Below are 72089 nucleotides of genomic sequence, written 5' to 3'. Positions count from 1 at the left end.
GACGCCAAGGTTGCTGGAGTGGCAGACAGTGTTGAGGATTGTCAAAGGATACAGCAGGACATAGACAGTTTGCAGACTTGACCAGGGAAATGGCAAATTGAGTTTAATCCGGTCAAATGTGAGGTAATGCGTATGGGTAGCACTAGCATAGAGGGGAAATATACTGTAAATGGCAAAACTCTGAGGGATCTAGAGAGACAGAGCGATATAGGTGTACAAGTTTACAGATCTTTGTAAGTGGCACCACAAATGGACAAAGTGGTCCAGGATACGTATGGAATGTTTGCCATCATGGCCATCGGATATAAAACTAACAATCATGCTACAGTTCTTTAGAACCTTGGTAAGGCTGCGCGAGGAATATTCCACCCAATTCTGATCGCCACACTATCGGACGGATGTAGAGGCTTTGGAGAGGGTGCAAAGTAGGTTTACCCGGATGCTGCCTGGTGGAGATGGTGTTAGCTAAGCATAAAGGCTGAATAAACTCGGACTGTTTTCATTAGAACGACAGTGCTACAGGGACGACCTGATAGAGATCTACACGATTGTAAGAGGCATGGGTAGAGTGGATGGGCAGTTACTCTTCCCCAAGGTGGAGGGGTCAGTCACTAGGGCCATAGGTTTATGGTCCGTGGGGTAAAGTTTAGAGTAGATGTGCGAGACTGTTTTTGTTTACACAGAGGGTGGTGAGTGCTTAGAATGCGACGTCAAGGGAGGTTGTGGGAGAAGATGCATGAATGGCGTTCAAAAGGCACGTTGTCAATTATATGGATAGGATAAGTATAGAGGGATCCGCCACTATGAAATGCTGAGTGTTTTGACCAAGGGTGGTTTCATGATCGGTACAGGCTTGGAGGGCCGAACGGCCTGTTCCTGTGCTGTGTTTTTCTTTGTTCTTTATATGGCCGGTGCCACTCTGCAGAACCAAGGCCAGGGTGAGTGGTCAGTGGGTTGCGCTGCAAATGGCTGACTTGCAGACCACGGCAAATGTGGTCCATGCGTGGACACCGCGTCAGACCCGTGGGGGGTCACCACGGCCCACAGCCGGTTCACCCGTCACCCAACTCCGCCCCAGCCCTGGCCGGGCCCGCGTCACCATCTAGCCTAGCCAGTGTACAGCCTGGAGGTCCATGCTTACGCCTCTCCACGTCCTAACGCCTCTCTTTCTCACTCGTCAACCATGGTGGCAATATCACGATTTTTAAAAGCTCAAGCAAACCACGCCATCTGGAATTTGGCCCATGGATGCGTAAAATTGGGGAGGCACCGGAGAATACCACGTCAGGTCCGCTAACTATAGGTGAATGGCGTTTACTGTCCGTGCGTTCTGGGCATTGACTCCCCTGTCGAGGTGACAGAGAATTGCGATTTGTCGCGAAACCGGCGCCCACCACAATTTCTCTCGATTCTTTGCTCAATCACATTTCCAGATTCCAGCATTGCCGGATGGAGAATCCCGTACCAGATCTAAGCTCTGCACTTCTATGCATTCAGTCGTGAATGGTAATGGATAACTAAACAGATCACTGCAGGAGGAGGTTCCACACATTTTCACATCCTCGTAGGTGGAGAAGACCAGTACACTATGCAAAGGAGAAGACGGAAGCATTTACAATAATATTATGCCAGATGTGCTGTGTGGATGAGATATCTCGATGTCGTCCAGAGGAAACAAAAATCACAGGTGCCGATCTTCAGCCAATTCCATTCAACCCACGTGACATTATCAAAACGACTGAAGGTACTGGATACTAAAAAGTGCTCCAAAACATGCTGCACCACAAGCCACGCTTTTCCAGCACAGTTATAACAGTAGCATAAAGCTGGCAATGTGGAACATTGCCCTGGTGTATCCTGGACAGAAAGAACAAGTCCAGCCCGGCTAATTAACGCCCCATCGGTCCACAGTCAATCATGTGTAAATTGATGGCAAGGGTCATGAATAGTACTATCAAGTGGCACTTGCTGAGCAATAACCGGCTCACTGACCTTGGCATCAGTGTCGATCAAGGCAAAACATGCTGGCAGCGAAGTCCACATCCAGTAAAAATACAGATATGCAGCAATATCCGCCATTGCAACAGAGGACCAAAGTGGATTTTTGACTCGACCTAGGACTATGCATTTGCATTTACCTTTCAGCTTCGCCTCTAATTTTGCAACTGTGAAGCGGGAGGAAGAAACAAAATGACAGATTGTTGGAACATGTTGCAACTCATTAATCACATCCACATATTCCGACTTATTTAGAATGCCTTATCGATCACAGTTTTTGACCAATACGGAAAGTAACACCATGATGTAGATTTATATATAATGTATAACTTATCAGTGACTATTTTATAGAACTTCGCAGTTCAAAATTTCGACTGTGCAGGACAAAGACATACAATACCAAAAATCTGCAGATTGTGCTTGATTTCATGATAAATTCTAAGTGAGCTGAGCTGGTGAGTGGAGAAGCGCAATGGCTAATTTCTGAAATAGGTATGTTACGATCGATAGATGCGTGCCATGCACGGAAATGGCTCATTGTGTGGAATGCACTGAATTTGGATTGTGGTGGCTGGTAGACAGACACATTCCCGCTGTTTGAAAATAAGATCATTTATTTTTCAAAATCGATGCTTTGCCTGATCAGCAGCGCAGAACTCGACCACATCTGCAACGAAACCTGAAGTTCAGTGGGAATTGATCAGAAACATTTGAAGCATGTCAAATATAAGGATGCCAACATGTGTGCTTGACGAATATTGGTTTGCACTCACCATTCCTGCGTCTCAGTGGTAATGCTGAAGGAGGATCCGTGGGGCTGGATTCTCCGCAGCACCGCGCCAAAATCGCGTTAGGCGCGGGAGTGGGGAATTGACTTTCAGGGCGAAATCGGGCCGGTGCAGGTCCTGTGATTCTCCGGGATCAGAGAATCGGCGTGATCGCAGAGTACACCACACGGCTGGCGTCCATTGATAGCGGCCCTCCCAGCAATCCTCTGCTCCCGAACAGCCGAGTTCCCGACGGCGGGAACATAACAACATATTGCCGATTGCGATGCACGCATGGCGGCTGCGGATTCAGTCCGCGACCACCCTAGTGGGGGGGGGGGGGTGGGCAGGGGGATCGGACTCGGGGGGGGGGGGGGGGGGGGTTCTTAGAGGCAACCGGGAAGTGATTGCACGCGGTTTGATGCTCGGGTGCGCAGCCAATCGTGGGGTTTTAATTTTTGCATCTGGCTCCGCAGTTCGAGTCTGCCATGGAGCTCGGCATGGCCGCTGGAGGCCACCACCATGTGCATGCGAGGACTCCTACCCGGAAGTGCAGGGGCCCGTATTTTCAGCTAAAGCCTCTCCCTCTGCGCAACCGCTACGTCTGGTTCACGACCACTGAGAACATACTTGGCCAGCGCAGTCAGGAACTGGGCACCTAGGAGGCGGAGCATCGCGGGTGGGCTGGCCAATGATATTCCAATCTATTATATTTCAAGACTCCTCAGTGCCAGTTTTCCGACATCTACCGAAGCATTTCCCTCGAAATCGTATCGCCATCGCAACATACATAATCACAGCGTTAGCATATAAATAAGAATTCAAACCTTCAAAATTATTTTTGCGTGATAGCAATACATTTTAGTTGTCTTTAGGAGTGAGCTATAAAGAAGTAAGAGACCATTCAATGGTATGACTGGATTAGTTGAGCATCGCCAGTGACGATACGGCAGTATTATAATACGATATGACACGATGGAAGAGTAATAGCGGAGATGAAAACGTGTGGTGTAAGAGATAGCCGCCACAAAATTTCACATTACGTCTCAGGTACATTTACACTCAATCAAGACACAAACACATACATAATTTACCTTTCTCTTTTTCTTTAAACGCTGCCTCTGAGAGAGAGGAACATGGTAGCATCATTTGAGTATTGTAAAGTATCACAACGGAAATTGCAGCACAAAGATAACAGTGTTGTCTAACCTGCCTTACTTTCTTTCCGTCCGTCCCTCAGTCTGTCCCTCCATCTGTCCTTCCGTCCGACTGTCTGTCTGTCTCTCTGTCAATCTATCCATCTATCCATCGATCCATCTATCTATATATCTATCTATCTATCTTTCCCAGGTTGAGTTTGCAACCGGCAAAGGCACAGAACTCCTTGGGGAGTCCCGTTAACATCCCCATAATGGCCAACGAGGTAGAAACATAGAGTAGCTGATCATCAGGATTGCGCAAAACTATGTGCTCTCTTTTCGCTCTCCGAAATGTCATGTGAGAGTACCTTTAAGAAATGGATGTTTAAACAATGTACCTTTAAGAAAACAGTGATGTCAGAGAGTGGGTGGAGCTGAGATCAGTTCAGCCATTTTGTAGTTTCAGTTTAAAAGGTCTTGTTAAACTCTGGAGAAACGCAATGGCACGCCGTAAACCAATTGAATGGCATGCCGTAAACCAATTAAAACTACCACCCTTAGTGCAAAAACCAGCACCATTTCTTGCTGATTCGCATGAGAAAGACTTGGTTCCATGTGCTGCTCCTCCCCTCGTCGATAACGGAGGTTCGACAGGCACTGCCATTATGTCTAATTAAGCAACAAGCTCGTAAAGCGCCGGAAGGTAAAATCAAGAAGGATATGCCACCAGATTTATAGAGATAGGACGAAACGGCAAATTTGAAACTATGAATTGAATAAGATCCGAGGAAAGAAGACATTTACACCAATTGTCTTGCACGATGGAAACTCTAAATGTGAACATGTACTATCTTCATCTCAATAACAGGTACGAAATTATGGACGGTGAAACATGCTTGGTAATTGTGAGCATAGAAGCTCCAGAGTCGGTAGAGACGTATCATTGACAGAGATAACCATCTATGAACATTGCAGCACGATATCCAGAACTCGCGAAGCCGTAACCGAGATAGCATCGGAAGTTCGGGGCCATCCGTACTATGGACCATTGCACACATCGCATAGAAAAGTCAACAAACCTGGAGAAATTCTTATTTTGTGCACGAATATAGAAATATATATGACCATTAAGTTCCCATTAAATAGCAAATTTGATATCAAGTGTACTTCCGAATTTGCGCAGGGAATGGTCAGAACAGTTTAGTACCTCAGCTAATACCTCGACCAGGTGTTTGATTTGGCGATCAAAGGTGTGCTAACTCTATATGTAACCAGAAGAGGCGGGACGAAGGTTGAGAAATATTCCAAAAGGCCTGATGCATGAATCTGATATACGTCATTCAGTGGGATGGATATCAGAATCAACCATTTCCCCCAACACTGTCCACAGAACTCACATAACAGCATTTTTTAAGAACCATCGGCTAAATGTCCAGAAATGACCTTAGGACATGAAAATTGGAGACGCCCTGTATGAGAATGTACACCCTGAATTTCTACCAGTAGTTTTAAAGATTGAAAAACAAGACTCCGGTGTTGGTGTCCTCTCCAGGTCAACAGATTATCTAATCGACAGACTCAGATATTTTTAAGCCGAGAAGTAGTAATTGATGGGAAAAATAATAGAAGAACGTGGCTGTTGTAATTAATGCGGTAACCATGTAGAGTACAAAAATTAGTACTTTCCCACTTTAGATTTGGAAAATCTGGCTGATTAATTGAAAGTTTTAACACAAATAGTAAAACATATATTAGGAAAACTAAACGAAAACATTAACCAAGACAATGAGGGAAATGAACAAACAACTCTGGCAGTATTAGATATTCTGAAACTACAGACAGGACGTGGATAAATTATTTACGAGATAATGAATGATATAGACTAGTATACCTGGAAATTGGTTGATACAGCAATTGAGGAACATAGTTCAAGAAGTGAATAAGGATTCAGTACCACCGTCGATTAGCAATGGAACGTTACGAAATTTGACCAAAAAGGACATTAACCCGACAAAGAACAAAAAAATTACAACACAGATACAGGCCCATTGGCCCTCCAAGCCTGCGTCGTCCATGCTGCCCGCCTAAACTAAAATCTTCTTCGCATCCCTCCATTCCCATCCTATTCATGTATTTGTCAAGATGCCCCTTAAACGTCACTTTTCTCCCTGCTTCCATCTCATCTTCCGGCAGCGAGTTCCAGGCACCCGCTTTTACCTTCTGTGTAAAAATCTTGCCTCGTACATCTACTCTAAACTTGGCCCCTCGCATCTTAAAGCTATGCCCCCAGTAATTGACCCATCTACACTGGGAATTACAAGGTGCCGACCTAGACAGCTAACTAAAGTTTGGTTCAATGAAGAATGCAAAGGGTTCAGTGGAAAAGGAATAGGGATGGTACGCGGGATTCCCATCACCCCACCTGAAAAATCTGGGATGAGGGTTTTTGAAGTAAAAGGCATTGGGATAATCCACAATGGTATGTGAATGGGACACAAAGATACGCCTCTTTAAGAGGAAGAATGAAACAAAAATAGGAGGAACAATCCTGGACAAATGTCAACAAACCGCAAAAATGTATAATATGTCGTTCAATGTTAAGTGATGCGTTAAAAGACATTACAATTAATTGTCTCATTTATGTTAAGTATCCAATAATTGACACTGATATGTAAAGGGGCTTCAGGTGGCCTTTGTGTCAGGTGATGTGATGTTAGAGTTTTGTGCAGTCTGTTGAAATGAAATAAAGGTGTTGGTGAAAAGCAGCATAACCTTTGACTCTTTATACAACAGCAGCTAAACGTCTAACAAATCGTATGAGAGGATGGCTGATGTGCAAATCTGAAGATTTAAAGATACAACTTTTCCAGACCAAACCAAGGAGTGAGTGAGAAGAAATAAAAAAAAAAAGATGTATGGATGAAACTAGTAAAAGATGGCCGAATATGACTACCCCCCCCCCCCCTATTTTTCTGAAAGGGGATCGTACAACCAATGGAGAAGTGCAGTAGTTGTGTGGTCTAATGTAACTGCCTTTTGAAAGAGAAAACAAGGGATGATGTTGCTCTTTCTCTAACGTATGACAGTAAAATCCGGAGCAAAATGTTTTCTGAGCTGGAATTGGAAGAGTTCGACTCAGAAGAAGGTCTGCAGACTCTATTACGTTATATGGATAAGATTTATCAGAAGGGTGACTTGTTAAGTGCGTGTGAAGCATGGTCGGATTTTGATAGGTTACGGAAAAGAGAGGATTTCTCCATTGAAGATTATATAATGGAATTTGGCAGACTATAGAAAAGGCTGCAAAAACACAACCTGGAATTTCCATAGTCTGTGTTGGCCTTTACATTACTTGACTGTGTGCGAGAGTGAGCACCATGGATAAGCTCCTGGTTTTGAAAGGAGTCCAGTTTGCGGAAAAGGATACCTTATTCGATCAGATGACAGAAGCTTTGAAAAAAGTTTCTTGGGAAATATTCGATTCCGATGGCTCAGATGACCCAAATAGATCAGCCTGCAATTAAGCAGAAAAGGAAGACATACTACGAACAGGATGGCGAAATCGTACGGCTACGAACAGGACCCAAGACTGTAGAAGGAGATCGAGATCCGGAAATTATTAAGACAGAACCCCAGTTCGAACCTACAATCGGAAGATGAAACCCAGAAATGCACACGGCATGATACATCGAAGTTTTCAATGTGATTCTCAATACCCTTATGCTTTCAATTGTCCAACACGTTAGAAGAGTGCCTGAAGCGGCACGTGACACGGAAGAGTCAGAAGAGGGAAAAGATAGTGACCAGAAAGAAGGCATTGTCCTATTAACAAGCAGTTTTACGCCGGCAATGAGGGTATTGGTTGCAGAATCCTTCAATTGTGCTGCACTGGACAGTGGCTGCATATCTACTGTGTGTAGAATTGACTGGTTAAAATGTTACCTGAACTCCGTGAATGCTGAAAATCGTACCAAGGCAAAGGAATTTGAAAGTTCCAGAAGTTTCAGGTTCGGGGATGATAATACTCTGAAGTCGCTGAAAAGATTGGTGATTCCTTGCAATATTGCTGGAGTGAATCATTTCATTCGCACGGTAGTGTGTCAAGTGAGATAGCTTTGCTTCTGAGCAGACCGTCGATGAAGAAAGCACACATGAATCTGAATATGGAACAGGATAAGGCAACAGTTTTTGGAAAGACGGTGGACTTACAATATACACAGTCGGGTCACTATTGTATTCCATTACTGACAAACAATATTTCAAGTACAGTCTTTAAGGATGTGTTAATGACAATTGAAAATGGGACTTTAGCTGATAATAAGCTTGTTGAATTAAAACTCGTAGGCAATTTGCGCATCCGTCTCCATGGAGGCTGAAACATTTATTAAAGGATGCAGGGGTAAGGGATGAAGACTCTACTAAACTGATAGAACATGTTTGTGATCGCTGTGAAGTTTGTAGGAAGTAAAGAAGCACCGACTGAAAGTAACCCCACCTTTGGCCATGGATTTTAACGACATTGTGACCATGGTACTTAAGATCTGGGAGAAAGCCCATAACATATTTATTTTGCATTTTATAGATGTAGCCACCAGATTTAGTCAATCAACGATTGTACAATGTAAAGAAAAAAGAATGATTCTCGATCAAATCGTGGAAAAATTGATATGGACTTGAATGGGCCCACCGGCAAAATTCCTGACGGACAGTGGGGAGAATTTGCTAATGATTAGTTTAGGGATATGTGTGAACACGTGAATATCACAGTTATGAATACGGCTGCGTAAATCCCATTTGGTTATGGTGACTGTGAAAGAAACCATGCTGTAATCGATGACATGCTCCGGAAACTTTTGGCAGAAAGACCGAAAATTGGAGGCTAAATTGAGCTTTAGCGTGGGCTGTACATGCAAAGAATTCATTGCAGATGGTTGGGGGCTATAGCCCATATCAATTAATGGTTGGTAGAAATCCTAATATTCCTTCCATTTTGGATGACCAGCCTCCAGCTTGGGATGGGACTACAATTAGCTCTGCCTTTGCTGAGCATTTAAATGCATTACATAGCAGTATAAATGCCTTTTGGGAAGCAGAAGTCTCTTGAAGAATCCGCAGAGCTTTAAGGCATAATGTACGGCCATCAAATACAGGTTATCAGCATGGATACATAGTATCCTATCAGAGAAAGAATTGTAATGATTGGAAAGTCCCAGAGAAGATCTTAGGCATAGAATGCTAAACAATTATGTTGCAGCATGGCAATCAAACTGTTAGTGCACATTCATAAAGGATAATGGGTACAGATTACACATTTTCAAATTTAGACAGAGCAGTAGGGCATAACGAGTAACCACGGTCATCTGGTACGCACGTGTTACAGAACTATGACGACCAATTAACTAATATAGACTGGATTTCTGTAAAGGAACACAACACTTCTGATGAAGTCGAACATGCCATTTTACGAAAGGACAGCTGCCAAAAGCTGGTGCAAAAGTGACATACTTGGCTGAAGGGTCAAGTTAATGGAAGGATGCTACTGTTAGTAGTAGAGCAGGGAAGGCCACTAGAAAGTATGAACATTGGTTGAATGTACAGCATTCAAGTGAGGGCGTTAGGACAATGGATTGGGAACACGAAGTTCAAAAATGGAGTGCGCAGAAACGCACTCCAGTTCAGATATTACTTCGTGTAGTGAACATGTCGGCGGGAAAAGGAAGAGAACAATTGAAAGGACATCCCACAGCAGAACGGAAAGATCAAGCAGTAGCAGTACAGAACGGGAAACCAGGCGGGAGAGGGGACGGAGTTTATCAAGATCTCGGAACATGAGTAAAACTACGAATTCTATTAGGAGTAGAAGCCCGCGTACACGTGAAATTTTGGTGGCTTAAATAAAATAGATGAAAAAGTTATCAAATATGCCAACCAGCAATAACTGCATGGTTGGAGTGAATCTGAGGTACACATGGAAGTACTGGATAGGGGACAAAGAGCTCTATCCCACAGATGGATTTGCACGGAAAAGGTTCTTCCGGATGGAATTTATAAGGCAAAGGCCAGGCTTGTGGCAAGGGGATTTGAAAAAAGTTTAGAAGATCTGGATTTAAGGTTAGATTCACCTACGGCAGGAAAGGTTATTTTAAAGATCTTCTTGACTCTATTAGACACAAAAGCATGGGAATGAAAATCTATAGATAGAAAAGCTGCCTTCTTGCAGGGGCATCAGCTCCAGAGAGACATTTTTCTCCGTCCTCCTAAAGAGGCAGCTCGCACAGAAGGGGAACTCTGGAAGTTGAACAGATTTGTATCTGGATTAAATGAGGTGTCTAGTGTCTGGTATTTTTCGGTAAGGTCTGTATTGTTCAAATTAGGCTGTTGCCAGTTGAAAGCAGATCCGGCAATGTCTGACACGCACTCTAAATGACATCTTTCTGGCATCTTTATGGTGCATGTCGATGATTCTTTTGTTGGGTGGGACTCGTGATTACGAAGCGATTGTAATATTTGGATTTAGGAAATAATTCAGGGTTGGAAGTCAGGCTTCCGGTGCATTTAAATATATTGGACTAGGCAATTAGCCGTGGCCGGGTTTCACAAAAAGACGCAATTGGTTTCAAAGATGGAAAAAGAGCAACTACCAAGTTTAATTGGGCAACTGAATTCGTTCGGTATGCAGACTAGGCCGGACGTGAGTTTTGATGTCTTTGAGTTGAGTACAAAAATGAATTATCCCACAGTGGAAGACATAATAAGAGCAAATAAAGCGTTGGCGAAACTAAAAATGCATGAGTGTGTTTTGATGTTCCCGGGTTTACGTGACTTTAGGCACTTGAAACTCATGGCTTATAGTGATGCATCATGTGCAAATTTATATGATGGGGTTTCAAGCGCAGGAGGTTTTATACTTTTCCTGTTGGGGAACAATGGTAAATGTTGCCCTCTTCTGGGGGAAACAAAGAAAATAAGGAGAGTGGTCGAAAACACTTTGTCTGCTGAGACGTTAAGCCTTGTGGAGGCGGTGGATATGGTCTTTTATATATCTCAGATATTGACAGAAATTTGGGGCTTAGGGTATTTGGGTAATATACTTATTGACTGTCACATTGACAATAAATTCCTGTGAGAAAATGTGCATTCGACAAAAAGTGTCAATGAGAAAAGGTTAAGGATAGACATCGCAAGTTTGAAACAGATGTTGGACAGTGGGGAAATAGCAAAAAATAAATGGATCGACAGTAGCTACCAATTGTCAAACTGTTTTACAAAGAGAGGGGCTCGTTCACAGAAACATTTGGATATTGTTAATGAAGGGCGTCTGTTTCTGTGACTGTTTTTCTTCCAAACAAAAAAAAAATGAAAAAAAAAAGGGGAGCAATTGCGTGTGAGTGTTTGAGTTTCTTGAAATGTTGTTTTCGCCTCATTATTCTTTTTCTCCAAGGACGGGAACACTGTAAAGTAATGGGTTTAGAGACATTCCAATTAGTTGTCTCATTTATGTTAAGTATCCAATAATTGACAAGGATATGTAAAGTGGCTTCAGGCAGCCGTTGTGTCAGGTGATGTGATGTTAGAGTTTTGTGCAGAGTCTGTTGAAGTGCAATAAATGTGTTGGTGAAAAGGAGCCTAACTTTTGACTATTTATACAACAGCAGCTAAACGTCTAACATTCAATATACCCCGCCGATCAAGCCAAAAATGAATTTCAGACAAATGAAAGGATAACGTGCACCCCAGACTATACAATCCTAAAAGCAGAGATTACTGAAGGTCGTACATGTGAATGAAGGAGAATATTGTGTTACCACCTTATTGCGATGATATTGGTAGGAGAGAAGGATATGCCCTGTTGGGAAAACTACATTTTACATAAAATACCGAGCCAAACTTGGTACAATGCAGTTAGATGGTATTCTTAATGGAAAAGAACAGTGAATGTATGTCACGGACGAAATAGAATCCGAACGTAAGGATTATTGGGAGAAATATTTGACAAATATACAACTGTTTCCAAGAAGTTAAGAAATATTAAAAAGCGCCTTAAGATTGTCATTTTGATAGATCAGAAGGATGACAAGAAGCGATTGGAGTCAACATCGCAATGAATGAAATTAAGGAAACGAGTTGGTGGGATGATATTTGAAACTGGGGAACAAATATACAGGTTTACTCAAATGGCTGCAAATTATATAGCAGATAGTAATCATAGCTACACTTATTATGTTATTGTATCAGTCTTATATGATGATTATGCTAAAGTTCTGGATAGTTAGGATGGAAATCAAATTACAGATGAAGGTGTTTTTGGTACGATTAATCGGATATTTACATGCAAATGAAAAATTATATCATATATATACATTCATATAATTATTTACAGTAGTTCTAATTCGTTGTAACGCAGTTTGAACTTGAATGTATGCCCGATGGGAAGAACTGGCTAAGGATTTCTTGATCTATTTCGCCCAATTCAGTGGATTAATGGGCAGAGTGCTGATTCGAAAAGACGGCTAACATTGTGTCATGAGGCATTATAGTAAAACAAAGCCGACGGATTTGTGTGTGTGAACAACTGCAGCTCTCTGCAGAATTAATTTCGTGGGAACAGACACAACGATGACAATAACTGGACGTATCACTGTTAGCACTTTGTTTTGCAAAATCAAGAGCAAGGGTCTCTCAAAGACGAATGAAGCCTTTATGGCTGTAAGTTTCTGTGAATAGATTATAATATGAGAACTAAAACCTAATAGAACGCAACACCTGTCGAGATTTCATCAAAGATACCCCTGACATCAATTTGATGGTAGGCACAGAAATGATCAGCAGAAGGGCCAATTTCTGTGCGATAAATGTCTTTGACTCAATGACGCAGTGGCCCGTAACGATCGCTAAATCCAGTATTGCGTGGTGCACGTCGATAGCCCGGCAAGTGAATCATGATATTCTTGATTTCAGGAGAAGCCTGAGAAGTGTTTGCCAGTCGTATATTTGGCCAAAAATCATTGCGACTATTACGTTGTTGCACAATGGTGTCTTGGGCTCAGCCGTTATTCCGTATGTTGAAATTTGTGCAACATCGTCCCGCGGCTGCTTGTTGAACTCTACACCACCAGTAACTCTCTGGCAGTAATTATCAACTGTGAAGTCTTATTGAAATAAAAACAACAATTCGGGAGACTTCAATAGCTGACGTTTCGGCGCCGAACAGTCAAAGTTGTGATATCCGCCAATGCGATGGCCAACCAAACTTGTTGTCTCTGATCCACCAGCTTTGAACCAACGTGTGCAATTACCGTTCTCTGTTGCTTCTTGGTTTGCCGCTGTGTAGGAGAAAGGTAATGCATTGGAAAATGTGTTTACGATCTTCCAACTGAGTAATCATAATCTTATATTTAGCGTATTTTACATTTAGAACTAGATGTCAGATCAGAATATTTGATCACAACAGAATGTAATGCATAAAAACATGCATGGAAAATAGAAGCAGCAGGAGGTAATTAAGGCCTTCCAGCCTGCTCCGACATGCATTATGATCACGTGTGATCAATACCCTGGCCCGCATTCCCCAGATATACCTTGATACTTTTAACCCAATGAACTATATCTAAGTCCGCCTTGAAATTACACAATGTTTTTGCCTCAGCTACAGTTTGTGGTTGTGAGTTCCAAATATTGGCCATACTCTTGGTGAGGAAATTTCTCGCTCACCTAAGTTCTAAAACTACGACCCCTTGTTCGGCACTCCTCCACCAGAGGGGACATTCTTTCTCAACCAACCCATTCTAAAGTTGTTAAAATTCCACAAATTTCAGAGAGATTGTCTCTCACATTACTGAACTTCAGTGAATGTAATACTAACTGATTTACTCTCTCCTCATATGACATTTCCGTCACCCCATGAATCAGCCTGGTAAGCCTTCGCTTAACTTACTCAATATCAATAACATCCTCCCTCAGATATGGCCATCAACTCTGCACACAACACTCCAGGACTGGCCTCCCCAATACCTTTTACAATTCTACTGAAACATCTCTATTCCTTTTCTCATATCCTCTGGCGCTGAAGGCCAACATACCATTTTCTTTCTTTACTTAGTACTGTGCCTGCAGGCTTCCTTTAAACGATTGATGCACGAGGACATCGAATTCTCGCTGAGTCTCCAGCTCTCAATAAACACCCATTCAAATAATAATATACTTCCTATTTTAGCGACCGAAGAGGGTAACCTCACAGGTATCCATGTTATACTGCATCTGCGATTCATATGCCCACTTACTCAGCCTGTCGAAATACGGCTGAAGCATCTCTGCATGTTCTTCACAGTTCTCCCTCCCAACCAACCTTGTATTCTCTGCAAATTTAAAAATACTACAATTATTTCCTTCCTCCAAGCCATTCATGTATAATGTGAAAAGCTGGGGTAAAAGCACAGGTCCCTACTGTATCCCACGAATAACTGGCTGCGAATTGCGAAAATAAAATATTCCAATCTTTTGCTTCCTGCCTGCTAACCAACTTTCTGCCAATGTCAGGACACAATCTGCAATCCCAGGCACTTTAGATTCGCACAGTAAACTGCTTTGTTAGACCTTGTTGAAAGCCCTCCGAAAGTCAAATTAAGTGATATTCCCGGGTCTCTCTGAATAACTCTATTAGTTACATCTTCAAATAATTCCAATTGATTTTCCAAGCTGTATGTACGTTTCATAAATGCATACTAACTTTGATCTTTTTATACCATCCCTTTCCAAATGTTAATACTGAACTCTAGCAATTTTCCTAAAACCGACATTAGGCTCACTGGTCTATAGTTCCCCACGTTATAGCAATCTTCTTTTTTGAATAGCGCGGTTATATTAGCTGTACTCCAATCTGTAGGATACATTCCAGAGTCTAAATAATTGTGGAAAATAACGACCAATGGATCTATTATTTCCAGTGCTACTTCCTTTAATACGTTTGGATGAAGATCATCAGGCTTTCGAGATTTAGTAGACTCTTATCCCAGTAATTTCCTGAATACGATTTGTCTACGAATACTAATTTATTTCAGTTCCTCACTAAAACGTGTGTTTTTCCGGTCTGTTATTCATGTAAGAATTTAGATCCACAAACATTTATTTGCTCCTCGCTACGAAATCTACCGTGCCGCACTGTAAGGCGTCGACATTCGTTTTAATCAATCTTTTCCCCTTTACATACCTATAGAAACATTGACCATCAGTTTATATGTTCCCCGCTAGCTTACCTTTGTATTGCATTTTCCCCTCCTAAATTAATCCCTTGGCCTGTCTTTGTTGAACTTTATACTTTTTCCCAATCCTTAGGTTTATTGCCTTTTCTAGCTATCTTGTATGTCTCTTCTTTGAATCTATTAAGATCTCAACATTCCCTTATAAGCCACAATTTGGAAAGGTTCCCTTTCTACTCTTGCACCAATTAGAAATAAACAACTTTTGGCGTTCCCCTATACGTCTCTTTTATGCTGTCCACTGTCTTTTCTTTCAGTAGTGTTTCCCAATGCATCACAGCTTACTCATGACGCATACCATCGTAGTTAGCTTTAATGAGGTTTAGTACCGCAGACTTAGAAAGGTCTCTCTCACCATCCACCATGATAAGGAACTATATCATATTATAGTTACTCATCTCTAAATGTTTTTTCACAGCCAGCCTGCCAATTAAGTGATACTCATTGCACGCACCCTGTCCAAGATGGCCTGTTCTCGTGTTGGCTCCTCAATGTATGGCTACAGAAAACCATCCCGTACACACTCAAGTAATTCGTCCTTTGTTGTAATGCGACTAATTAGACTCGCCCAATCTATATGCAGATTAAAGTTAGCCAGAATCACAGATGGCATTTTAAAAGATGCATCATTATTGTTCTGTCAGATGCTATTTCAAACATTACAACTGCAGTTTGTTTGTATGGCTACCACCCCTCCCAATCTGTTGTGCCCTGTTGTGTATCATAACTCAACCCAAACAGATTCCACATCGTCTGTTCTAATAGCATTCCTCAACCAATATCTTATTTAATCATCAATGCAACTCCACCACATTTTCCTTACCGTCTGTCCATACTAAAAAACTGAATACCTGTCAATATTATGTGCCCACGCTTCGTAAGCCTTCGAGCTATATCTCTGTTAACCCAACCATATTATCCTCCTTTGCAACCACATCATCCATTTTATTTCGACTGCTCCGAGCATTCAGGTGCAAATTTTAAGATTAGTCCTTTTAACGTTCCTTACTGGTTCCATACTTATTTTCTTCTGTGCCATTACCTGTTACTGGCCATTTTGTTCTCACTATACGCATTCTACTTGTTGTTTCTTTGTCTTATTATTGATTTCCCCTGCTCAGTATCGTCATATAGGTTCCCACCCCCTGTACTTTCGATACTTTCCTGCCCACGTGTAATCATTTACTTTGTAATGGTCTCATCTTCCCCCCAGCCGGTCCCAATGGCTCAGCAATCTGGAGCCTTCCACGTTTCACCACGTCTTCAGCCAAATATTCTTCCGATATATTCTGTTATTCCTATGTTCACCAGCACGTGGCACTGGTAGTTATCCTGAAATAACGCCCTTTGAGCGGCACCTTCTCATGTTTCTTCCTAACTTCGCGTATTCTGCTTTCAGGACCTCATGATTTTTTATTATTTGCTGTTTGTACCACTATGTACCACGATCATTGGCTGTTCACCCTCATCCTCCAGTCTCCAAGTTTGGTTCCGTACCTATTCACATTTTCCGTTATTCAATTTTTAGCTATTGAGACAAAATCGGGAATATCAGTTGCTGACCGATTACCGCTTTCCTGTAACACCAGTGTTCATTTCTTTTTTCTCAACCAACCTGTTGCTTGAACACCAAAAAGGCTGTCGCTCGAATGTCGGGTGCTCCCTACCAATTAACAAAGAACAAGAACAAAGAAATGAACAGCACAGGAACAGGCCCTTTGGCCCTCCAAGCCCGTGCCGACCATGCTGCCCGACTAAACTACAATCTTCTACACTTCTTGGGTCGGTATCTCTCTATTCCCATCCTATTCATGTATTTGTCAAGATGCCCCTTAAATGTCACTATCGTCCCTGCTTCCACCACCTCCTCCGGTAGCGAGTTCCAGGCACCCACTACCGTCTGCGTAAAAAACTTGCCTCGTACATCTACTCTAAACCTTGCCCCTCGCACCTTAAACCTATGCCCCCTAGTAATTGACCCTTCTACCCTGGGGAAAAGCGTCTGACTACCCACTCTGTCTATGCCCCTCATGATTTTGTAGACCTCTATCAGGTCGCCCCTCAACCTCCGTCGTTCCAGTGAGAACAAACCGAGTTTATTCAACCGCTCCTCATAGCTAATGCCCTCCATACCAGGCAACATTCTGGTAAATCTCTGCTGCACCCTCTCTAAAGCCTCCACATCCTTCTGGTAGTGTGGCGACAAGAATTGAACACTATACTCCAAGTGTGGCCTAACTAAGGTTCTATACAGCTGCAACATGACTTGCCAATTCTTATACTCAATGCCCCGGACAATGAAGGCAAGCATGCCGTATGCCTTCTTGACTACCTTCTCCACCTGTGTTGCCCCTTTCAATGACCTGTGGACCTGTACTCCTAGATCTCTTTGACTTTCAATACTCTTGAGGGTTCTACCATTCACTATATATTCCCTACCTGCATTAGACCTTCCAAAATGCATTACCTCACATTTGTCCGGATTAAACTCCATCTGCCATCTCTCCGCCCAAGTCTCCAAACAATCTAAATCCTGCTGCATCCTCTGACAGTCCTCATCGCTATCCGCAATTCCACCAACCTTTGTGTCGTCTGCAAACTTACTAATCAGACCAGTTACATTTTCCTCCAAATCATTTATATATACTACAAAGAGCAAAGGTCCCAGCACTGATCCCTGTGGAACACCACTGGTCACAGCCCTCCAATTAGAAAAGCATTCCTCCATTTCTACTCACTGCCTTCTATGGCCTAGCCAGTTCTGTATCCACCTTTCCAGCTCACCCCTGATCCCGTGTGACTTCACCTTTTGTACTAGTCCACCATGAGGGACCTTGTCAAAGGCCTTACTAAAGTCCATATAGACAACATCTACTGCCCTACCTGCATCAATAATCTTAGTGACCTCCTCGAAAAACTATATCAAGTTAGTGAGACACGACCTCCCCTTCACAAAACCATGCTGCCTCTCACTAATATGTCCATTTGCTTCCAAATGGGAGTAGATCCTGTCTCGAAGAATTCTCTCCAGTAATTTCCCGACCACTGAAGTAAGGCTCACCGGCCTGTAGTTCCCTGGATTATCCTTGCTACCTTTCTTAAACAGAGGAACAAAATTGGCTCTTCTCCAGCCCTCCGGGACACCCCCTGAAGACAGTGAGGATCCAAAGATTTCAGTCAAGACCTCAGCAATTTCCTCTCCAGCCTCCTTCGGTATTCTGGGGTAGATTCCATCAGGCCCTGGGGAATTATCTACCTTAATATTTTTTAAGGCACCCAACACCTCGTCTTTTTGGATCTCAATGTGACCCAGGCTATCTGCACACCCTTCTCCAGACTCAACATCTACCATTTTCTTCTCTTTGGTGAATACTGATGCAAAGTATTCATTTAGTACCTCTCCCATTTCGTCTGGCTCCACACATAGATTCCCTTGCCTATCCTTCAGTGGGCCAACCCTTTCCCTGGCTACCCTCTTGCTTTTTATGTACGTGTAAAAAGCCTTGGGATTTTCCTTAACCCTATTTGCCAATGACTTTTCGTGACCCCTTCTAGCCCTCCTGACTCCTTGCTTAAGTTCCTTCCTACTTTCCTTATATTCCACGCAGGCTTCGGCTGTTCCCAGCCTTTTAGCCCTGACAAATGCCTCCTTTTTCTTTTTGACGAGGCCTACAATATCTCTCGTTATCCAAGGTTCGCGAAAATTGCCGTATTTATCCTTCTTCCTCACAGGAACATGCCGGTCCTGAATTCCTTTCAACTGACACTTGAAAGCCTCCCATATGTGAGATGTTGATTTGCCCTCAAACATCCGCCCCCAATCTATGTTCTTCAGTTCCCGCCTAATATTGTTATAAATAGCCTTCCCCCAATTTAGCACATTGATACTAGGACCACTCTTATCCTTGTCCACCAGTACATTAAAACTTACTGAATTGTGGTCACTGTTACCGAAATGCTCCCCTACTGAAACATCTACCACCTGGCCGGGCTCATTCCCCAATACCAGGTCCAGTACCGCCCCTTCCCTAGTTGGACTGTCTACATATTGATTTAAGAAGCCCTCCTGGATGCTCCTTACAAACTCCGCCCCGTCTAAGCCCCTGGCACTAAGTGAGTCCCAGTCAATATTGGGGAAGTTGAAGTCTCCCATCACCACAACCCTGTTGTTTTTACTCTTTTCCAAAATCTGTCTACCTATCTGCTCCTCTATCTCCTGCTGGCTGTTGGGAGGCCTGTAGTAAACCCCCAACATTGTGACTGCACCCTTCTTATTCCTGATCTCTACCCATATAGCCTCACTGCCCTCTGAGGTGTCCTCCCGCAGTACAGCTGTGATATTCCCCCGAACCAGTAGCGCAACTCCGGCTCCCCTTTTACATCCCCCCCTCTCAGTGACGGCCCCGAGCACCGCGTTCAATTTATCCTCCGCTCTCAGTAGACTGCCCCTCTTACTTCCGCTGCGCTCTGCTACCTCTAGGGGAGTGAACATAGTGATTTTCTTTCTTTTTAAATTTAGAATACCCAATTCATTTTTTCCAATTCAGGGGCACTTTCGCGCGGCCATTCCACCTACCCTCCACATCTTTTGGGTTGTGGGGGCGAAACCCACGCAAATACGGAGAGAATGTGTAAAGTCCACACGGACAGTGACCCAGAGCCGGGATCGAACCTGGCACCTTGGTGCCGTGAGGCCGCAGTGCTAGCCACTGCGCCGCCGCGCTGCCCTTATAATGAAACTAAAATACGTATAAAATACCTTTTACCATGGAACGGTTTCTTTGATCTTCGCAGTTGCATAATCGGGGCGTTTAGGATACAGGCACAACATCAGTGGAAAGTCACGCCAGTTACCCAAACAACGGCTAAGTGTGTTCGGCTTTAGCTTTACCCGAAGGGGGCTGAGCTGTGAGTGAGGAGACACGAAAGCGAATTTATGAAATAGGTGAAGACATCCCGGACCGCTGGCATGGTGGATGCACATACTCAGAGATCAGTGTGTGGAATATTCTGAATTCGTTTTGTGCTGACCCGTGGAGATAAATATTGGGAAATGTTGAAAATTAGGTGAAACATTTCGAAATCTATGGTTGTACGGATCAACCGCGGGGAATCATGGCGACCACTGCAGTTATGAAAACCTGATGTTGAGTTTGTTAGAGCAGGTAATTCCGTGCGCGATCAAGTATAAGGATGGACGCAAATGGGAGCCTGCCGAACGAGAGACAGTTTGCATTTTCAAAGTCTTTGTGAAATGTGGGATATTTTAAAACCAGGGGAAATACGCCCAAGCCCCAGTTCCCGTTTCGCCTTCCAGCACCCACCATCACACACACATACAAACAAACACATAGCAGCTTAAAACTTTTACTACTGACGCAAGCCGCAAAGGAGTAGAATAAGGTTGTGATTCTGAAATTTAAAAAACATTACTTGTTGGTCCTCTCATGGTAGCTTTTCTGGTAAAGATCAGGACATATTTTCTGTGCATCTGAGAGAGCTAACCGGTCGCCATATTAACAAACTGCATAGCAGATATGTAATAGTCCCCACTGCTAGTACCGCGAAAGCAACCTGAACAAGTTCCTCCAACAACGTTCAACAGCCATATCAACCGAAAGTAGCAAGGCAGATGCACATACATCAGAATTAAAATCTGGATTCATTTTTTTGTTTATGCCGGAAATTATACGTTGAACGTTAAGCTATGTGTTAGCTATATATTTGCATGTTAGGTGGATTGGCCATGCAAAATGTCCCCTGCGTGCCCGAATGGGTGCAGTTTAGCTGGATAACCATGCTAATATTCCGCTTGGGTCCAAAGATGCACAATTTCGGTGAGCTTACGGGAAACTGCGGGGGAAAGAGCCTAGAAAGGGTCGTCTTTCTCAGGGGCGGTGAAGACCTGATGTGCCGGATGGCCTCCTTCTGCACTGAAGAGATTATGTAGATTCGAGAGACCATTGAACGATATGAGCGGTCTACTTAGGCATTGAAACCAAGTATGCGATATGAGACAATATGTTATGATATAATAGTTGAGTAATAGCAGATATGAAAAACGTGTGGCTTAATAGTTTTCTGCCACAGTATGTCACAGTACATCTCATGCTCAGGGACATTTTCACTCAACAAGCAAACATCAAATACAGAAATTACCTTTTTCTTTTTCTTTTACAGCTTCCTCTGCGATGATGAAAAATGGTTCGGTAGATACCATATTGAGAAATATTCCAACAGATGTGGCATCAATCTCGGTAATTCCACACTTTCACCAACGTTTTTCCAGCGAATACCGAAACGGCTTGAAAACAAATGTTCTGTTGTTTAGTTCTCGTTCTCTACTTATACGTCTAATCTAATTTCGTATTTGATTTACAGTTAAATGACTTGCATTGACAGAACGTGCGCAATTAAAACAATAAAAAAGCAAGTAATTCATTTTGTGCCATAGATTCATCCTTCCATCCATCCATCCACCATGAATCCGTCCATCCATACATGGATCCGAAAAGCAGAGAGGAAACAAGCGATCCAGGAGTGTCCACCGAATTGGATTCACACAAACAAAAATAAATGTTCGGGTAGCACATGTCAAATGTAAGAAATATATCAACATCGTGTAAAGGAAGGTTGTTTCCTTGAAAACAAATCTTGTCAGGGTCTCCTTGATTTCTGCTGCGAAGATTTGGTCTGACAGTGAAGATATGTGTAACCAATGTCAAATCAAAGCAAACAAATCGCAATTTTTGGGTATATTTCCCCTTTTGTTCAGACAGGGCGGTAAATTACGTGCGAATGTATTAACTTATGAATATTCCATGATCTCTAGTAGTGGTCAGATCGGATGGAGTTGTTTATCAACATCCGATCTTGAGAATGCATTTTCCTTTCATAATAATGTCATCTATTTAATTACACAGGATACCAATTTATCTTCGTTCTGTTATGTACGTAAGATTTACAAGCAACATTTTTTTATTTTGCCATCAAATCTGCGCTTAACACAATGTATCCGCCTCCAAACGTAACTCTTTGGAGTTTAGAAGGGACGAGTATGACAATGCTAACCTGATTTTTTAAAGTCTTCTTGACACTTGGATAATTCTGGATCGTGATAACAAAGTGAAATATATATTTCTAGGCAGCATCTATTGGTACCTGTTTTACAGCCACTGAATCATAAACTTATGACAGAGGAGCACATTTTCCGACATGTCAGTTTCACGTTGGCTCTTTGTAGACCAACCATTCAATCAAATTCCACCTTTCTAAACCTGTAATGATGAAACTGTATACCGTATCCGCTTCTGAGGTTGTGCTGTGAAGCAACATCATCACAAGATCGTCCACACAATCTTCATTTCGTTCTTGCATAAAGCGTCAGTTTGCCATACCTGTCCTGTCCGATTAGTTGATACCAAAAATTACTGTGCCGACTTGAGACAAAGCTCCGATTACGCTGTACGATTCCCTTTTTTTACAATAAATTGAGAGAACACAATTTTTTTTCCCAATTAAGGAGCAATTTAGCTTGACCAATCCACCTACACTGCCAATCTTTGGGTAAAGGGGATGAAACCTACGCTAATACAGAGAGAATGTGCAAACAGCACACGGACAGTGACCTAGAGTCGGGATCGAACCTAGGACATATGCACCCGAAGGCAGCAAGACAAACCACTGTGCCACTGTGCTGCCCTGTGCTGTACAATTCTATCTACACACTGCTCATATACATTGTTCCAATGTGAACCAAATTAGCTTCTGCAATTAACCTGGACACCGAGTTGTTGTTTTCTGCCCTTAACCCATTTATTTGAATCAAATTTTTCACCATTCCCATCACACAATTTTCAATTGCTTTATATTGGTTTTTTTTAAATAAATTTAGCGTACCCAATTCTTCTTTTTCAATTGAGGGGCAATTTTGCGTGCGTGGCCAATCCACCTGCACTGCACATCTTTAGGTTGCGGGTTGAACTCCACCGCAAACACGGGGAGAATGTGCAAACTCCACAGGGACAGCGACCCAGAGCAAGGGATTGAATCGGGGACCGCTGCGCCGTGAGGCAGGAGTGCTACGCAACAAGAGTCAAATTTTAACCAACGTTCTTTATGCCCCTTTGTCGAGTGAGATTTTACGTCGGTGCTTATAATTTATTTGGTTCACATACAATAGCCGCTCCTTTGTGTCAATCAGAAAAAAAGAAACACATCTTTCAAGCATCATTTACTTTCTATTTTCCTTTAAATTGAAATAAAACTTCTCTCGGGATATAGAAACATGCGGCCGAACTCTGCATTTCAGAAACAAAGTGTCGACGCCGGGATGAAGACAATCATGTTCCAAGATAGCAAAATTGGTACTGTTCCCAGAGCAATTCATGAACAGTTATTGGGCAAGCACTGGTGCCAAACTACCGATTCCAATGAAAAACTGTACCAGATCCGCGGATTCGAGATTTACAATTGAAAGACAGACACGTTTCAGCCGCGTATAAGCACTCACCACATACAGGATCCATGTCACGAAGATGGGAGCAAGGAGAGCAGCATCCTGTTTCACAGACGTGGAACTGGAGACCGCACTGGAGACAGTGAGGGAGGGGCGGGCCACACTGTACCCCGGTGGGAGGGGGGGGGGGTCGATGATGATGCTATCAGCCGCCGTGCACCAGTCCTGGGGGCAGGTAGGAGACACCATGATCTCCATAGCAACCACCAGGACCGGCCAGCAGTTCGACAAGAAACTGGACGATGTTCTCAGTGCTGCCTGGCTAAGTCGCTGATGCTTACCACCAAACCAGACACCCGTAAGCCCATCCATTCCCCCTCCACAAAGAGGGCGACAAATAACCACACTGTACCACCTTCCAGCACGCATAGTGGCCACGAAAGCTACCAGCGAAACAACCCCTGTGCTGCTTGACTCGGATTTTTGAACACTGTCATTTTCTGTCTCCCACCCCAGGAGAAGACGTCTCACAACTGACTGGAGAGGGAAGAAATGGGCTGGGGACTGTGAGAAATGCAACCCCTCACTGCAGCTCAGCAGTGGGCATTGGACCTGATAGGAACAACGAGAACCAGAGGGCACAATCTCAGGTTAAAGGGACGATCCTTTAACACAGAGATGTAGAAGCATTTATTCAGGCAGAGCGTGGTGATTGGGTGGAACTGGTTGACGCAGGAGGCTGCGGAGGGCTGAGTGTTCTGAAGACAGAGATAGAGACGTTCTTGATTAATTAGGGGATCAGCGGTTGTGGACAAAAGGCAGGAGAATGGGGATGAGAAAAATATCAGCTATGATTCAACGGCGGAGCGGACTCGGTGGGCCGACTGGCCCAATTCTGCTCCTTTTTGTATGGCGTTATATTCCTTGCCTGTTCCTCCAAAATAGCCAGAAAGGTGGTGTTTGCAAACAATATATGAATAAGACGTTTAAATCAAAACGTATTTATTGTGCGCTACCAGAGTTGATTAGGTTCGCACACTTTACAGAGCAACAGATATTACACTAGTAATACTGAATTTTTACTGCAGTAATCAATATTCTATCGAACTAATAAACTACACTGTGACTTGACCTTGTGCTATATCTCTACACTCAATTCTGACTCTGCTCTCATCAGCTTCTCATAATATTCAGAGATGCTGACTTAGATGCAATGAAATAGTAACGCTATCCAGTGTTTGATTTAAAATAGTTCACATGTTAAACCTTTACTACGCTGGCACTATACATATCCTGACACATGGTTTAATGGTCTTATGGTGAGTCTGGGGAGAGGGCAGTCACCAAGGTGTAGGACACTAGCGGGCGAGCAAGTGAGACCCCGCTGATTTCTGCCTTCCCATGGCACAGGTGACAGCAGCCCCATGCCCAGCATCAACTCGTCCCCAGCCCCACACCACTACTACATAAATACCCACACCGTGCTTACCACTAGCACACCAACGCACACACCCACCACCGTCCCCACTAGGACCACCACCTCCAAAACAACCTTTCGAACCCACAGCACCCGCCACATTTGGGAAACGCTGATACAATCTGCAGACGTAGTCACAGAGTCAGGGATTGCATGAGATCTGTGGTCAGCCATCCGGCGAATGCAGGTGCAGCTGCAGGTGTCGAACAGGTGCAGGGGCAGGAGGCGATGCCAACAATGCATAGCATCCAGCCGAACACCAAACGTGTGGCATCTCTGGTTGGGGCCTTTGTGGCGAAGGTATCGACCATGAATCTGCATGTGCAATGCCTCGGACATTCTGTATGCGTAATGACCAAGGCCCAAGATTGGGCTGCTCACTCACAGGCAGCTATGTACCGTGTCCACCTGGGCATTTAAGCGGCGCTCCAGCGTGTGACCCACTCACTGCAGAAAATGAAATGAAATGAAATGAATGAGACGAAAATGAAAAATGAAATGAAAATCGCTTATTGTCACAAGTATGCTTCAAATGAAATTACTGTGAATAGCCACTAGTCGCCACATTCCGGCGCCTATTCGGGGAGGCTGTTACGGGAATTGAACCGTGCTGCTGGCCTGCCTAGGTCTGCTTTCAAAGCCAGCGATTTAGCCCTGTGCTAAACAGCCTCTAAACAGACACTGGCTAAGTGCGTCAGCGTCATTGGTCAGGCGCTGGCCACAACGCGACAGAGGTAGAGAGAGTTGGCACAGTCACTGGCTGATGTGGCACAGACCCAGAAAGTGGTGGTGCAGCCGCACCCTGATGTAGGTCCACTCGCTGTGCCCCATGGCCGCGAGGAACTAGACAATATTTGGGGCGGGCGCTGGACTTCAGGACTGGCACAACCAGCTGGCGTGGGTGCCTCAGTGGTATAGCTCTGCTCACAAACTCGTTGCATGGAGTAACCGAGGGACTCTCGGCACACCAAGGGAAGAGGTAGTGGTAGGGCACGTGCCAGTGACACCCGATGGGATTGGTGCTGGAACTCCACAGCATCTGGGACACACCTCTCCTGGCCTGGTCCAATCCGATACGCAAATCGCAAACAGGGTGGCACCATGACAACTGGGGTGTCCGAACAGCAGCCCGGCCCATCCAAGCGCAGTCGCAGAAGACGGCCACCAATGGTGATCACCTATCAGAGGGTAGGAATCGCAACCGGCTGCTTCCATTCTTGACCTCTCAGCTGGGGATGCACCCCGCTGTAGCATTTGGGCCGTACCAGAAATGTAAACACGAGATAATTTGGCAGACGTGCAGGCGGTTTTATATAGATGTGGGCTAGGGCACAACGCTGTTTGTGTATGTACACTTGCTCACATTAAACACCTCTGCAAAAGGCCACAACATGCCTCGTTGCTCTGTCGGAAGGTTGTGAGGGAAGGGGCAACCTGGGCTGCCCGCAAGGGGGCACTGGGGGAGGATATTTGTGTCGGGCTTCGTCTAGGCTATTCAGTTCAGCCAGGGATCACTGCTCCAGTATACATTGATTAACATAGAATTTACAGTGCAGAAAGAGGCCATTCGGCCCATCGAGACTGATCTTACCCAAGGTCAACACCTCCACCCGATTCCCATAACCCAGTAACCCCACCCAACACTAAGCGCAATTTTGGATACTAAGGGCAATTTAGCATTGCCAGTTCACCTAACCTGCACATCTTTGGACTGTGGGAGGAAACCGGAGCATCCAGAGGAATCCCACACACACACGGGGAGAACGTGCAAACTTCACACAGACAGTGACCCAAGCCGGAATCGAACTTGGGACCCTGGAGTTGTGAAGCAATTGTGCTACCCACAATGCTACCGTGCTGCCCATCCCATCCCATCACCACCCCACCTCTCCGCACCTCTACCCTCTTTCGCCACCTCAACCACCCAAGGGTTCGATGGGACCAGGCGATGGATTGGCCAGTCAACATTCAGTGTTCACCCTGCAGCAAGTGCTGCTGTGAGCAAGATCAAAAATTGTCAAAAGGAGTGGTGCAGCAGAGCTCATCACAGAGAGCCATGTCTCATCCTCCTCCATGACATGAAACGACCTGCTGGTACTGCCAACGCGAGGTCCGTATCAAGTAGTGCGGCAGGTAAGAATCATGGAGCCGGTTACAACAGGGCGATGGGTCGCATTGAGGGTGGTCATGTAAAAGGGTGGCGGGCGGAGCGAGGAGGGGGGTGGGGGGCGGTGTTGGAAGGGTGTACGAGTAGGATGTGATGTCTTTGCCAATGGCTGAACCGCAGCTTCATGATGCCAGAGAACCACTCGATCATGCCCCTAGTCGCCGCATGAGTGTCATTTTAGCCAGTCTCCGCGTCGGTCTGTGGCTTCAGGACAGGCGCAACCAGCAACGACGACAGCCGAAAAACCGTATCGTTCAATTGCAAATCTCTCCACCGGGGATTAACCCCGAAGCGGTCAGAAAACGTTGATTGTGCCAATATGAAGGTGTCGTGCACATTGCCCGGGTATTGGGCAACGACGTGCCTCGTATGTATCTGATGGTACAGTGTTCGGTTGTGAAGACCGGCCTGTCATGCGACGGTGTTCGAACAGTGAAATTCGTGCACTCGTGAACCCGGGACATCTCGGTGAAGATGGCGAACACCGCTTCCCGGGCATCCTGTCGGGCTTGGACCACAACTACTTTAATGCATTGTACCAAATGGGCATATAGGGTCTCCGTAATGAAACACAGCCACCTTCTTCGGGATAGGTCCTCCACTCGGTGCCAGGGTGGATCGTGTGGCGAAAATGTATAGAACGACTATCAACTAAACTGAGAGCGGATGTCCACCCCCATACTCCAGCGGTGCCAGCGGTGGCGCCATGATCTGGCAGATATGTCGCACTGTGCCCTTGCTGAGCCGGCGTCTTAGATGGTATGCCAGGTCTGGCAGACCCGAGAATGAAAAGCACTGCAGGTACACACAGGGCATAATCTTGCACGTCCTCCTCATCTGCCTGTTGGCCAGCCGGCTCTCCAACCTCAGCGGCGTTTCCTGTTCTTATTGTGCAGGACCCGCTGCTGCAGAGACTCCCTCAATCAACTCCACCTCGCAAAGCCTCTGTCAACTAGGACGAAAGCTGCCATTCTTGGTTGAATTCCGATGTTCATTGTCTGCAGGGGTGAAAGTCAGACATGATCGGAGCTGCGTCCAACCAGGTCCGCCGGGCTACATGGTGGTCCAGTCTGCACTGGAGTCCATCTCTACTCATGCAACCTCTCCCTCACCGTCCGCTCCATCACCACACCCACTCCCGACGATTTCCTCTGGCACTCTGCCCTTCGCGCTTCTAGCCCGGTCCGGGCCGTCACTGCAGGGCGCAAGGGCTATGGCACCCATGCATGCTGCCAGCGGTACCGGTGGCTGGCCGTACCTGCGCCGCCAGTACGCTCGAAGTCCCCGCCAGGCACCATCCATTACTCTGGATGTTACCCTTGGTTGTGCCGCGAACTGCCCCGACGGTGTGGTGGCCGCTTGTGGGGATGAGAGTTGGTGGGGTGGAGGTGGGGTATGTGACTGTGGGTGAAGGCACCCTTACCACTGGTGTCTTTCTGCACAAACACGGGCCACGGTGGGCTCTCAGTGGAGCTCACAGCAAGATGCCTGCCTTGCAAACTATGGCACCAGCTGTCCGTTTCTTTACGCTCCTGCCCCGGTGGGAAGTCACCCCGACGCCATGGGCGATCCACTGGTCACCAATTGTAGCCGCACCTTGCCGCTCCCCGCTTCCCCCCCCCCACCCCCCCCAACCCCCCCCCCCCCCCCCCTCGCCCGACAGACATCCACTCCCCAACGTGCCCTACCGGTAACACAACCTGCAATCCACTTTCTTGCCTCTACATGCTCTACCTTCCCTCACTCCCTCATCAGCCACGGCACATGTTTTTAAGTCTTTTCGTGCGTGTTCTCAGACGTTTCTATCTCCTGCATGATCGATGCACGAATGTCACTGTTCGAGGACCGTCGCAAGACAGGAAGAAGTTGGAAGAGTGAGTCGGCTGGATGGGAGTGGTCTTTGATTATGCTGCCCGCTTCCCCGAGGCAGCATGAGGTGTAGGTGACGCAGTCGTGTGAATATAGGGAGTATTGTAGTGGGCTAAGTGCGCAGCCTTGAGGGGCCGCGGTATTGAGTACTATTGTGGAGGGGGTCTTGTTGTTTACTCTTACTGATTGTAGTCTGTCGGTTAGAAAGTCGAAGATCCAGTTGCACAGTGAAGAGTTAATCCCAGGTTTTGGAGCTTTGATATGAGTTTGGCGGTATTATGGTGTTTATGGCGGAGCTGCAGTCAATGAATAGGAGTCTGATGTAGGAGACCCTCTTGCCAAGATGCTCTAAGGATAAGTGTGGGGCCAGGGAGATGGTGTATGTTGTGGAGTGGTTGCGGTGGTATGCAAATTGCGTTCTGGGAGTATGGGGGTGATACGCTTCATTACCAACCTCTCGCAGCACTTCATTATGATTGAAGGCAGGGCCACCGGACGGGAGTCATTAAGGCATGTTGCCTGCTTTTCCCTGGCACCGGTATGATGGTGCTTTTCTTGAAGTAGGTGTGGAACTCGGAGCGGAGTAGGGACAGGTTAAAGATGTCCGGAAACACATCTGCCAGCTGGTCTGCGCAGGCTCTTAGTGCACGATCAGTGATCACGTGCGGACCCGTCGCGTTCAAAGAGTTCACTTTCTGGAAAGCCGATCTGACTTCAGAAGCTGTGATGGTGGGTATGGGTGTGTTATGTGCTGTTGGGGCACTCGAAAGTGGATCGTTGGTTCCCTGCTCGGGTAGGGGTACGCTGCTGCCGCAGGTACTGCTCAGCTTTGCTTTATTGCCCGTTATGTTGTTTACGCCTTGGCACAACCGCCGAGCGTCTGAAACGCTAGTCTGTGACTGTCGCGTGGTCTGATATTCTGTCTTGGCATCTCGGATGGTTTTGGAGAGGTTGTATCTGGATTTCTTGTGTAGGTCAAGGTCGCTTGACTTGAACGCCTCAGACCTGTCGTTCAGTAGGGAGTTAACCTCGCGATTGAGCCGTGGCTTCATGTTGGGGAATGTACGTACTGCTTTCTTTGACACGCTGTCGTCCACGCATTTGCTGATGAAATCTGTGACGGTGGTGGCATACTCATTTAAGTTGGTCTCTGAGTTCTTAAATATGTCTCCAAGCAGTCACATCGGAGCTCTTCTGTTTCCAGTGAACAGCACTGCGTGATCTTCTTAGCTGGATTCCCCTGCTTGAGTTCCTGCTTTCATGCCGGGAGAATGGGCACTGTCTTATGGTATGATTTCTCAAAGTGCGGTCGGTAGAAGGAACGGTAGGCACCCTTGATTTTTGAGCAGCAGTGGTCAAGAGTGTTGTCGCCACCAGTGGGACACGAGATGTGCTGGTGGAACTTTGGCATTACACTGTTGCCGTTGGTCTTGTTGAAGTCCCGGCCACAATGAACAAGGCCTCCGGGTGTTTTGTTTCATAGTTATTTATAACTGTACACAGTTCGTCCAGCAGCTTCATCACTTCTGCTTGGGATGGGATGTAGACCGCTGTGATAATGGCTGAAGCGGACTCACGTGGAAGTTAGTATCGAAGGCATTTCACGGTCAGATATTCTAGGGCTGGAGAGCAGTAGGTCGCCAGGGTAGTTACATACAACCACCAGGAGGAGTTGATGAGGAGGCAAACTCCTCCACACTTTGCTTTGCGTGATGATGCAGTGCGGTCTGCTCGATGAATTGAGAAGCCTTCACGTTGTATGGCACAGTCCTGTGAGGCGGGGGTGAGCCATGTCTCTGTCAAACAGAGCACACAGCAGTCTCTTACTTCACTCTGAGAGGTAAGTCTGTCGTTAAGTTAATTCAGCATGTTTTCAATCGACTGTACGTTTGCCAGGAGTATGCTGGGGAGAGGAGTCTTGAAACAGCGTTGCTTGATTCTCACCTGCGGACCATCATTTTACCTCGCTTCCACGGTCGGCGGCGAGGGCTGGATGGTCCCGAGATCCCATGGGTGAAGTCTGACCTTGTGGAAGGTAGGGGGTTGCATCTGGAGGGGTGGGGGGGGGGCAGGGCGCTGGCGGGGACCAGGGCTCTGGTTACGTTTCCGAGTTTGCATTTGGCAGGATCTTGTGTGCTGACTAAGATAGAGGGGTTGCTCGCGGGGCATGTTTGCGATCCGGACGGGTCATAAGACCAAACGAACTAGGAGCAGGGGTACGTCACCTGGCCCCCTCCAGCCTGCTCCGCCATTCAATGAGATCATGGCTGATCTTTTTTGGCCCAAACACCATAACCCTGAATCCCTTTATTCCTCAAAAAACTATCTATCTTTTTCTTAAAAACATTCAATGAAGAAGCCTCAACTGCTTCACATGGTAAGGAATTCCATTTCGCAACCCTTTGGGTGAAGAAGTTTCTCCTAAGCTCAGTCCTAAATCCACTTCCCCTTATTTTGAGGCTATGTCCCTTAGTTCTACTTTCCCACGGCAGTGGAAACAACCTGCCTGCATCTATCCTATCTCTTCCCTTCATAATTGTATACGTGTCTATTAGATTCCCCCCCCCCCCCCCCCACCCCCAAAAGCATTCTAAATTCCAACGAGTCCTGGTCTACTCAACCTCCCCTCGTAATCCAACCCCTTCAGCTCTGGGATTAACCTAGTGAATCTCCTCTGCACACCCTCCAGCGCCATTACGTCCTTTCTCAGATAAGGAGACCAAAACTGAACACAATACTCCAGGTGTGGCCTCACTAACACGTTATACATTTGCAGCATAGTCTCCCTAGTCTTAAATTCCATCCCTCTGGCAATGAAGGACAAAGTTCCATTTGCCTTCTTAATCACCTGTTGCACCTGTAAACCAACTTTTTGCGACTCATGACTCATGCGCTAGCACACCCTGGTCTCTCTGCATAGCGGCATGTTTTAATATTTTATCATTTAAATAATAATCCATTTTGCTATTATTCCTACCAAAATGGATAACCTCACGTTTGTCAACATTGTATTCCATCTGCCAGACTCTAGCCCATTCACTTAACCTATCCAAATCCGTCTGCAGACTTCCGGTATCCTCTGCACATTTTGCTTTACCACTCATCTGAGTGTCGTCTGCACACTTGGACACATTGCACTTGGTCCCCAACACGAAATCACCTATGTAAATTGTGAACAATTGTGGGTCCAACACTGATCCCTGTGGGACACCACTAGCTACTGATTGCCACCCAGAGAAACACACATTAATCCCCACTCTTTGCTTTCTATTAATTAACCAATCATCTATCCCTGCTACAACTTTACCCATAATGCCATGCATCTTTATCTTATGAGACAATATTTTGTGTGACACCTCGTCAAACGCTTTCTGGAACTCCAGCTACACCACATCCATTGGCTCCCCGTTATCTACCGCATTGGTAATGCCCTCAAAAATTCCACTAAATTAGTTAGTCACGACCTGCCCTTTATGAACCCATGCTGCGTCTACACAATGGGACAATTTCCATCCAGACGCCTGGCTATTTCTTCCTTGATGATAGATTGCAGCATCTTCCCTACTACCGAAGTTAAGCTCACTGGCCTATAATTACCCGCTTTCTACCTACCTCCTTTTGTAAACAGTGTCGCCACGTTTGTCATTTCCAATCCACCGGGACCACTCCAGAGTCTAATGAATTTTGGTAAATTATCACTCGTGCATTTGCAATTTCCCTAGCGATCTCTTGTAGCATTCTGGGATGCATTACATCAGGGCCAGGAGACTTGTCTACCTTTCGCCCCATGAGATTGCGCATCGCTACTTCCTTACTGATAACAATCATCTCAATGTCCTCCGCAGTCACCCTGATTTTCATCAGTCACTGGCATGTTATTTGTGTCTTCCACTGTGAAGACCGACCCAAAAAACCTGTTCAGTTCCTCAGCCATTTCCTCATCTCCCATTATTAAATCTCCCTTATCATCCTCTAAAGGACCAATATTTACCTTAGCCACTCTTTTGTTTTATATGCTTGTAGAAACTTTTACTGCCTGTTTTTATATTCTGAGCAAGTTTACTCTCAGAATCTACCTTACTCTTCTTTATACGTTTTTTAGTCGCTTTCTATTGCCCCCTCAAGATTTCCCAGTATTCTAGTCTCCGATTTATCTTTGCCATTTTGTACGCTGTTTCCTTCAATTTGAAACTGTCCCTTATTTCCTTAGATATCCAGGGTTTATTTTCCCTCTTTCTACTGTCCTTCCTTTTTGTTGGTCTAAACCTTTGCTGAGCACTTTGAAAAATCGCTTGGAAGGTTCTCAACTGTTCCTCAACTGTTTCACCATAACGTCTTTGCTCCCAGTCTACCTTAGCTAACCCTCCTCTCATACCATTGTAATTTTCTTTGTTTAAGAACAAAACACTAGTGTTTGATTTTACCCTTTCACCCTCCATCTGTATTTTAAATTCCACCATATTATGATCGCTCCTTCCGAGAGGATCCTAACTATGAGATCATTAATCAGCCCTGTCTCATTACACGGGACCAGATTTAGGACCGCTTGTTCCCTCGTAGATTCAATTACATACTGTTCTAGGAAACGATCGCGGACATATTCTAGAAACTCCTCCTCAAGGCCGCCTTGACTGACCTGGTTAAACCAATCGACATATGCTGTACCATTTCTACATGCATCAGTTATTTATTTGTTTATTGACTGCCCCACCATAATGTTACTATTTGGTGGCCTATAGACTACTTCTATCAGTGAACTTTTTCGCCTTACTATTCCTGATTTCCACCCAAATGGATTCAACCTTATCCTCATAGCACCAATGTCATCCCTTACTATTGCCCAGATGTGATCCTTAAATAACAGAGCTACACCTTTATCATCCACTCTGTCCTTCCGTATAGTTTGATACCCTTGGATATTTAACTCCCAGTCGTGACCATCTTTTAACCATGTTTCAGTAATGGCCACTAAATCAAAGTCATGCACGATGATTTGCACCATCAACTCATTTACGTTATTCCGAATACCACGAGCATTCAGGTAAAGTACACTTCTGTTGGATTTTACACCTCTGTTTTGAATCTTAACACCTTGATCAGTAACCTCTCCTAAGTTATTTTTCTTCTTAACGTTTCTCTTAATTTTCCTTGTCACTGAACTCATATCTTCATGTAACAACCTGCCGTGTCGCTTTCCATTAATGCTTTTACTTCCCGTTTTATTCCTTTTAGTATTACTGGACCTATTCCCTGAGCTCGCCTCAGTCACTGTACCTTGTTCTGTCGCTCTTTTTGATTTTTGACTATGGCTTCTCTGCCTTACTCTTTCCCGCTTACTGCCTTTTGTTACTGCCCTTGTTTTACTACCTTCCGACTTCTTGCATCGTTTCGCATTCCCCTGTAACATTACTTTAAACACTCCCCAACCGCTCTAGCAAATAGCCCTGCTAAGACATAGAACATAGAAAATACAGCACAGAACAGGCCCTTCGGCCCACGATGTTGTGCCGAATCTTTGTCCTAGATTAATCATAGATTATCATTGAATTTACAGTGCAGAAGGAGGCCATTCGGCCCTTTGAGTCTGCACCGGCTCTTGGAAAGAGCACCCTACCCAAACTCAACAGCTCCACCCAACACCAAGGGCAATTTGGACATTAAGGGCAATTTATCATTGGCCAATTCACCTAACCCGCACATCTTTGGACATCAGTTCCAGTCCTGCCCAGCTGTAACCCGTCCGGTTTACACAGTTCCCACCTCCTCCAGATTTGGCCCGAAGGCCCCGGAATCTGAAAACATCATCCTGACACCATCCCTTCAGCCATGTATACATCCTATACATCATTTTATTTCTACTCTGAGTTGCGCGTGGCACCGGTAATAATCCTGAGATCACTACCTTCGAGGTGCGATGTCTTAACTTCCTTCCTAGCTGCTGTATTCTGCTTTTAGCACCTCATCCATTTTTTTGTCTATGTCGTTTGCACCGATGTGTACCACGACCATTAACTGTTCACCCTCCCACTCCAGCATGTCCTGTACCCGCTGCGAGACATCCTTGATCCTAGCACCAGGAAGGCAACATACCATCCTGGAGTCTCGTTTGCGGCCACAGAAACGCCTGCCTATTACCCTTACAATTGAATCCCCTATAACTATTGCACTGTCACACTAATCACCCCTCCCATCTGCAGCAGACCCAACCGTGGTGCCGCAAGTTTGGTTGTCGCTGTTTTCCCCTGAGATGCCATTCCCCTCAACAGTATCCAAAGCGGCATATCTGTTCTGCAGTGAAATGGCTATAGGAGATTCCTGCACTAACTGCCCTGCTCTCTCGCTCATTCCCTTCCTGCCTGTGGAGCCTGAGACTGCGGAGTGACCATCTCCCTATCCGTGATATCCACGATTCTCTCTGACTCGCGGATGCTCCACCGTGCCTCCAGCCTTTGCTCCAGCTCTGATACTCGAGCTTCCAGGAGCTCTAACTGGAGACACATCCTGCACACACGCTGACCCTGGGGACTGGAACTGTTCCCAGCTTGCCACATGGAGCAAGAGGAGCAGACCACGCGTTCGAGCTGTCCTGTCATGCATTTTTCCTTTAAATTAAACCTTTAATATTAAACTTGAGATGTTTTTGTATCATATTAAATCCAATCCCCGTTTACAATTTAATTAGATTTATACCTGGGTATTTATCTTGCTTGATCTTACAACAAACTTACTAGTTACTTAATTAGAACATAGAACATTACAGCGCAGTACAGGCCCTTCGGCCCTCGATTTTGCACCGACCTGTGCAACCACGCTAAAGCCCATCTACACTATTTCCTTATCGTCCATATGTCTATGCAATGACCATTTGAACGCCCTTAGTGTTTGAAATTGAAAAAGTTATTTAATTAAAATTGAAAAAGTTATTTAACTCAATTTTAAAATAGTAATTTAAATCAATCAAAAATAGTTATTTAAGTGAGATTTAAAATTTGAGAAATAGGAATTCAAATCAACTTAAAAATAGTAATTTGATTCAAATTAAAACTAGTAACGCCACAAATATTCAAATTCAGCCCAGTCTGCCATTCAGCCAATCAGGACACAGTCTCCTGTGACTTTTCCAATTTTCCAGCAATCCTACCTGCAGCGCAGTGTCCCGCGCACTGTCCCGCGCAGGTCCGCTCCTCTCTGCTGAGCCCTGAGCCTGGCGCTGCCTTTATCTTCTCCCCTGCAGCACTGTCCCGCGCAGGTCCGCTCCTCTCTGCTCCCGGAAGGCAAGTCCTGGCGTTCTGCGAGCACGGGAATACATTGCGGCGTTTTCGGGTCGTCGCGCGGGGTTTTGGTGGTCCTAGATCGCAGGCAGGAGCTTCCTGAGGCAGGTTGCGCTGGGTCCCGTGTTCTTTTCCCTCATTGGGTGCTCCTGAGTTCGGGTCTTGGAGCAGGCCGGTCGGGCCTCAATGTGGATTTTTTTCCCTCCATCTCATGGTCGCTGACCGTCCTCTTCAGATCGAGTTCGGCCTGGTTTTGTCGTCGGGGATCGGGTCGGGAGCTCCAGGGACTGGGCCGGGCGATCCGGGGGCTGACGTCAGTTGTTAGACCGGGTAGGGCGCTCCGAGATCATGGTTGGTTCCAAATCGAGGTCGGGGCTTTACTTCCTGTTTGGGCAAGATTTGTGGGTGGCATTTACTGTACGTGCGGAGTCGAACGCATTGACGCCACGATCGAGGCAGCGGAGCACGGCATTATGGCGTACGCCCAGCACCCGCCATGATTTTATTGCCACAACCGATTCTCCGTCCAATCGTGTTTTGCAGTACGCCGTTGGTTGTGCAAAATCCCACCATAACCTGTCTTTTCAAAGAGACTTTTGGGTTAGAACGTAACCTTATTTTTGGTACATGACTATGCATTACTCTTCTGCTTATAGCAACTAAAAATATACCCTCTGCTGATATTGCACAGTCCTTCGTTATTACGAATTCTTTCCGGATTTCTTGAGTATGGCTCTCGCAGAAACCAGTCATAAATCCTGAGACACAATTAACTTTTGCAAGAAAGTGGAAATTTATGAAAACTCCTCGAACGTAACTTTGCTGACGCTTGTTTTGTTCCAATGAGATCAGACATGACATACGAACTGACCAATGATCTTTCTTCAATACTTCACCACATAAATATTTTTATATCTTCCAGAAGAAGACATACTCCATATCTTACTGCATCCACAACATTTTTAATGCTCATGCACGTAATCGATTGATGTTTCACGGACACGGCGATTCTATTCGCCTCATCTTTGTCATTATTTACTCCTCTTAAACCTTCCGTCTGAAGCTAATTAATATGACCAGCTTCTTATTTTATTCTTCTTCTTTTTAAAGCTAAACTGCCCATGTGGACAAGACCGTGGCACTCTGGTTAGAACTGCTGCCTAACAACGCCAGGATCTAGGAGTCAATTCCGGTTTTGGTCACTGACTGTGTATGGTCTGTACGTTCTCCCTGTGCTTGCGTGGGTTTCCTCCAGCTGCTCGGTTTTGTTCGCACAGAATTAGGGATACGGGTTAGGTCGATTGGTCATGCCCCTTAGAGTCCAGGGATCCACAGGTTAGGGTACCGGGTTCCAGGGGCAGGGAGGGGCAGTTCAGTGAGTGGATACGGGTACAATGCTCGTTCGAAGGGCCCGTGCAAATTCTACGGGCCGAACGGCCTCCTTATGCACAGTATGGATTCTATTATTTTTTTTTCAATGATGCGGCAATTCAGCGCGGCCAATCCACCTAAACTGCGCAAATCAAACTAGGAGTGAGACCCACCAAGGCATGGCGATAATATGAAAATTCCACACGGTCACCGTCCTGGGGTTTGTATGTCCCCAGTAAAAATTCTCAGACATCGATTTGAATGCTTAGAGACAATGGTCGACCTGTGATTAAATGTGTGTTAATCGTGATTTGTGCAGGGGTGATTCATTAGCAATGAATATGTGAAGCAGGTTTCCCTGTTCTCAAAAGGAAACTAATACAATATTGTTACAGTTTGAGCTAGGCTAAACATATCAAGGCACATTTTGTAACAAGGGACTTTACTGTGTGCAGATAAAGCACATGCGAGTAGGAGTAGCGTCATGAGATGGATAGAAAGCTGGTTATAAAAGTGGAAGCAAAATATTGCAATAAATAGGTATTTTCTGATTGGAAGGCAGTGATTATTGTGGTAGCACAGGGATCTGTCCTGGGATCCGTACTGTTCTCATTAGATATCAATGATTTGAACGAGGAACTTAAAATATATTATCTCCAAAATTTTCAGACCATATAAATTTGATGGGTGGGTGAGGATTGCGGTGGATGAGAAGATGCTTCAGCTGGGTTTGTACAGAGTGACTGGGCATATGCATATAAGATGTCGTATAATCTGGAGAAATGTCAGGATATCCGCTTCAGCAGCAAAAATAGGGAGGCAGATTATTATTTTAATGGGTTTAAATTGAGAGCGATAGATACTCATCGCGACCTTGATGTCCTGGTGAATACGTCACTGAAAGGAATGGTGCAGGTACAACAGGCAATGAAGAAGGCAAATTGTATCTTGGCCATCAGAGCTAAAATATTTGAGTATAGAAACACCGACGTTTTACTGAAATTGTATAGAACATTGGTGAGGTCACACCGAGAATGTTGTGTGCAGTTGTAGTGTGCTTATCTGAGGATGGATGTTCTTCCTCTGAAGGTAGTGAGGCGAAGGTTTACCAGGCTTAGTCCTGGAATGGGAGGATTGGCATATGAGGAGAGACTAAATCGGTTAGGATTACATTCATTGGCGTGTTGATGAGAGAGGACGTTCACATCGAAACTTTTAAAATTCCGACAGGATTATACGAGGCAGAGACAGAAGAAAATAACCGATTGGGGAGGGTGGTTCAGAACGATGGATAACACCTTGCGGGTAAGGGGGAATGTTTTGGGCACTGAGGTGAGGAAAATCCTTCACCCAGAGAGTGCGGAATCTGTGGAATTTTATGGAATGGAATTTGGTTGAGGCCAAAACGTTGTGCAGTTTGAGGCGAAATTAAATAGAGCTTTTGGGGCTAAAGGTGTCGAGGGATATGGGGGTAAGGTGCGATCAGGATATTGAACTTGACGATCAGTCATGAACTTAATGAAACGTGGAACAACCCGAACCGCGGTGTTTACCTTCTCCTACTTTTATTTTGTATATGTCTACTGCAGAGACAAATGCTGGATTTCTGCTGGTAGAGCTAATGGGTGAAACCAGGTCTATCTTAACAAAGGAGTTGCTTCCAGGGCAGGAAGTTGGGAAGAAAGTTCGCAGCTTGCTCTATCTAATAATGTTTCTCTGTCTAAGGACTCGGCACCAAGATAAGTAGGCAAAACCTGGTTGTTATCTTTATAGTTTCGTGGTATTTCAAAGGATTTGATTTTTAATATGAATGCCGGAATAGGTTTCATGTGGTATGTTGATCATAGAACCACAGCTTTTAACTGTAACGTTATTTCGTGTTTGCGAACTTTTTTACTTACGTTTTCAGAAGTGTTTTAAAAATGTGCTTGAATATGAAATTTGCATACAGGCTGTTGTTCTCAGGCCTGTGTTTCAGAAATATTTTGTCCCAACGGCAAACCGTTGGGTTCTCATCAGGGGCTGAAACCAAAAATGGAGTTCTTACTACCTGATGTAGCCGTTCTGAAGGAAAATAGTTCAGGAGCTGATTCTTCCCATCCATGACATTGTTCAACTTACACTTTTGTTTTTTTCCTATGCACAGGATGAAATTGCACTTTTTTCTCCCTAATTCTGGACTGTACCGTATGGGTAATGCTGGGAGGGTTCTGTTTTGATCTCTCTCTGAAGGGGTTGAGCTTCATAATGTTCATACCTTACGAATGCTGATAGCTTAACGTATTTTCAAATTCTTACAAACGCTGAGCGGGCAGATAAGAGTCAATCACATTGCTGTGGCTCAGGAGTCACGTGTCAGATGTAACGGCATTACAATCAAATGATGGTAACAACAAAGACATGAGCGAAGAGCTGGCCCGAGATGTTTGGAAATGGAGCCTCGGAGGTCCGACAGTGGAACAGTAATAGCGGGAGATTTTGGGGGTTATTCGGGAGGCACAACAGCAAGTCACCCCAAGGAGAAGGAAACATACTAAGAGGAGGAAAAATCATACATGGCTGACGAGGGAAGTCACGAACAGCATAAAAATTGGAGCAAAAGCATCCAAATTGGCGAGGAATGGGAAGCCTTTAAACGCGACCACTAAAGAAGCAATAAGGTGTAGAAGATGAAGTATGAGTACACGCTAGCTAGTACTGTACAGTAAGTCGGGAATATTTTTTTCAATATATAAAAGGTAAGAGAGAGGTAAAAATAGACATTGCACCACTGGGGAATGTAGCTGAAGAAGTAATAATAGGAAACAAAGAAATGGCAGACGAACTGAATAGTTACTTTGCATCAGTCTGCACGGTGGAAGTCACCAGTGGGACGCCAGAGCTCCAGGAGAACGAGGGGTAGAGGTGAGTGCAATAACCATTACTGAGGAGAATATTCTAAGGAAACGCAAACGTCTGAATGCGTAAAAATCACCTGAACCGGATGTACTACATCCTCACTTCTGAAAGAGATAGCTCAGGAGATTGTGGAGAATTTGGTGGTGATATTTCAGGAATTATTGGAGACAGGAAGGGTACCAGAAGACTGGAAAGTTGCTAATGTAACAACCCTGTTTAAGAAGGCCGGTAGGTTGAAGATGGGATATTATATGGCCGATTTGTCTGACTTCGGCCATTGTTACAATTTTAGAGTCCATTATTAAAGATGAGTTCGCGGAGTAGGGAAGTGCATGATAAAATAGCACTGAGTCAGCGCGGCTTCGTCAAGGGGAGGTGATGTCTGACAAATATGCACGAGTTCTTTGAGGAAGTAGCAAGTACATTAGATAAAGGAGAACAAGTGGACGTGATTTACTTAGATTGCCAGAAGGCCATGACAAGGTGCCACACAGGAGACTGTTAAATAAGTTAAAAGCCCATCGTGTTGAAGGGTAAGATCTGGCATGGATAGAGGATTGGCTGACTGGCAGAAAGGAGAGAGTAGGGACAGAAAGGTATTTTTCATAATGGCAGCCGGTGACTAGTGGTGTACCTCAGGGGTCGGTGCAGGGACCACAACTTTTCACAATATACATGAATGATCGGAAGAAGGAACTAATTGCATTTTTGCTAAGCTTGCAGAGTATACAAAGATTTGTAGAAGGTCCGGGAGTATTGAGGACGCAGGCGGGCTGCAGAAGGACTTCGACAGGCTCAGAGAGTAGTCAGGGAAGTGGCAGATGGAATACAATGTGGAAAGGTGTGAGGTTATGCACTTTGGAAGGAGATATGGAGGCATAGACAAAGGAAGATGCTTAGGAAATAAGAAGCAGAAAGGGGCTTGGGAGACCTTGTTCACGTTTCCCTTAAGGGTAACATGCAGGTTCAGTCGGCTGTTAGGAAGCCAAATGCAATGTCGAGAAGGCTAGTATACAAGACCAGGGATGTACTTCTGATGCTATGTAAGGCTCTGGTCAGACCTCATTTGGAGTATTGCGAGCAGTTTTGGGCCTGTATCTAATGAAGGATGTGTTAGCGTTGGAAAGGGTACAGAGGACGTTCACGAAAATTATCCCTGGAATGAAGAGCTTGTCGTATGAGGAACAGTTGCCGATTCTGGGACTGTACTTGTTGGAGTTTAGAAGGATGAGGTGGGATCTTATTGAACCTCACAGGATATTGCGAGGCCTTGATAGAGTGGATGTGGAGATGATGTTTTCACTTGTAGGAAGAAACAGTAGCAGATGACACAATCTCAGACTAAAGGGACGATCCTTTAAAATAGAAATGAGGAGGAATTTCTTCAACCAGAGAGTTGTGAATTTCTGGAACGCTTTGCTGTGAAGGCTAAATTACTGAGTTATTTTAAGTCAGATATAGATATGTTTTTGATCAATAAGGGGATCAGGTGTTATGGGGAGATGGCAGGAGAATGGGGATGAGAAAAATATCAGCCATGTTTGAATGACGGAGCAGACTCGATGGGCCTAGTGGCCTAATTCTGCTTCTATGTCTTATGGTCTTCTGTCCTCCTTCCGTGTATAGACGACAGATCTCCAACCCGAAAGGACATGAGTGAACCTGATGTGTTTTTTTTCGACAATTGCGAATTATTTAATGGTCATCCTTCGGCATTTAATTCAAGATTTTAATTGATATTCAATTTCACCATTTGCTGTGGAGGGATTTGGAATTGGATCGCCAGTGCATCTTTCCGTGTCTCTGATTTACAATCCAGTGGCAATATTACCATGCCACCACCTTCCCTCATATGAATAAATTCAGTATTTCTCAAAGAAGCGAATGAACTTGATAATTTGCTGCAGAGCATGCTTGAACAAAAATAGCATTCCCAAAGTATGATTCATGAATTGTTGCATTGAAAAATGAAGACAATCTGGAAACGGTTTGTCCACTTGCATCGCGACAACTTTTCTTGAAGAAGAGCATAGTTAGAGCCAGATTGTCTTCATTTTCTCACCCTGTCCTTCTAGCAAGACATTTATGTAAAGCAATCTGGCGAGTTGTTGCAGTTAAACTTACATCTTTTAGATCATTATTTCCTTAAATTTACCAGGGCGTAAATTTCATGTGCTGGTAGTTGCGGTGACGTTTGAGCACTGCACTGCAATTGCCCGGCTAGCATTTAACTTTTACCGCCCGCAGCATAACCCTGACCGCCATTCTCGTGGTGGCGTTGGGTAGCTTCAATGGACAATTGTAATGCGGAGGTGTATAGAATACAGCCTCCAACGAACAGAGTGCCGCCGAGAAACAGGGGGACCCGACAACATCGCACCCTGCCCCCACAACTCTTATATCCTCCCGCTTAAATGTTTTGGTATTTTAAATCAATCAGCCAAGTCAATAAACTGCAGTCACAATTTGTAAATGTCCTTTGAGCCTGGTTTTGTGGAATAGGAGCTGAGGTATTCCCAGTCTGATCCTGAAGCCACAACGTGCGGAACGCTCCGCTAGCTTGCAGCACACGGGCGCCATTTGGCCGATAGACCTGCTGAAAGCGCACCCGACCCACTCCCTCGCCCTATCACCACATTGCTTAGCACACCTAACCGGCATACATCGAACATAGAACATAGTAAAATACAGCACAGTACAGGCCCTTCGGCCCACGATGTTGTGCCGAATCTATGTCCAAGATTAATCCATGATTATCATAGAATTTACAGTGCATAAGGAGGCCATTCGGCCCATTGAGTCTGCAACGGCTCTTGGAAAGAGCACCCTACCCAAGGTCAACACCTCCACCCAACACTAAGGGCAATTTTGGACATGAAGGGCAATTTATCATGGCCAATCCAACTAACCTGCACATCTTTGGACTGTGGGAGGAAACCGGAGCACCCGGCGGAAACCTACGCACACACGGGGAGGATGTGCAGACTCTGCACAGACAGTGACCCAAGGCAGAATTGAACTTGGGACCTTGGAGCTGTGAAGCAATTGTGCTATCCACAATGCTACCGTGCTGTCCTTAAGATCAAATTAATCTACACTATATCATTCTACGGTAATCTATGAACCTATCCAATAGCTGCTTGAAGGTCCCTAATGTTTCCGACTCAACTACTTCCACAGGCAGTGCATTCCATGCCCCCACTACTCTCTGGGTAAAGAACTTACCTCTGACATCACCCCTATATCTTCCACCATTCACCTTAAATTTACGTCCCCTTGTAATGGTTTGTTCCACCCGGGGAAAAAAGTCTCTGACTGTCTACTCTATCCATTCCCCTGATCATCTGATAAACCTCTATCAAGTCGCCCCTCGTCCTTCTCCGTTCTAATGAGAAAAGGCCGAGCACCCTCAAACTTTCCTCGTAAGACCTACTCTCCATTCCACGCAACATCCTGGTAAATCTCCTTTGCACCTTTTCCAAAGCTTCCACATCCTTCCTAAAATGAGGCGACCAGAACTGTACACATTTCTCCAAATATGGCCTTACCAAAGTTTGGTAAAGCTGCATCATCACCTCACGTCTCTTAAATTCAATCGCTCTGTTAATGAACGCGAGCACACCTATCGTCTATCGTGGGCTGGGCTGCTGCTGTTGCAGCATCAGAGTTGGGTATTTTCCAAATTGGCAACTGTCTCAGAGTCTCACTAGGGGGGCACTTTACCGGATTCCTCTGGCTCTTCAAAGACTTCGGCGTCCTTCCTTTCCACAAGGGGGAGCTCCGGCTCCTCAGAACCATTCCCGTCCTCTTTATTTGTTCTCATACTTTTCTGTCCTACCATATCGGTCTTAAGGAATCTAGGTGGCATGCGTAATTATTTCTAGATAGGATCAGGCCCCTCTCTCATTGTCCCAGATCGGGTCCTCGAGCTAACTGGGCTTGTGGAACAGAGCTGCCCTTCTCTAACAGACGGTGAAGGCGCAGAAATAGGGCCCAAATAATTAACCGAAAAGACTGGAGAGGTTGGCATGGTTTGAATCTGGGGAGCAGTGACTGGATATAAATTATAATACCCTGGTGGTTCTGGAATTAGTCAAGACAATGCTAGAGGGATAGGTACGTGCAACAGGGCAAGGTTTACAATTGGTGGAAGGGTAAATACGATGTTGTCAGACAAGAATTGAAGTGCATAAGTTGGGAACATAGGCTGGCAGGGAAGGACACAAGTGAAATGTGGAACTTGATCAAGGAACAGGTGCTACGTGTCCTTGATATGTATGTCCCTGTCAGGCAGGGAAGAGATGGTCGAGTGAGGGAACCATGGTTGACAAGAGAGGTTGAATGTCTTGTTAAGAGGAAAAAGGTGACTTATGTAAGGCTGAGGAAACACGGTTCAGACAGGGCATTGGAGGGATACAAGATAGCCAGGAGGGAACTGAAGAAAGGGATTAGGAGAGCTAAGAGAGGGCATGAACAATCTTTGGCGGGTAGGATCAAGGAAAACCCCAAGGCCTTTTACACATATGTGAGAAATATGAGAATGATTAGAGCGAGGGTAGGTCTGATCAAGGATAGTAGCGGAAGATTGTGTATTGAGTTTGAAGAGATAGGAGAGGTCTTGAACGAGGACTTTTCTTCTGTATTTACAAATGAGAGGAGCCATATTGTTGGAGAGGCCAGTGTGAAACAGACTGCTAAGCTCGAGAATATACTTGTTAGGAAGGAAGATGTGTTGGGCATTTTGAAAAACTTGAGGATAGACAAATCCCCCGGGCCTGACGGGATATATCCAAGGATTCTATGGGAAGCAAGAGATGAAATTGCAGAGCCGTTGGCAATGATCTTTTCGTCCTCCCTGTCGAAAGGGGTGCTACTAGGGGATTGGAGAGTGGCGAATGTCGTGCCCCTGTTCAAAAAAGGGACTAGGGATAACCCTGGGAATTACAGGTCAGTTAGTCTTACTTCGGTGGTAGGCAAAGTAATGGAAAGGGTACTGAAGGATAGGATTTCTGAGCATCTGGAAAGACACTGCTTGATTAGGATGAGTCAGCACGGATTTGTGCGGGGTATGTCTTGCCTTACAAGTCTTATTGTATTCTTTGAGGAGGTGACCAAGCATGTGGATGAAGGTAAAGCAGTGGATGTAGTGTACATGGATTTTAGTAAGGCATTTGATAAGGTTCCCCATGGTAGGCTTATGCAGAAAGTAATGAGGCGACCAGAACTGTACACCTCTGTAACCGACATACCTTTGCACTGTGGGAGGAAAATGAGCACTGGGAAGAAACTCACGCAGACATGGGGAGAACATGCAAACCTCAAAACGTAACCCAAGGATGGAATTGAGCCTGGGTCCCCGGCGCTGTGAGGTTGCAGTGTTTACCACTGTGCCATCATCTGACGCACTATCAATCCTATTTGCCATTGCTATCACCACCCCATGCAGCCGCAAAACGTGCTGTGGCGCGTCTGGGGGGGAGGCTCTGTCATTGTGGAAGTTGGGTTGCAACGACCGGAGAATTACGAATATCCATGTCAGCGAAGCTGGTCAATTGTAATCTCCAGAAGATTGATGCTGCGGTTTATTTCATTTGAATGTCAACGGGAAATGAAAACCTTCTCTTCTGTTCGATATGATCATTAACTAGTAGGCCTGTGACGTGGCTCAGCTGAAATTAGCCGGGCCTTGCGATTATCTTTTCTGGCCACCTGCCGGACACATGGAGCGGGATTCGCCGCTTGTGAGGCTAAGTGCTGATGCCAGCGTGAGAACGGTTGTGTTTTACGACAGAAAAAACGGCGCAGTCGCTGCACTCATTCAGCAACTCTAAATGGGGGAGCACCATCGCCACGTGGAATACAACCTATTCCATGCAAAAGGGCGCAGGATTCGTCTGGTCAGCGATTGGGGCACATGAGGCTCACACACTGCAGCCACACTTAAACGATCCATCGCACCCCGCCCGCCCCCCCCCCCGCCCCCCAACAAACTCATACAAACAAATACGATCCCAGTCCACAATGAAAATAAAATGAAAAATGAAATGAAATGAAAATGAAAATCGCGAATTGTCACAAGTAGGCTTCAATGAGTTACTGTGAAAGGCCCCTTGTTGCCACATTCCGGCGCCTGTTCGGGGAGGCTGTTACGGCCCCTCCTAGATCACACGCCTAATCCTAGAGCCCGCCCCCCGCCAAGACCACACCCTATAGAGACCCCTCCTCCTCTGGAGGCCACGCCCCATACCTAGAGGCCCCGCCCACGTACTGTAGGCCCCGCCCACTCTCTAGAGACCCTGTCGATCTGCTGAGGCCCAGCCCCTCTCCTAGACCACGCCCCTGCTGCTAGACCCCTCCCCTTGGCGTGGTCACGCCCCCTTTAAGGAACCACACCTCCTCCTCCGATACCACGCCCCTTGCCCAAAACCACGCCCACTCAAGAGACTACGCCCCAGACGAGCCCCCCCCCCCCCTCAAGAGACCACGCCCTTCCTCCGAGACGCTGGAGAGCAGCTCCACGGTTCAGGGCGCTGAGCTGCACACCCTCCAGAATGCCATGGAGCAGAGAACTCTGACCCTGTACCCTGGCCTGGGAGGAAGGCCGCCAGGCGTCAGCGTGGGCCATGCTTGGGCGCAGATGGCAGACGCAGTCAGCGCCGTGGGCACCGTCGGCCGGAATAGCATCCAGTACGGGAAGAAACTGCACTACCTCCTCAGTGCGGCCATAGGGAGTGGACAGCGCTGTGCCCCTGGCACTAACCCTGCCGCCCCCCCCCCCTCCCCCGCAACACGGCTCCTCCCCCGTGGGGGACGGCCGTACTCACACACTGCCCCATATGCTAGCACCCATGCCAGCCGCAATGGCCACGCGCCCTTGCCACTGACGCCATGATCATCCCTGGACTGTGTGTGTCGTCGGAATGTCTAAAAGTGCCATTGTCTGTGTTTTCACCCACCCCCACCCAGGAGAAGGCCGATAAGAACCGCCAGGACTTGGAGAAGACTGGAGGGGGACCACCAGACCTGTGGCCCGTCACCATTTCGTAACAGAGGGAAATGGACGTGATCGACGGCGAGCGAGCAATTGAGACCCTGCATGGTTGCGGATCCCCATGACACGTGTGTGAACACCACCACCCCACAACCACTCCCGAAACCCCTCATGACACTCATCCACTTCACCATCTCTCAATAACCCGATTCATCCCGCGCCCCCATACTCCCCCCTCCCCTCATCCCTCAACCCCTCACGCATAACCCCTCAACCCCCTTACCCCCTCATCCCTCACACCTCATCCCTTTTACCTCCCTCACCTCACTAATCATCGTCCCCACTCCCCCCCCCCCGACTCTCTCTCTAACCATGTATGTCGCCTTGTGTCTCACAGGACTAGCCGAAGATGGGGCCGGAAAATCCGAAGCCCCTACCCCCATGCAGTGCAAATGCCGCTGCCCCGCTGACGGTCAAGCAGTGACGGCGATAGCAGCCCGAACACCTGCCCTCTGCCAGAGTCTCAGGATACGTCGGAGCTCGGGTCGGAGGAAGACACCGACGTTCCATCACTGCTATCTCCAACGCTTTCCAGCATCGCCAAAACCATCACTTCGGTTGAACACATTAGTGTAGAGGCTCTTCGTACACTATCTGGTGCGCACCACATATCGCATCCGGTACAGCAGCTGGAGGTAGGAGACGCCGAGGGGCCAGACGGACGGAGGGCAACCAGACCCCATCAACCATCTGCCTTCAAGAATGCGGTGGCACAGACGGAGCGTGATGCGGTGCAGTTTTAGTCCAAGACGGAGATCGTCCATTCCCTGTGCTTCATTGGCGTGAGCACGCAGAGCCCAGGCGAGGATAGAGTGGGCCTGGAGGGCAACACTGTAACATTGTGGATAGCACAATTGCTTCACAGCTCCAGGGTCACAGGCTCGATCCCGTCTTGGGTCACTGTCAGTGCGGAGTCTGCACATCCTCCCCGTGCGTGCCTGTGTTTGCTCCGGGTGCTCCGGTTTCCTCCCACAGTCCAAAAATGTGCAGGGTAGGAGGATTGGCCATAATAAATCGCACTTAGTGTCCAAAATTGCCCTTAGTGTTGGGTGGGGTTACTGGGTTATGGGGATAGCGTGGAGGTGTTGACCTTCCCTCTGCCCCGAACGTCCCCAGCATTACCACCGCAGGGATACAGTAGGACTGTGTTTTGGACTGGCAAGCTCGCATGCAGGTATCCCCCAGTTCGAAGGTGCAACTGTGGGCACCAGTTAGACATTGCCATATCATGTGGAGCACTAGAGCTCATTGCAGAGTGGGTTGTCATCATTCTCCATCCCATGGAGCAGACCCGCCATTGAGGAAATTCCAAGCTCCCCCAGCTCGTCTCCGCAGGTATGTATCATGGAGGGGGTGTGCATGCGGGCGGTTTGGCGGAGTGGGAGGAGAGGGGTAGTGGCTCTGCGATGTGGTGCCCGTCTCCCTGGTCAGCAACTCCTCCCTCTCCTACTCGGTGAAACGTGTAGCGATCAGAGCGACCCGTGGATGCTGGCCCATCGGATGGCGTCTTCCAGGCTGGAATTCCTGGCTGTGCCCCATGTCCTTCTCATCGCCCCCCTCCCACACATCGTGTTCGTTTTCCGAGGCCTGTCCCTCCTCTTAATCCTCCATCTCCAGCACATTGCCCCTCTGCTCTGCTATATTGTGAAGTATGCAGCAGGCCACTACGATGCAGCGGACCCTCTCAGGTTCGTAGTGGAGGGCCTCACCAGAGCGGTTCTGACACCTGAAGTGCATTTTGAGGATTCTGACAACTCCCTCCGTCGCTGTTTAGGGCGTCATTGTATTGGGCCTGCACGTTGGTCTCTGCCCACGGATAGGCACCATCAGCCACTACCAGAGCGGGCGGCCTCCTGTCGCCCAGCAACCAATCTAGCTGCCGGAGGAGAGGGGGTGCCCCTCGAACATGTCGCGGATGACCGAGTGTGCCAGGATGCATGAGTCATGTACACTGCCCAGCTATCGGGCGCAGACGTGCATGGTGAGCATCTGTTGATCACATAACAGCTGAATGTTCATGGAGTGAAACCCCTTGTGGTTGGTGCACAGGATCCAGGGCTTCCTGGCGATGGCAGCACACCCCGCTGCCTGGGCATTCTGGTGTGCTCGGCTCACATGGAACTAGGTGTACCGCTTCATTTAAGTGGATAGGGCAACTGTGATTGCACAGATGCACCTATGCCCCGACGCCTGCAATATCCCGCACATCTCCCTACTCGCCACCTGGAGTGCAGGTGCCAATGTGGAAATCCAGGGGCCAGGGTGCGTGGTCAGTGTGTGGTCAGTAAGATGGCGGTCGGTGCCTGGGCGCCGCGCCAAACCAACGGGGGGCCTTCCCTCCACCGGTCTTGGCTGTCCGCCCCCCCCCCCGCCCCCCGAAGCCTCATACAGCACGGCCGGTGTCCGGGTCAACAGCCCAAAGTCTCTTCACCTCATTTCCTACGTCCTGTATCGCGCAAGCGTCGTGCTTTTTGTAACCACAAGTGAACGACACCGTCAGGAAATCGGCCCATTTAAGGCGGGCGATTTTGCAGAACTCGGAGCATAGGGTGTCAGGCCCACTGATGATATGCGCACTGCACTTTGACCCCACGCGATGAGCGTCGCATTTACGCAATTTTCGGAGTGCTGGAACATCCCTATTTGGCTTCAAAGCGGCGCCGATACTCATATTTGCGTTAGAATCTTTACTCCACCCAATCGCTTTTCGCGATTTCAGCGTCGGCAAGAGGAGAATCAAGTCCACGTGTTATCCGGAAGCTTGGGTAGACCTCAATAGGAAATAGTATTGATACTTGACAGGAGCCGCGCTGACAGCGAACCACCGAAAAACAGGCAGCTGGGGAAACGGTGAAACCAGCAGACGACTAAATGTCGTCTAGTTCTTGTAATGGTTGGAGAATGAAAGTTTACATATGTTGGGAGCACTGGATAGCAATGACCGCATTCAATAACAGTGAGCTGACCATTTAACGGTACGGAAGATGAACGTCACTGGTGAGCCAACGAATAGATTTCAGCTGAAGTTACTGGACTGAGGAATATCTCAGGTTGATAGGGTACTCTCCTGTCCCCCAGCTGTCTGTTTCTCGAATGCTCTATTCACTTACGGCGACATTCAATCCTCCCTCCTCTTGTCCATGGGATTTCTGATTGAAATCACCCCTTGCCGCCCTGAAATACGCTCGTCGGGGTGCGTTGCTAGCGACAATATTGAATCCTGAGGACTGGAGAATTTATGACATTATAACACAATAATTGACTGGCAACACTACAAAGCAATTATTATCTGCGTCTATGTATGGTGTGATGGAAAACTGTGGTAATCGACACGGCATCTCTCCCAACTAGATGCCCTTTCTCACCACCGCTGCCAACTCACACACATAACGCTTCAGATTTTATGAAAATCGCGTATTGTCACAAGTAGGCTTCAAATGAAGTTACTGTGAAAATTCCCCAGTCACAACATTCCGGCGCTTGTTCGGAGAGGATAGTCCTGGAATTGAACCGTGCCTCTGGCCTGCCTTGGTCAGCTTTAAAAGGCAGCTATGTAGCCCTGTGCTAAACAATCCCCTGTATTATTGGTCCATGTTTGGGGTATCTCTGTAATGGGATGAGTGCATACCAGTGATCTGAACAAAAATGCAACTTTTAGCGGGTGAGTGTTGATTAAATGCAATTTTGGAGCAGGGTTGACAACACTCAGTAAATGTTTACTTATGCTCGGGTAGAGTGATTGAGCGTTTAATTGTAGATTCTATTTGTTCTGATTTAATATTGCTGTGAAAGCCAGCCGAGTAGGTTTCCCATGTACCTGGCTCTCGGCACGGCGTGTTCTGAAACACAAATCCTCAGCACAATACCCCGGATGTAATGAAGCTTCTTAGTTACAGACCTTAACAGTGCCATCAGCGTTCTTAGATATCTCGCCAAGTCAATCGAACACTGCCTCTGTGATGTTTGTGGATTTAGGAGAAGGTGAACATGTTTCATTCTCTCGCTACGTTTGGCCGAAGGTGGCAGCACGGCAGCATAGTGATTAGCACAATTGTTTCACAGCTCCACGGTCCCAGGTTCGATTCCCGGCTTGGGTCACTGCCTGTGCGGAGTCTGCACGCTCTCCCCGTGTGTGTGTGGGTTTCCTCCGGGTGCTCCAATTTCCTCCCACAGTCCAAAGATGTGCAGGTTAGGTGGACACACCATGGTAAATTGCCCTGAGTGTCCAAAATTGCCCTTAGTGTTGAGTGGGATAACTGGGTTATGGGGATAGGGTGGAGGTGTGCGATTGAGAAGGGTGCTCTTTCCATTAACCGGCGCCGATGGGCCGAATGGCCTCCTTCTGCACTGTAAATTCTATCAAAAAGATGGGTTTATATATTTTACCTGTTCCATTATGATGTGATGGGCTCAATCACTCCTGAGAAAGTGGACATTTGTGGAGCAAATATTCTATTTATATAGAAAGATTTAGGTAATTATTTCATCGCGCAATGTCCAAATTAAATTTTAAACATGAAACAAAAAATTAACCGCAGGTGCCAAGTGAGGGCAACCCAAAGCATAGTTTTATCTGATATAGTATACACTGTAATAAACTGATTATGACCTCCACAGTGAGTTATTGAACCCGCACCCCGGCATATCTTTCCTTGATCGGCAGAGATGAGCATCTAAGATGTTACATGAAGAAATTGAATTAGCGACACATCGCTATCTGAATTTTTGATGTGTAACATACAATTTCTACAAAAGCAGCCACTTCCGGTGACAAGGAAAGAACAAAGAACAAAGGCAGGTACAGAACAGGAACAGGCCGGTCGGCCCCCCAGACATGTGCCAACCATGCCGAACGCCTAAACGTTCGACACTTCCGGGATCCATATCCCTCTTTTCACTTCCTATTCATGTATTTGTCAAGACGTCCTTCAAACGTCACTGTCGTATTGTGAGAAATGAACATTTTGTGTTGTTTTTGTGTTGTTTTTACATGTATAAACTCTGGTTCACAATTAAGATGTCAACCATGAAGCATGATGGGAAAATTAACATGTCAAGTTCTGAGTAAGCTATAGTGAGCGAATTATTATAACTATGTACCTGGATGACCTTCGGGAAAGAACGGGATGTACAATAACAGAACTTGCTAAGCAAGGGGGAAGATAGCAGGTGCAAGCAGGGGGGCTCATTCTTATCTTTAACTGACGGTCCACGGATATACCAGGAGCGGACAGAAATCACTATGCAAGGGGGAGGCCAAATAAGGGATCACTGATAAGGGAACTGCCCTTTCTATAGTTTGTGGGATGTGTTTCTCACGGATTGTTTCTCACGGATTGTATTTTCATGGATTGTATATAACAAAGTGATGCTGTGTGAATTCTGTGTGTCTGCTATTGCTTACTGGCGGCACCTGCTCTTGCAAGATCGATAATAAGTACTTCTTCAGAATTTGACTAAGCGTAAATTATTAACAGGTGAGCGGTGTTTCTCACAGTATCTACTTTCACCACCTCCTCCGGAAGCTAACTCCAAGCACCCACTTCCTTGGTACAAAAAAACTTCCCTCGCACATCTCCTCTAAACCTTTTACCTCGCACCTTAAACCTCTCCCCCCCTGATAATTAAGTCTTCCACCGCGAATCTTCTTCTGACTCTCCACTCTGTTCATTCTCCTCATAATTTAGAGTTTAATCAGGTGGCCCCTCAACCTCCGTAGTTCCAGTGAGAACAAACCGATTTTATCCAACCCCTCTTCATAGCTAATGTCCTCCACGCCAGGCATCATCTTTGTAAACCTCGTATATACCCTCTTCAAATCCTCAACCTACTTCTGGTAGTGGGGCGACCAAAATTGAACACTTTATTCCAAGGTGGCCGAACTAAGGTTCCATACAGCAGCGGCATTACTTGCAAACTTTTATACTCTGTGTCTCAGCTGATGAAGCCAAAGATGCCGTACGGCCTCTTGACTGTCTTCTCCAGCTGCGTTGCTCATTTCAGTGTACTGTGGACCTGCACAAACAGATCCGTCTGCATGTTAGTACTCTTAAGCGTTCTGCATTTGCTGTTTATTTCCCATCTGTTTGGTACCTTCGAAGTTGCATTACCTCACATTTGCCTGGATTGAACTCCATCTTCCATATCTCCGCGAATGTCTCCAAGCGATCTACATTCTCCTGAATCCTCTGACCGTCCTCATCGCTATGCGCAATTTCCATTAACTTTGTTTTGCCGTAAACTTACTAATCAGACCAGTTGCATTATTCTCTAAATCATTTATGTATGCTGCAGATAACAAAAGTCCCAGCACTGATACCTGCAGAACTCCACTTGTCAAAGCCCTCCATTCAGAAACAAAATCGTACCGCTGCTACCCTCTGTTTTCTATGACCGAGTCAGTTCTTTATCCATCTTGCCAGCTCGCCTCTGATCAAAGTAGAGTTTTGACTCTACCAGCATTGAACCATTTGCAAGTACCTCTCTAATTTTGCCTCTGTGAAAGTGAAACAACTTTGATGACATGTTGGAATACGTTCCAACTGGTGAAGCAAATCCATTCAGACAGAGTCATTTTGCATTTAGTATCAAATATCCCACCACAGTATTTGATCTATACGTGCAGCAACAACTGTCTGCATTTCCAAAAGAGTCTTTTACGTTGAACATGTTTTACTGAACTTCGCAGTTGCATAATTGGACGGTTCAGGATAAATGTGCAACAGACGTGGAAAAGCATGCCATTTGGTCAATCAACTGCCAAGGCTGGTCGCCAGTGAACGGGGAGCCAATGGATGTGGTATATCTGGATTTCCATAAAGCCTTTGACAAGGTGCCACACAAAAGGTTACTGCATAAGATAAAGATGCATGGCATTAAGGGGAAAGTCGTAGCATGGATAGAGGATTGGTTAATTAATAGAAAGCAAAGAGTGGGGATTAATGGGTGTTTTTCTGGTTGGCAATCAGTAGCTAGTGGTGTCTCTCAGGGATCAGTGTTGGGCCCACAACTGGTCACAATTTACATAGATGATTTGGAGTTGGGGACCAAGGGCAATGTGTCCAAGTTTGCAGACGACATTAAGATAAGTGGTAAAGCAAAAAGTTCAGAGGATACTGGAAGTCTGCAGAGGGATTTGGATAGGCTAAGTGAATGGGCTAGGGTCTGGCAGATGGAATACCGTGTTGGCAAATGTGAGATTATCCATTTTGGTAGGAATAACAGGAAAAGGGATTATTATTTAAATGATAACATATTAAAACATGCTGCTATGCAGAGAGACCTGGGTGTGCTAGTGCATGAGTCGCAAAACGTTGTTTTACAGGTGCAACAGGTGATTAAGAAGGCAAACGGAATTGTGTCCTTCATTGCTAGAGGGATGGAGTTTAAGACTAGGGAGGTTATGCCGCAATTGTTAGTGAGGTGTTAGTGAGGCCACACCTGGAGTATTATGTTCAGTTTTGGTCTCCTTACTTGGGAAAGGACGTACTGGCACTGGGGGGGTGTGCAGAGTAGATTCACTAGGTTAATACCAGAGCTGAAGGGTATGGATTACGAGGAGAGGCTGAGTAGACTGGGACTGTACTCGTTGGAATTTAGAAGGATGACGGGGGGGGGGGGGGATCTGAAGAAACATAACAGATTATGAAGGGAATAGATAGGATAGATGCGGGCAGGTTGTTTCCACTGGCGGGTGAAAGCAGAACTAGGGGGGCATAGCCTCAAAATAAGGGGAAGTAGATTTAGGACTGAGTTTAGGAGGAACTTCTTCACCCAAAGGGTTGTGAATCTATGGAATTCCTTGCCCAGTGAAGCAGTAGAGGCTCCGTCATTAAATGTTTTTAAGATAAAGATAGATAGTTTTTTGAAGAATAAAGGGATTAAGGGTTATGGTGTTTGGACGGGAAAGTGGAGCTGAGTCCACAAAAGATCAGCCATGATCTCATTGAATGGTGGAGCAGGCTCGAGGGGCCAGATGGCCTACTCCTGCTCCTCGTTCTTATGTTCTTATGAATTAAATCCAAGGACCGATAAAAATGCACAAATATGGCCCAATGTGTGAAATGCAGATAAATAGTAGCATGGTGGCTGATGGATAGAATGGATTAGTGGAAGGACAAATATTCGAAAATCGTATATCTGCCGGAATCTGGACTGAGGGAACCATAAGACCATAAGACAGAGGAGCGGAAGTAAGGCCGTTCGGCCCATTGAGTCCACTCCACCATTTAATCATGGCTTATTTCAACTACATTTACCCGCTCTCTCTCCACAGCCCTTAATTCCTCGTGAAATCAAGAATTTATCAACTTCTGTCTTAAAGACACTCAACGTCCCGGCCTCCACCGCCCTCTGTGGCAATGAATTCCACAGATCCACCACTCTCTGGCTGAAGAAATGTTTCCTCATCTCTGTTTTAAGTGACTCCCTTTTATTCTAAGGCTGTGCCCCCGGGTCCTAGTCTCCCCTGTTAATGGAAACAACTTCCCCATATCCACCCTATCTAAGCCATTCATTATCATGTAAGTTTCTATTAGATCTCCCCTCAACCTCCTAAACTCCAATGAATATAATCCCAGGATCCTCAGACGTTCATCGTATGTTAGGCCTACCATTCCTGGGATTATCCGTGTGAATCTCCGCTGGACCCGCTCCAATGCCAGTATGTCCTTCCTGAGGTGTGAGGCCCAAAATTGTTCACAGTATTCTAAATGGGGCCTAACTAATGCTTTATAAAGCTTCAGAAGTACATCCCTGCTTTTGTATTCCAAGCCTCTTGAGATGAATGACAACATTGCATTTGCTTTCTTAATTACGGACTCAACCTGCAAGTTTACCTTTAGAGAATCCTGGACTAGGACTCCCAAGTCCCTTTGCACTTCAGCATTATGAATTTTGTCACCGTTTAGTCCACGCCTCTATTCTTTTTTCGAAAGTGCAAGACCTCGCACTTGCACACGATGAATTTCATCAGCCATTTCTTGGACCACTCTCCTAAACTGTCTAAATCGTTCTGCAGCCTCCCCACCTCCTCCATACATCTGCCCCTCCACCTATCTTTGTATCATCGGCAAACTTAGCCAGAATGCCCTCAGTCCCGTCATATAGATCGTTAATATATAAAGAGAACGGCTGTGGCCCCAACACTGAACCCTGCGGGACACCACTCGTCACCGGTTGCCATTCCGAAAAAGAACCTTTTATCCCAACTCTCTGCCTTCTGCCTGACAGCCAATCGTCAATCCATGTTAGTACCTTGCCTCGAATACCGTGAGCCCTTATTTTACTCAGCAGTCTCCCGTGAGGCACGTTATCAAAGGCCTTTTGGACGTCAAGACAGATAACATCCATTGGCTCTCCTTGGTCTAACCTATTTGTTATCTCTTCAAAGAACACGAACAGATTAGTCAGGTACGACCTCCCCTTACTAAATCCATGCTGACTTGTCCTAATCCGACCCTGCCCTTCCAAGAATTTAGAAATCTCATCCTTAACAATGGATTCTAGAATCTTGCCAACAACCGAGGTTAGGCTAATTGGCCTTTAATTTTCCATCTTTTTCCTTGTTCCCTTCTTGAAAAGGGGGGTTACAACAGCGATTTTCCAATCCTCTGGGACTTTCCCTGACTCCAGTGACGTTTGAAAGATCATAACTAACGCCTCCACTATTTCTTCAGCTATCTCATTTAGAACTCTACGATGTAGTCCATCTGGGCCCGGAGATTTATCAATTTTTAGACCTCTTAGTTTCTCTAGCACTTTCTCCTTTGTGATGGCTACCATATTCAACTCTGCCCCCTGACTCTCTGGAATTGTTGGGATATTACTCATGTCTTCTACTGTGAAGACTGACGCAAAGTACTTATTCAGTTCCTCAGCTATTTCCTCGCCTCCCATCACAAAATTACCAACGTCATTTTGGAGCGGCCCAATGTCAACTTTTGCCTCCCATTTGTTTTCAATGTGTTTAAAGAAACTTTAACTATCATTCCTAATGTTACTGGCTAGCGTACCTTCAAATTTGATCCTCTTTTCCTTATCTCTCTCTTTGTTATCCTCTGTTTTTGTAGCCTTCCTGATCTTCTGACTTCCCACTACCCTTTGCCACATTATAGGCTTTCTCTTTTGCTTTGATGCATTCCCTAACTTCCTTTGTCAGCCATGGCTGCCTAATCCCCCTTCTGATAACCTTTATTTTCTTTGGGATGAACCTCTGTACTGTGTCCTCAATTACTCCCAGAAACTCCTGCCATTGCTATTCGACTGTCTTTCCTACTAGGCTCTGCTCCCAGTAGATTTTCGTCAGTTCCTCCCTCATGCCCCTGTAGTTACCTTTATATAACTGGAACAACTTTACATCTGATTCTACCTTCTTTCTCTCAAATTGGAGATTGAATTCGACCATATTATGATCACTGCCTCCTAAGTGCTCCCTTACTTTAAGATCTTTAATCAAGTCTGGCTCATTACATAACACTAAGTCCAGAATGGCCTGTTCCTTCGTGGGCTCCATCACAAGCTGTTCCAAAAATTCCTCCTGTAAACATTCAATGAATTCCCTTTCCTTGGGTCCACTGGCAGTATTATTTACCCAGTCCACCTGCATATTAAAGTCACCCATGATCACTGTGACCTTGCCTTTCTGACATGCACTTTCTATTTCGTGGTGCATTTTGTGCCCCTGGTCCTGACCACTGTTAGGAGGCCTGTACATAACTCCGATTATGTTTTTTTTGCCTTTGTGGTTCCTCAACTCTACCCACACAGACTCCACATCATCTGACCTTATGTCGTTTAGTGCTATTGATTTAATTTCATTCCTAATTAACAAGGCAACCCCGCCCCCTCTGCCCACCTCTCTGTCTTTTCGATAGATTGTGAATCCCTGAATGTTTAAATGCTAGTCCTGAACCCCCTGCAACCATGTCTCTGTGATGCCTACCACATCATACCTGCCAGTCACAATCTGGGCCACAAGCTCATCTACCTTGTTCCGTACACTGCGCGCATTTAAATATAGCACCTTTAATTCTCTATTGACCGTCCCTTTTTGTTTTCTTAGAGTGGTGGACCTTTGTTTACTGAGCCTTTCCATACACTGTGTCATATTTTCTGGGATGGGGACAATCGTAACCACTCTTGAGTTTTGTCTGTTCGTGTCTTTTTGTATTCCTAAGCAGGTACGCTCCCCGCTGATTACTTCACCTCTTGGTTCCCTGACTTTCCCTCCCCCCCCCCCCCCCCCATATTTAGTTTAAAGTCCTATTGACCACCCTATTTACTCTTTTCGCCAGAACATTGGTCCCAGCTCGGTTCAGGTGGAGACCATCCCAACGGTATAGGTCCCCCCTTTCCCAAAACTGATGCCAGTGTCCCATGAAAAGGAACCCCTCTTTCCCACACCACTCTTTCAGCCACGTGTTAACTTCCCTTATTCTTGCATCCCTATGCCAATTTGCACGTGGCTCGGGCAGTAATCTGGAGATTATGACCCTTGAGGACCTGTTTTTTAATTTGAAGCTTAGCTCTTTATAATCTCTAAACAGGTCCTCTTTACTAGACTTGCCTATGTTGTTGGTACCGACGTGGACCACAACAACTGGATCCTCCCCTTCCCTCTCCAGTATCCTTTCAAGCCGGTCAGAGATGTCCCGCACCCTAGCACCGTCAACCTCTGTCCTGAAAACGCACATTAATTCGGACGAGAGTAGAACAGTTGTTAAACAACTGAAGAATAATATGTCAAGCTGAATGGAGCCTTAGGAAGTGAATCTTTGCACGACCGTGATGGAGCTGGTTTTGATACCTTTAGTTTGAGAATTTGCACCGAAATGTAGGACCAATATCAAACTGACTGCCCTGTGATAACGCTACGTACTCTGCCCCCCACCCCCTTATTCAAACACACGCTATCCTGGCGCCTTTGCGCGCAAACACAAACAAAACAAGCAAACACACATTTAAATAATGATGTGGAGATGCCGGCGTTGGACTGGGGTGAGCACAGTACGAATTCTTACAACACCAGCTTAAAGTCCAACAGGTTTGTTTCGATTCCACTAGCTTTCAGAGCGCTGCTCCTTCCTCAGGTGAATCCTGAGGAATTCACCTGAGGAAGGAGCAGCGCTCCGAAAGCTAGTGACTTCGAAACAAACCTGTTGGACTTTAACCTGGTGTTGTAACGTTTAAATAAGATAGACGAAAATAGGCTTCTGTCCTTCAATTTCCTTTTTAAAATAAATTTTGAGTGACCAATTGTTTTTTTTCCAATCAAGGGCAATTTAGTGTGGCCAATCCACCTAGCCCGCACATTTTTGGGTAGTGGGTGCGAAACCCACGCAAACACGGGGAGAATGTACCAACTCCACAAGGACAGTGACCCAGAGCCCGGATCAAAACTGGGATCTCGGCCCCGTGCGGCAGCAGGGCTAACCCACTGCGGCACCGTTCTGCCCCTGTACTTCAATTTGAGCAGTTTTACTTGCTCATGCTCTCTTTGGATTCATCCACTGAAAAACGACGATAGCTATTTTTTTTCCATCTGAGGAGTATGTCGGGTTGTCAGGTTAAGCACTTATCTCAAACACTGCAGCGGTTATTCCAATAGCCTTTCCTACATATATTGGATAATCAGCCATTAAATTGTCCTGGAATTCGATAGACATAGCAAACTAGATAATTGATCCCTAGATAACAAGTTACAATTCATATAGAGATATTAATTTGTGCATTTCCTCTTTAATTATAAGCGTTAGTGTACGTAACACTGTACTGTACTGAACAGTGTACTGAGAAAGGACGTATTGGCGCTGGAGGGTGTGAAGAGGAGATTCACTTGGTTAATGCCAGAGTCGAGTGGATTGAGTTGAGTTCAGGAGAGGTTGAGTAGACTGTGACTGTGCTCGTTGGAATTTAGAAGGATGCGGGGGGTGGGGGGGGGGGAGGCTATAGAAAGATATAAAATTATGAACGAAATAGATAGGATTGATGCGGGCAGGTTGTTTCCACTGGCGGGTGAAAGCACAACTCGTGGCCATAGCCTCAAAATAAGGGGAAGTAGATTTAGAGCTGAGCTTATGAGGAACTGCTTCACCAATTGCTTGTGAATCTATGTAATTCCCTGTCTAATAAAGCAGTTGAGGCTCCTTCATTGAATGTTTCCAAGATAAAGACAGATAGTTCTTTGAAGAATAAGGGAATGAAGTGTTATGGTGTCTCGGCGGGAAAGTGGAACTGAGCCCACAAAAGATCAGCCATGATCTTATTGAATGGCAGAGCAGGCTCGAAGGGCCAGATGGCCTACTCCTGTTCCTGGTTATTTTGTTCTCATGTTATTATTTATAAGCCTTTGCATGATATGAATGGTATCATTGTGCACCAGTGCGAAGGGAAAGGAACAATTCGAAATGTTCTGGTAATCAGGCTGGGGTTTTATTATATAAAGTTTGTAATACGAAAAATGAGCAACCATAATATTTTGCGGCACACCAGATACCGCCGAACATATTGCTGTTGCGTGCCACGGTCAGGACAATTTTCAATAAATCAGCAACCATTTAAGGTGAGTACCTTTCTCTTTTTCTTTCAACACTTCCCCTGCAAGGGAGAAACATGAGTAACACGTTGGTAAATACTCCAACGTATTTGGAATCAATATTGCCAAATCTAGACATTAGTGTTAATTCACGTGTAGAACGTTATTTTAATTTTGATAAAGTAGTCCAAGAAACAGACTAAAACGAAAACGTGCAACCGGCAAACGACATTTAACAACTTAATAAATTTGAACTAAGACGTCAGTTGCACAATCAGTCGTGAAAAACTTATAATCGGAATAGACCGACAGTGAGTTTGAAATGTAAAATCGTGCGAAGAGAACCATAATTCAAACAGAACCCAAAATCGTGGCAATGTGGAATGAGTGAGCGCTGGAGAGCTGCAGCTAAATTTGTTACAGACGATTGATCAATTGACCACACTTGGGCGAAAGTCAGTTGAAGGAACATATTGGTTTGAATTTAATGAGAGTATCAAATCTTTAATGTCGAGCCTGCTCAATTTAAAACTAGGTAGAACTTAATGGAATTTTAGAAACAGCAGTTATATTTATTTAAAAACATCCAGATGTTTCCAGACACTAAGGGGATAAATGGTGATGAAGGCTGGATATACCGAAGCGGGCCAGTTAAGCAAATAGCTTTTTGACTCATGTCAGGTGTACGATATATTGAAATGCCAGTCTCGCGCATTATATGGCCTCTATTGAATTCAAGCAACCAGTTAGATATTTTGGAAAGCGGTGTGCAAATGTATTACAGGATCAGGTTGTTTTACAGCTCTTCGACTTCGTCCTCAACATTACCTGGGTGAGGAAACAATTCATCTCTTAAATCTGAACCGTACTTATAGTTCTACCTTTCGAAAGTCCCTTGGATGTCTGCCTTTTCAAATCGCCCACGACGTAAACGCAAACCCATTCATTATCCACCCTGTGCTGACAATGACGCTCTCTCCGTCTCTCTATCTATCACTACCCTCCTCCACCGCACACACACACAGATATTATCTATCTATCTAACGCTCTATCTCTCTGTCTCTCTATCGACCTATCTATCTATCCATCTATCTATCTATCCACCGCACACATGTATGTTATCTGTCTATCTATCTATCTAGATATATTTCTCTCTACCTAGTCCCTCTGTCTATCTATCAATCAATCTACCCATCTATCTATCTATCTATCTATCCTTTTATCTATCTATTTATCTATCTATCTATCTATCCATCCACCTATCTTTCTTTCTTTCTCTATATCTATCTACATTCTGTGATAGCTTCCGGTGTGAAACATTCATCCAACTTCAACAGCATGGTGTAGTAAATGAGTGTTGAATGAGCCCTTCTATTTTTTAATTTTCTTCTGAAAAACAACAGCTTCAGCATTCTTAAACCATCAACAAAAGCACTTCCTGCGTTTGTGTGCGAGGGATGTCGTTTCAGATTGGGAGAGACAATATATCGTCCAGCTTTCTTAGTTAAACTTGAACCATTTAATTATCTGAAAATATTCAATCGTCTGATTTCGTTGTGCAATAATTAGAGTGAGAGCTTTTCTTTTTTTCAATTAATGTTCCCAGTCTTGATCTTTCCGAGTAATTACGAAGAAGCGAGATTTAACGAAAAGACAGGTCATCCATTGTGCCGTTGGTATTCGAATCATCATATCCGGTAACTCACATCATCTGCACGCCGGCTTTACCCTCCTTGCATTGTCCCATGTTCGAGAGGTCGGAAATAATATTAACAATGTATAAAGAATGACAGCCAATTGTTTTTCAGCATTCCAAATTGAGGGGGCTGGCAGGTCACTTCACAGAATAAGTCCTTGCCAGCCAATAACTAGATATGCAGAGGTGCGGAATAATGAAGATGGAAAAGCAGGTTTCAGTGTCAGATGACTGGAGACACGGCCGCTATATTTTACTCTCAGTAATTTTTAATGCAAAACAGATCTTAATGAAGTTGTTTATCTTTCTCGCTGCGATGTGTCTAGATGTGACTACAAAGATAGGAGAGGAGTCGCTTTGGCGCACATTAAAAATAACCAATTCTTTAGTTCTTTTTTTTAAATCAAGATGTTCCCTGACGGCTTGCTTTACTTGACCGATGATAAGGAACCAGTATGGAAAAAGAAAACAATTTTCGAGAGGGATGTCAAAACTCCACTGAATGCTTATGGATGCCTATTTGGGAGCATGTGCAGAAGGTGGTTGGGTGTAGGAGGTCGCGAACATCCGCAACTAATGGCATTTCCAATGACTTAAAGCATAGCTTTTGATCACCACACGTATACAGATGGAAGCACCTTGAACGCCTGCCAATGTGGCGCTGTGGTATCTGATAGCATGTATTACCGTTTGAGCAAGTTACGCTGAGAAAACAGTGAAGAGATGGATCACCATGGAGTCGGAATTCGATGGAATAGTGATGAACTGCACATCTGGTTGGCTCATATCGGAATCAAATACAAAAAAAACTTTGCTAAAACACGGACCGAATATCAAACTGCTGCCATGGCGAGGAGTGCAGTCGATTTCTGGGATGGTAGCCGGTATGGTCTCGCTACAACGATCGCCAGACATGTGAATACATCTATGGGAAACATTGTCACTAGGTTGAAAAATAACCCTTGCGTCTCACAAGAAGACTCGATGGGTCGAATGGCCTCCTTCTGCACTGTATGTTCTGTGCATTCTATCTGAATAATTTGGAATGTTTGCCTGATCATACAATGCTTTCGCTGTTGCAGAGGTTGACATTTGCTGCTTCAAGCATGCACGACTTACAAACAATGTTATCTAGGTTCACAGAGCGATTACACTTCGAAAACGTATCTATTTACAAAGTTAACTCGCGGAGTTTTATCAGACAGTGTTTCATGATGCTTACCAGCCTCCTTTAACTCTTCTTGACATTTGTATAATTCTGGATCATGGGAAGAAAATTCAAATCATTTTTTTCATGTCAGCAGTTGTGCTAATATTTGTGTTCTCTTCAATGAACCATGATATATTGATATGAGGAAGCGGAGCTTGTTCGTCCACCGTGACCATATTGCCTCTCAATAGACGAGTCGATTGAGTCAAAGTCCACCTTTCTAAATCTATAAAAAAGCAAGTTTTTTTTCTCTGAATGCACATCGAATATGTGTGTTGCAATTATTCATCGTCCCTGCGTCGGGAACCAGAAGGGAAGGCGTGTCCAAGCCCTTCCTCCCGCAGCATTACGCGATCTTCCACATATTCCTTATGTGTACAACCTTCAATTTGTGACGCCTGCTCTGTAAAACTTGTCGATAAGATAACTGTTTACCTGTTCGCAGTCTATAAAGCTCCGATCGTGTCGGCCCCTCCGATCACTTCTCTACTGAATTTCCTTTGCTTCACTGTGAACGCCCACTGCATCTCGACTCGAAGTGTCCCACGAATCGCTGTTTTCTCAGCTTAAGCCATGTATTCCAAACTGAGGTGACGTTTATCACTGTATCCCACGACTGCCATTTTTTAACCAAGGTTGAAGCCTCTGCGCTGGAACACGTCCATGCTTCTGTGATTCCGTTCCCATTTGCAGGATTCCGCTTCATCTTCCGGTGTATGAGAGCGCCTTATCAATGTTCACACCCTCTCCTTTTTTACAATCGGCATAATCATTTATTACCAACATACCTACTTAGTTGAGAAGCCTTTTTGTATATTGGAAATCGTTTGTAAAAAGGAAAAGGCGTTTTCGAATGCCGAACATCAATGTTCTGCATTTATTCACTTACCTGCTTTTAATTCATTTATTGTATCTTCTGATTGAGACAGATAATGTGTATGTTAATTTCATGAATTAAGTCTGATGTGCGAATAATCAGCTGTTTGAAAGGTGGAATTAATGTCATACTGCTCAAACGTGCTGAGATTTTTCACCAGATCAATGCTAAAATAATATCTTAAATCATCTATAAGACAGGTTTGATGTCCAGGCCAGTGATTGCCATTACAATTTACAATCGGTTGTTATCACAAACTGTTGTTGATGCCAAACTGTTTGTTCACTGCTTAATTTCACGAAGGATTTAAACAACGAGTTCCTCAAAAGCAAAGAGTGCAGATTCTGCTCTGCAGCTTGAATGACTAAAATCAATTGAAATATCTTCACTTAAAGTTTCGAAGAATGGACCAATGATGATTACGGTCGAGAAGGAAGATAGTTTGGAAAATTGTCCAGAAGCATCTGGACCAGTTATCTCCACAGCATTTGTGAGGCGGCATGTGTGGACCCGTTCAGTCATGCGGCTTTGTCCTGGATGTTTCAGCCCACAAATGGAGTTTGGAAAGTTCACTCAACGAAGCAATGCAAGAATATTCGATCACAGTCCTCACTTGCGCTTTGTAGATGGTGGGCCTGACTTAGTGGATCAATAGTTGAGGTATTTGTGGAATAAGGCTGAGGCGCCCTTGCTCCTGAATCATAGATTATCATAGTACGAAGTCTTACAACACCAGGTTAAAGTCCAACAGGTTTGTTTCGATGTCACTAACTTTCGGAGCGCTGCTCCTTCCTCAGGTGAATGAAGACGTCTGTTCCAGAAACACATATATAGACAAATTCAAAGATGCCAAACAATGCTAGGAATGCGAGCATTAGCAGGTGATTAAATCTTTACAGATCCAGAGATGGGGTAACCCCAGGTTAAAGAGGTGTGAATTGTCTCAAGCCAGGACAGTTGGTAGGATTTCGCAGGCCAGATGGTGGCGGATGAATGTAATGTGACATGAATCCCAGGTCCCGGTTGAGGCCGCACTCATGTGTGCGGAACTTGGCTATAAGTTTCTGCTCGGCGATTCTGCGTTGTCGCGGGTCCTGAAGGCCGCCTTGGAGAACGCTTACCCGGAGATCAGAGGCTGAATGCCCTTGACTGCTGAAGTGTTCCCCGACTAGAAGGGAACATTCCTGCCTGGTGATTGTTGCACGATGTCCGTTCATTCTTTGTCGCAGCGTCTGCATGGTCTCGCCAATGTACCACGCTTCGGGACATCCTTTCCTGCAGCGTATGAGGTAGACAACGTTGGCCGAGTCGCACGAGTATGTACCGCGTACCTGGTGGGTGGTGTTCTCACGTGTAATAGTGGTATCCATGTCGATGATCTGGCACGTCTTGCAGAGATTACCATGACAGGGTTGTGTGGTGTCGTGGTCACTGTTCTGAAGACTGGGTAGTTTGCTGCAAACAATGGTTCGTTTGAGGTTGCGCGGTTGTTTGAAGGCAAGTAGTGGGGGTGTGGGGATGACCTTGTTCGTCGTCATCAATGACTTGTTGAAGGCTGTGAAGAAGATGACGTAGTTTCTCCGCTCCGGGGAAGTACTGGACGACGAAGGGTATTCTGTCGGTTGTGACCCATGTTTGTCTTCTGAGGAGGTCGGTCCGGTTTTTCGCTGTGGCGCGTTGGAACTGTCGATCGATGAGTCGAGTGCCATATCCCATCACCTCAGCACTTCGCTTTACCGCAAACCCACGGATAACCTCATGATGCTCCACTTCTCCAGCTTCCACCCTAAACACATTAAAGAAGCCATCCCCGATCGACAAGCGCTCCGTATACACAGGATCTGCTCAGACGAGGAGGAGCGTAACAGACATCTACAGACGTTAAAAGATGCCCTTCTAGTCGGGGAATACTTCAGCAGTCAAGGGCATTCAGCCTCTGATCTCCGGGTAAGCGTTCTCCAAGGCGGCCTTCAGGACCCGCGACAACGCAGAATCGCCGAGCAGAAACTTATAGCCAAGTTCCGCACACATGAGTGCGGCCTCAACCGGGACCTGGGATTCATGTCACATTACATTCATCCGCCACCATCTGGCCTGCGAAATCCTACCAACTGTCCTGGCTTGAGACAATTCACACCTCTTTAACCTGGGGTTACCCCATCTCTTGATCTGTAAAGATTTAATCACCTGCTAATGCTCGCATTCCTAGCATTGTTTGGCATCTTTGAATTTGTCTATATATGTGTTTCTGGAACAGACGTCTTCATTCACCTGAGGAAGGAGCAGCGCTCCGAAAGCTAGTGACATCGAAACAAACCTGTTGGACTTTAACCTGGTGTTGTAAGACTTCGTACTGTGCTCACCCCAGTCCAACGCCGGCATCTCCACATCATAGATTATCATAGAATTTACAGTGCAGAAGGAGGCCATTCGGCCCATCGAGTCTGCACCGGCTCTTTGAAAGAGCACCCTACCTAAGTCCACACCTCCACCCTATCCCCATAACCCAGTAACCCCACCCAACACTAAGGGCAATTTTGGACACTAAGGCAATTTAGCATGGCCAATGCACCTAACCTGCACATCTTTGGACTGTGGGAGGAAACCGGAGCCCCCGGAGGAAACCCACGCACACACGGGGAGAACGTGCAGACTCCACACAGACAGTGACCCAAGCCGGGAATCGAACCTGGGACCCTGGAGCTGTGAAGCAATTGTGCTAACCACCATGCTACCGTGCTGCCCATGGAATCAATCCATTCCAGTGAATGTTCTCTCCAATCGCGAGAGCCTGACGATTTATTCTGGGAGTTCCACTGATTGTAATGACGTTGTATCTCAAATGTAGATGGTGAGCTGTACCACTGCTGGAGTCGTCTTTTCTCGGGCATCTCAGTCGCGAGAATGTTAATTGCCTACTATCAGACCAAGCATGGATGTAGTGCAGGTTTTGCAAAATCTGAACAATTACCAGTTCAGAGCCCTGAATATCAATGAACAAATTACATTAGTAACAACCTGGTGCTTACGACGTTTCCATGGAAGGAAGTTCCCCTGTGAGTGCTTGAATATAGTTTGGCAGAGGACGGTTCGGTCTAGAACACCCATCTTTTCATATTTGTGATCCATTATTCACTTGAAACACTCCAATGAAAAGAAATATATATTTATTCATTTGAGCAGGCTACTTTTTGCCTTAATATGTATATTGAATAACAGTTTCCTCAGGCTCGGGCCGTTCATTGTGGACTGCAGATGTCCTGACGGCTGTGTGACTTATGGCCATAGTCATGTGGAAAGGCGCACAGTGTCCACAGCACTCTATCGTGAATCAAACACTCGCACATTTGCCTTGTTGGAACCACAGGAAAACGTGCGGGTGGATCATCTCCTCAGCATCTTCAGCCGAGGATGGCTACAAATAATGGGCAGGACTCTCTGTTCCTGAGTCTACCTGTTGACGTCGTGGCAGGATTAGTTGTGTTCTACCACAGCAAAACTGGCGCAGCACCTGGAACAATTCAAGCACCATAGACAGGCTAGAACCTTGCGCCACGTGGAACATAGTGGATTACAATGGGAAACTGTGCCGGATACGCCGCGTTTGTCACAGAAACTCCGGAGGCTGACAAGCTGCAAAGGGATATACACACTGCATTCCGCACATACAGCATCACAGCCAACAAGATTGTAGAAAGACGCGCGGTGTCGACATTCACCAACACGGGACTGGAGTCACTGTTGGACGCCATGGAGGAGAGGCGGACAACATTATACCCTGGGGCGGGAAGCAGGCTTCCAGCTGGCGCCATTCAGCAGGCCTCACCGCCAGTTGTGAGGTGCTCAGTGCCGTGGCCCGACCTTATCAGAGCGGTCAGGTGACTGTCCGCACTGAGCCCCTAGAAACAACCCGCACCCCACACACACATACACCCCACCCTCCCTACCTCCATGCAGATAGCGTCCGAATCCCGACTCTGTACAATATGCTGTAATCCATACCGGGCGCCAAGGCCGGGTGCCCTGGCCACTGAAACCACACGCTAACCCCTGGGCTCCATGTATAGGACTCTAAAACGCTCGGCGTTATCTGTCCCAAAGAAGAAGGCTGCGCGCAACCACCAACATATATAATCTGAGTGGGACCGCGGGACCTGCGGCCCCGCGCCGCAACAGAACAGAGGGCATTGGACGGGCATTGGACGTGGTCAGGAGGCCTGAAGTAGGAACGTTCTAAGGAGCGGAGGATGACATCAGGCGAGGAGGTGGGACCCTGCAGAGTTGCGGTTCCTTAAGGCACGTGTGTCGCCACCCCATCCACTCGCCCTAATGCAAGTCCGCCCCCAGCACCAGGGACACCCACACCATTCCCATTCCACCACCACTACCTCCAAAGCCGGGCTCCACTATGTACATCCCCACACTGCTCTCCACCCACACCCACCCCTCCACACACCTCTACCAATATTTACATACCTACCGCAACCGGATTACCCCCATTCCACCAGAACCACCACCACAACTATACCCCATGCCCTTGACACCAACCCCTCTCCGCCTCCCCCCCCAACTCCCTCCCAGCCCACGATGCACGTATAATATCTTGCCGTGTGTCTTTCTGGAGCTGCTAGTGCTGCGGCAAGCTTTTCTGCTTCCCCGCGCATCTGACTACATCCACACACAGAAGCCCAGTTCTCGACCAGCGACGAGGATACAGATGCAAGCTTTGGACCAACATTACAAGACACCCAGAATTCATCCACGGATGGCACTGATTTCTCATCACATTTCTTTCCAACACCCTCCAACATCCTAGATACAAAAGCACTCTGCCTGGCACTTTAGTGAAGATCCTCACGGTGCACAATTTGGTGCGCTCCACACACATGCTCTGGTACAGCAGGTGGAGGTAGGAACTCCCGAGGGAGCGGACAGCTGGAGGGCGTGTCGAACACAGTGACTATCTGCTTTTCCGACAGATGTTGTGCTTGAGGACCGGTCTGTCCCATCGATTATGGAGATGCTGTTGGAGAGTCAGGGATAGCATGAGCAGTTGTCGGCGAACATCAAGTATCTGCAGGTGCAGTTGGAACTTCCAACTGCGTGCTTGAGCAGCATGTGGTGCCGACCATCCGTGCTACCCTGGCCAACATCGCATTGGTGGTGTCCACGGTGGGGTTCTTGTGGGTGAAGATTTTGACCATTGGTCAGGATGTGCTAGGTCTGGGGAAATCTGTGCAGTTAGTGGCCGCAGCCCAGCACAGCGTTCCGTTATCACAGGCAGCCAAGCACAGAAGTCACCTGGATAAGGAGCAGCATTCCTAGCGTGTCCCAGTCACAGCGGATCATGGCTGGGAGCATCAGTAGCATTGCCCAGTGGCTCGGCGAAGTGCCACAGTATCAAAGGGAGTGGGCCCATAATCAGAGGGACGTGGCGTCGACAATTTCTGATGTGGCAGAGACCCAGAAGACGTTGGCACAGTGCAGCGTGATGTGGTGAAGCCCAAATGAGGGTGCTCCACTCCCTGTTCCATATCGGTGTGAGCATGCAGACTCTAGCGAAGATTAGAGCCGGCCTCCAGGACTGGCAGTAACAGATGGTGGGGGAGCCTCATGAGTTAGTTCCACTGGCACCCGCGTCCCATGGAGTAGCCGGCGGGGCATTGCACACCACAAAGGAGAAGAGGCAATGGGGCCCATGCCAGTGAATCCTCCAGGGTAGGCGCCGGAACATCGAAGCACCTCAGACTCGCTCACTCCTGCCCTCGCGAATCACATGGGCCGCAGGCCTCATGGAACACCCAATCAGCACCCGGGCCCATCCAGGCCTGTGGGCACAGGAGACATCCATGAAAGGGAACCCAGGTCAAAGAGCTCGAATCGTAGCAGGCCCCTCGATTCCTGATGTGCCATATACGGATTATCCGAGGCACAACATTAGAATTCAGGTAAGTTCACACGAAGAGGGGTAAGGACGGGTATGGCAGAGTTGGTGTATGGGCATCGCCCAGGAACTCATGTTCAGCCAGTTCTCACCGTTCTGGCGACCCCAGCCCTCACCACCCCACATCCAGGGTTCGATGGGACCATGTGATGTCATGGCCAGTTCGTAAGCAGAGATCACCCAGATAGAAATTGGAAGATAGAGCAGCAAAACACGTGGCTAAACAGCTGTTGTATGAGGGAGGTTTTCCGTTATCTGGACCACTGGGAGATCTTCCGGGGCAGGTGTGACCTGTATAAGAAGGACGGGGTGCATCTAAACTGGACAGGCATAAATATCCGGACCGCGAGGTTTGCTAATGTCACACGGGAGGGTATAAACTAGTATGGCGGGGTCGGGGTTGGGGGGGGGGGGGGGGGGGCGGGCGGTGGGTTGGGTTGGGTACCGGACCAATAGGTCAGAAGGTGATAAAATTGAGAGAGAACTAGGGAATTGGGCCAGTACGGCTCTGAGGAAGGGCACACAGGTAGATGTTGCTGGAAACAGCGGGACTGGTGGCCTGAAGTGCATATGTTTTAATGCAAGAAGTATAACAGGTAAGGCAGATGAACTTAGAGCTTGGATTAGTACTTGGAACTATGATGTTGCCCTTACAGGGATCTGGTTGAGGGAAGGACAGGACTGGCAGCTAAACGTTCCAGGATTTAGATATTTCTGGCGGGATAGAGGGGGATGTAAAAGGGGCGGAGTACTTCCGCTACTGGTTAGGGAGAATATAACATCTGTACTGCGGAATTACACCTCATAAGGCAGCGAGGCTATGTGGGTAGATATCAGGAATAAGAAGGGTGCAGTTACAATGTTGGGGGTTACTACAGGCCACCCGACAGCCAGAGGGAGATAGAGGAGCAGATACGTTGGCAGATTTTGGAGAGGATTAAAAGCAACAGGGCTCTTGTGATGGGAGACTTTAACTTCCCAAATATTGACTGGGACTCACTTAGTGCTGGGGGCTTGGGCGGGGCAGAGTTTGTAACGAGCGTTCAGGAGGGCTTCTTATAACAATATGTCGATGGTTCAACTTGGGAAGGGTCTATACTGGTTCTG

The 72089-nt window shown here is 46.1% G+C and overlaps 1 long non-coding RNA gene across 1 annotated transcript; it reads right to left on the bottom strand.

Annotated features, from left to right (window-relative positions):
- Positions 1–22230: 22230 nt before the first annotated feature.
- On the bottom strand, positions 22231–64212 carry LOC140387228 (uncharacterized). The gene is made up of 3 exons (XR_011933790.1): positions 64174–64212; positions 61291–61317; positions 22231–22266 (listed from the first exon to the last, which is right to left on the bottom strand). It is a non-coding gene; the product is annotated as an uncharacterized lncRNA (long non-coding RNA).
- Between the last annotated feature and the right edge of the window lie 7877 nt (positions 64213–72089).

This window comes from Scyliorhinus torazame, chromosome 12, assembly GCF_047496885.1.
Source record: "Scyliorhinus torazame isolate Kashiwa2021f chromosome 12, sScyTor2.1, whole genome shotgun sequence".
Classification (NCBI taxonomy): Eukaryota; Metazoa; Chordata; class Chondrichthyes; order Carcharhiniformes; family Scyliorhinidae; genus Scyliorhinus; species Scyliorhinus torazame.
The sequence above is the reverse complement of the archived record's forward strand: the minus strand, read 5'-3'. Positions and strand labels throughout refer to the sequence as shown.